Here is a 72089-nt window from a genome sequence, read left to right as displayed (position 1 = left end):
TTCATGTATGAAATTGATGGAATATTTTTTTCCTCACGCCCTTTGTACCAGAGTTAGGTCTGGTACTTCCATGGCTTCATCAATTTTAACATCCATTCCAAGGACCAGGTTTTTTATGGGTTCACTTCTTTTAATTATTTTTATTTTTTTTCTCTTCTCCCCTGCCTGCCTCTATCATGCCCCTTCCTCCCTGATCTATGAGATTGTTTCCACATTTTCTGTTACTACCAGGAGTGATCTTGCACTCCCTACTTCTCTTGTTTTCTGGATCCCTCCCTCTGGCTGCCCTCCTACTAGATTAGATCCTTCTGCTCCTACAACCCATGTCTAGTCCGCCTTCCATCCTATCTGCCTACTTCCTCTCCTATCCTCTACCTCTATCTTCTCTAGTCCCCTTCCCTTCTTTGACCTTCCCCCATTTTCCTTCCATGTTTCGGCCAAACCATCAGTGGTTTCTAAAATCCCCGCAATTTTGGCCTCTGTGACCAGATTTTGTTGCTGGCCCTTGATTCACCTGAGAGTGTGAGGGTTGTTTGTCTCCTGAGCCTGTGTCAAGTGAGGCTCTGTGTCATCTTACCCTAACCCTGCCCCCAGTATTTGGCTTAAGCTCCATTCCTCTTTACTTTTGAACCCACAACTAATCACAATATCTTGTAACCCTCCTAAGTAGAAATGGCTAAGAGGATGAGAGGAATTAAAACTTACTTGAAAATTTTTGTTTGCCACCACTCCATGCTTCGATAAGGATGACTTCATTTGCTACTAATGTTTCTCCTCTTGGCTTTCCAGAAAAGACAGACCTAGGCTTTCCTCTAGTAGTCCTAGGGTTTTACCCTGCTTCCAAATCTCCTTTGACCCTCCTTTCTTCCTCCCTAATCGCCCAGTTGGACGAATATACCTTTCGATGTTATGGTCTGTTGCCTCCACACCCCAGACTAACAGGATGTCACTAGGTTGTGGGTCCATATGAACTATATCATTTGGTTTGACCACTTTCTAGTTGTCTGCTCCTTCATAGCTGCTTAGTGGAAAAAATGCCCATCACAAAGCTGTCTGTGATTGCTTGCTATGGGTAGAAGGTAGCAGTGCAACTTACCCTCTAGTAGAATCCCATTTCACCACTTGAAGCCATTTTCTTAAGGTTCTCATGATAATAAAGCCTTCCCTGTCCCAATTTTTTTTTTCGTCTGTCAGCTTCCACTTGTCCCCTTTCGCGCTTCCATCTTGATGTCCTCGAATCTGCCACGACTAGCCGTCCACCTCCTGTACGAACCCCTGTCATGATCCCAACCCAGTGGCCTGTACCTACGATGGATCTTAGCCCCTATTATTGGTCGGTATCCATTACTCAAACCCTAGGAGCTCCCCCCAACAACCACGTCCATTACAATACTCCTAACCACTTAGAAAAAAGTATTGCCATGCATATTCAAAGAAATAATAAATAGAGAAATGCAAGGTAGACATGGCTATATTGGTGTGCCCTGATGGCCCTCCCATACATCATGTCTTTGATTATACATGTGTAGAATAAGGTTCTTTGATCTCTTGTTTAGAGTCATTTGAATATCTCTATCTCTTTACTTGTCTTGGATAATTTGTAGGTTCTACTTTCAAGATTTAAAGTTGGAACTGGAGTGAATGAGTGAAGAGAAAATAAGGCTTATGAACATCAAGTAAGTTTTCTTCTTGTATTTTGAATATCTCTAGGGAAAGATATTGTACTTTGTTTGGTTGTTTCTAGGTTAATCCACTGAACCTAGGGAGATTGATTCTGTTCACAGAAGGGATTTGTCCAAAAAACAATTGTAGATTTGATTTCACATGTTCTTGAATTTATAGTTGGATAGATTAGGATTTAGGTTTAGTCATGATTCTTTTGTTTTTACTTCCTTGCATTGTTTGCATAGGTTGTCTATACCTCAGTTTCATTTTTCCTTAGTTTTTCACCCTGCATTTACTTCATTCCATTCTACATTTCCCTTTCCATTTGAGTTTTGTTTTCGCACCTCTTTTACAAGTTTTTATTGACTAAAGAATATGTGTGAGGGTTGTTTCATTTGGCTTTGAAGTAATGTGGATTTTTTTTAAAGAGGACACTATGACCACTGACAACGATTGGCTAACTTTTGTTCTCCTTCCTTGTTTAGGCCTAAATATCTTAAGGGTCCATGATGCTTTGATGGAAAATATGACTCATTCTAAAATGGAAAGCCTTGTTAGATCTATGATGCTCGTGTCCATTATAATACCTTCGTCCCTTGAATCAAAATTTGTATTGATTGGTTTCTAATGTGTCAACTCATTTAAGTAGATAAGGGAAAGGAGAAAACTTTAGCAAGCAAACTAATTTCAAAGGTACATATAAGAGTCTTTGCAAAACAAGGAAAAACCTCTCTTGCTCATAGAATAAGCTGGGATGCCTCTTCCACCCATGGTGATATAAACACTAATAAAATGATAATGAGCATAAAGTAATAAAATATATATAGGGTGAAAGAAGACAAATGATTCCTGTGTAGAGAGGTGAAGAAAAAAACTTTGTCAGGGTACTAAATAGGCTTGTTGGCAACGAAGAAATGCTTATGATTCCTTGAAGTGACTCTGTTGGGGTATTGAACAAGCCTACTAGAAGCAGAGGAACACCAAGGATGACACTAAAAACTCTAAACATATTCAACTTGCAAATTTCCTTTTTTTTGCTAACTAGCGGAATCGGCAACGGCGGTGGTATCATACTCGCGTTACATGGGGTCGAATCCCACCGACTGCCACTATAACCTCTAGGAGGAACCGCCCAGCCTGCATGAATAGCCCTCAGGTAAGACGAGACTCAAACTCGTGACCTGCACAGTGGCACAGAAGACTTAACAGATCGTCCGCTGGCCACGAGACCAAACCTTTGCGCGCCCAACTTGCAAATTTACATACTCCTTCTCCCTAATTGAAACCATTGAAGTTTGAGTAAATTTATGAAAAGTGTTAAGTCGATAAGAGGAACAAAAGAGACTACATCTATAATTAGGCTAAGGAAACTAAAATGATCTATAGGATGAAATAATAATTCTCTAAAGCTATACTTTGTGCATAAAGATATACCTAAAAAAAGAAGTTGGGGTTCTTCCAGTGAATTGCCAAGTGTTGTAGTTGCTACAAAAACATCTAACATTTTTCCTATATCTAAATTTTGGAGCTGATTAATGTCATGTGAGTTTTTTGTTCTAAGTCATTGAGGTCATCCTTAGTCATACTTCACTAAGTGTTCAAGTGTTCTTCAATATATCTTGAGTGTCACAACTATATTATAACTCACTTCTTCTAAGAAATCCTAGCGTACTCCCTATTGACACTTAGTTCACACTCTTATAACACAAGAAAGTGCACCTATGGATAATAGACACAACATAATTCCCAAGGAAAATCATTGTGCATTTCCCGAAGGCAGTGAATACACACTTCTTATTGACAAGCAATGCACAATTCTTGTTTACAGTGAGAGAAAACTTCTTCATGTCAGTGTTGTTACACTTCTTAGTGGCAACCAAATCACTCTTGACTCCTAGTTTCCCACCATGCACTGAGCACAATCAGAAACCATAACCCTAATTAAATGTCTTCTATCCCTATATAAAGAGTCTAGCCCATAGCTCATTTCACACTTATCTTGATCTTTTGAGCTTTGCACACTTTTGGAGCACAAGGAGCATCACTCACTCTTGGTTGCAATGCACCATTTTCCGGGTGAGTTTCTCAACTATCGCTTTTGATTTTTCATGTAACACTTTTCTTGCTTTCACTCTTGTGTGTCACTTTCGCTTTCTTCCACATATATTATTAAGAACACCTTGACGCATCTTCTAGAGGTAGCTCTAGCAAACTCCCATGCATTAGTTGATTCTATCTATCACAAGAACATGCAAGGACACACTCCCATGTCATAGTGCACTTCCTAATTGTAGCTAGCACTTGTGTTGTAAATCTTGCATCCTAACTCTTGCATTTGGGGATAAGTGTCATTTTATTGTCATTTCAATGTATGCATGTTGGTTTTGGGTAATGTGCATTTATTTATCATAATAATGATTGTATGTGTGTGTGTGATCATGTTCAAGACCCATTTAAATGCTCTCTCTCTTGCGTCCTACTCATCTTACACTTAGTCAATTTTTGGTCTCTCTCTTATCTTCACATATTGCACAAGCCTTAATCATGCTTACCTTTGAGCTCAAGTTATGAGCACATTGTTCACTCTCAGGACCTAGAAATCCATGAGGGCTTCACTAGGGGAGAAATACCATACCCCGTCGGTTCATATTAGGGGATATATATTGAGGAAAAAATGACATAATATATTGGTGGATATATATGGGGTAAAGGGTTTTTATACTGGCATGTATAAAAAATGGAGTTCAAATTTAATGAAAAATATAAAGGGGTATAAAAAATGTTAATGAAATAATGAATACCTACAATATCTAGTGAAAGTAGGGGTATTTTAAATGGGGAAGGTGTATTGGGTTTGTATTGGTAGGGGGTTAAATAATGTTATTCTTAGAGATATTTTCCAATATGTGGCCAAATTAGGGGTATTGTATAGTATGCCACGAATGCACGTGATATGTCAGAGGTTCATTGACTGAAGCCCCCATGTAGAAATCACTCTCTTGAAGCCTACACCTATTCCTTGTGTCCACCTTTAGGACATATCCCTTCATTATGCATTGTGCATCTCTAGAGCACAGTGACCCAACTCCTTGCTGCTTACACTTGCCCTCTGCACAATGCCTTAATCAACCTTGCCTTCGTTGTGCTTTGTACACTCCCAGTGGACAGTAGGGTCATCCCTTGGACCTTGGAGTCGAAACTTGCATAATACTTAGAGTCACCTCCTTAATCATTATTGTTGGCTTGTGGGGGCCTGACCCAGGTTCAACATTAGTTAGCCAAACAAATCCCTACACTATTGGCCCTTTCAGCATCAACCCATGGAGCATGGACTGAAGTTTCACCCGAAGAAGTATGGGGGGATTCTAGAACCAAGTTTCCACACCATTGAGATGGATGTGATGTTGGTTTATTTCAGCTAGACCTGCCTTCATCCAGGTTGCTTAGCCCTCTGTTCCACCCTTCAGTACCTTCGTGAAAGGATACAATCAGATTTCATGCAGCCCTAACCTGGGGCTAATATACTTTCGCACTGCTAGGGCAGCAAACTGTGATATTTCCCAAGCCAGGCTAAGTGTCTTACTTATCTTATTAACAGATCTTAGTTAGTTTCGTGTAAAATGATGTTCTTACTTGCATTCACTTAAACAACACAATTACATATATTCACACATCATAAAAGCTTTATAAGTGAAATTCATACCCAACATAACAAGATGCATAAATAGGAAATAAAGACGTAGAATTTATAGCATACTTCTCTTTATTGATACTTTCGGACAATTACAAAATCAGCCCACCCTATGCACTCAGCTGCAGGGGTTTGCGCACTTATCTGCAGACTTCTAGGCCTCTGCACACTCAGCTACAGAGCCTCTACCTATGCTATGACCCAAAAATTAGACTTCTACTTCAGAGCTATCTCTCATACATGTTCGATCTTCATTTCTTGATTGATTTCTCTAACTACTTAGAGCTTAGCTCTATTTATACAATCCCATGGTCTGCGGACCATGGGTAGATCTTCTATAGCTGACATTACATTTCCAAAATAAGGGCGGACAACCCTATGACTCTTTAACATCTATGTGCTCCGTGACCACAAAATGCGGAGTCTTTACATTTGGATTACAAAATTGAACCAAAATATGGGCTTTTAGCCCCAAAACTACCCTTGGGGGATCTCGCACTCAACAGGCTCCCAACAAAAACATCGTGACTCACCCTTGAGTCACCCTGTAGGTGCAAAGATCTTAGCGTGAAGGCCTCCCAACTTTGTTTGGATCACCACAACTTTGACAACACACTGAGGAGTTGTTTGCTGGACTTCTTCCACTCGCTGCTCGGTGACTGCTGCTGAACTGCGGCCCTGAATATTTTGCTGAGCTTCCTGCAGTTGCACAAGCTTTCCGTCAATGGAGGCTATGATCACATAAGCCTTGTCTATCCATGGATGTAGGTGAGCTTTTAAGGTTGCTTCTTTATGCTGAGCGACATCTACCTGTGCCTTGAGCACCTTTGCCTTCCGCATCCGTGCGAGCCTCTGTGTAAGGGCAACCATCTGCACGGTCCCTTTGACCTCATCATATTTTTGCTGTAGCTCACATGCCTCTATCTCCAAGTGCTCTACATTCCGTTCCTCTTGCAGGGTGGTTAGGACCTCGAATGACTATTCAAAAAGCTGCATGTAGTCTGCCACTGCATTGTCAACCTCCACTATTGTGTTTTAATAGTGGTGGTATGTTGTTCCTTGACTTTTGGTGGAGTTGAACGCTGAGCCTTCAATTGCAATTCTGTGATCTGCAGGTTTAGCTCTAGCTAAATCTTTTCCATCTCAACTCGAGCGTCCCACACCCTTGTGGCTAACTTGCGAACGCGTGCCTCCACCGGTTCTTCTACCTGAATGTCCAACTCTGGGACCATTCGGTGGGCTTCCTCCACTACCTGCATTATTTTCTTGTTCTACTCCACTGCCTCGTTGCGCTACAAGCTCAACTGCTTGATGTTGATGCACTGCTCGCTCATCCCCTGTAGAGCGCGACTCTCTTGGGCCCTGAGTTATGCGGTGACTACATCCTGCAAGAGGTAGAGCATCTCCTGAGGGAGTGCAGCCATGTTCAATCCTACCCCTCTCAAACTGCTAACGTGGGCTTGTCAGACTCCTTCTCTATAGTAAGTGCCCCATCTGGTAGCACTATCACGTTGGTCACCCTTGTGTGCAACATCTCCGTAGTAGCTAAAGTGCCGATTGCGAGGCTAGTGGACACTGTGCTGGCCTGTGTAGTGTGAACCTTCAAGTCCTTTAGCTTTGTTCGGAGAGACCCCAATACCAACCGTTGTTGTTGTTCAAACTGTTAGAGGGCCTCCATAGTGACATCCCTCAATGTTTCTCCGATATCACACAAATGCCCCTTAGTGAGGGTGATTGGGTCAAAGGATGTTTTTGATTTCTTGGTTTTCTTTCGTGGCACTAGTTTCTCTCGCGATCATGAACGCTTGAGTTGGGTGGACATCGTCCGCAAGTCTTCACCACCTTGTTCTATCTCTATTTTGCCTTAGTCCCGGGCGAAGGTGACTTCTGTCCTTCATGCTCTTCTCCTCCTATTTTTTGCTATTCTACCAATTTCGTGGTGTCGTGCGCTGCCTGGGCCTTAGCCTATGCTTCCTCCTTTCTACGCTTCTCCTCTAGTTGCACCATTTAGAGCCTGCTGGAGTGCACCACTCCGGCAACCAAGACTCAAGGACTGCGAAAATTTCATCATCAAGTGCCAAGTATGGTAGGTTATGCCATGTCTTCGTAGGGTCCTTCCATGCCTTAATAAAGACATGGTGGAAATCCGCTTTGAACTTTGCAAAGCTCTGCAAACTGGCATATACTGTGGGTGATAATTGCGACTTGCAATTGATCCCCATCTAGATATTCATCTCCATCAAGAACCAAAAGATCTTGCTTTCTTTGATGCGCTACGTGTCCTTGGTCGCCCTGTCACACGGAAAGAGTCGTTAGTGCGGACACAACCGACCTCCCTAGAAGCATAAGACTTTCTAGTGACAAACAAGACAAATAAGAGAAATCCTTCCCTAAATATGCTTTTACAATATGAGAAATCAAGTGTTTAGATCCTACCTGTAATCCAACGCTGTTGTAGTAGTCCAGCTTCGTTGATCCGGATGAGCTCCTCCTTCCCTTTGAAACCTGCATTCACTAACAATCAAACGATTAAATAGCACCTGAATATCACATAAAATAAAACATATTTAACATATAGACCAAGGAGTATATGAAACAACTCATAAATAACAAATTGTTGAGAAGAATGGACTAATTTGTATTAAAAGGTAACAAAAGGAACCATTACAACCTGAGCCTTGGTGTTGTGCAAGCTCCTCCCAGGGTCCACAAGAGTTCTCCTTTACTCTGATCAGCTCACCCACCTCCCAATGGAAACAAGCAAAGATGGTAATCTCTCCTCACAAGCTTCTACAAGGAAGTCCTAATTCCAGCAGCATCTACCCTTAGGAATGTTCAGCTTTCAACCTCTTCCCCCTTTGGCCCAATGCCTGTATTTATAGTGCTCTAGAGGAAGTTATTTAGGTCCACCATCAATGGGATAAGCCCCTCTTTGGATGGGATAGCTCCCCTCTTGATGGGATAAGTTCCTCTTTGGTAGGGATACATGAACCATCTGGAGGCGCTTCATACACGTCAAACAAGCTTCTAGAAGACTCTAGAAATGACCACAAGTAACTTTTTTGGAGTGAAACTTGCGCCTTTTGACCTTTACAGGAGTACGCACCCATTGCTTTACATACAGAGCGTACAAGTACGCAGGTATTATGAACTTGGGTTGCGTACGCGCAGGTAAGGCTAAGAGAGATTGCGTACCAGAGATAATTGACTTTAAATGAATTTTCTCTCTTTCTTGGAGTTTGACATGAAGAGCAGAGGCATGAGACTTGCCAAGGAGGATAGTATGACAGTGGATGGAGCCATACTAACTGCAAATAGTCATGGTGACATTTTTTAGTGTAACAGATTGCCCCCTAAAGTGCGAAGCCTGTAGTAGATTAGGGTTTCATATGATCTAGGAAGGGTGAAGTACTTTATCATTTCAAGGAGTATCTTGCAGAGAGCCTGGTCAAAACCTGCAAATATTCAACACAAAATACATATAAAAGATGATATCATCGCTGAGGTAGGCATTCCCATACTCAGATTGAAAACTTTAACTAACAATCTAACTACTGCTCTGATACAAGAATGATTTAGCAGTACATCACAATCATAGACTTTTGTAGACACAGTATGGACGCAGCCATCTGTTTATGATAAGTGTACTATATAATGAATACAAAACTCCTCGCAGCCTGGATGGTGGAGACTAGATCCAGGGTCTTCATTTCTACTTCCCGAATTGGTACGATTCTATCCATGCGAATAAATGAGTTGATGTTGAGCATGGTAGAAACCACTTGATTACCGGTCAATGATGTAAATCATTAACAAGTGTGAGAGAGACCACCAGTGATGTCAATGGTTCTCAAAGTACCCAGTACAATCCATGAAATGTGAATGAATGAGTTGATGTCTAACACGTCACGGAACCCTTTAATCGAAAGTCAATGATGTAAACTGTCGTCAAAGGCGAGAAACCTGCCATTGATGCATGCAGACTTCAAGGTACTGACGATTTCTAAGTCATCTTTCTAGATAATGTGCTGATGTCGATAGAAAGCGACCCGTTGCAGGCAAGCCCACAACATGAAATCATTGTTCAAGTTGAAGAAATGTTGCTGTAAGGACTGACTCATGGATGGTCAAAATGGATGACAAGTATTTTGCGTATGAATGGTTTATTTGCAGAGACCTCTTGAACACATAACGACACGACAGATGGCTTGGTGACGATTGACCCAAAGTTTTGAAGACTTTCAAAGTGGTTTGATCAACTTTAAGGCAAAGGATTTCCCAACCCAGGTGAATGAAAAGTGTCATGTTCAAGAGCGGTGATAAGGTTCTTCTGTAACAAAGGATAACAAATAGGTTCATTCTTCTCTCTTTTCCCCCACCATTTCTGGTAAGTACCTCTTTATTTTTTACAAGCTTGAGGAGGATAACATATGCTTGATTATAAGCTCATCCTTCGGATGAGTCCAACTTAGTTTAGATTCGGACCCTAAGAAGGAGTGGTTCGTTCCTGTTTGTAATCGAACAGGTCATTTACTGTGAAATTTTAACGAGTCCAGTATAGGAGAAACTCGGCGTTTTTCAATTTTAGAGAGTCTGAAAAAACTAAAGAAAACTCCAAGGTGAACTTTTTCGTAAGTTTGTGTCTCCCAAGCCCGAAAAAGTATAAAATAATACCTGAGAGAACCGCTTGATCTTGCGACCAAGGAGTACCTTCATGATTAATGCCTTTGACCTGAAAAGTAAAAAGCGATCAGAGGCATGTCGTTTTATTTCCAGTATCGAATTTGAAACGACAAAAATCCGACAATCTTTTCGTGTTTTTACGGTCAGAAAAGGGCTGTAAGAGGACCGTCTTTTAATTCCATTTTAACGAGTGTAAAAGAAACGCTCGGCAATCTTTTCATGTTTTAGGAGTCAGAAAAGGGCTTAAAAGATGACTCTGATGTCTTGGTTCGTGAAAAATGATGATTTTACCCTAAAGTCCTTTTGTCCTGCACAAAAACAACACATTACTCATACCTGTTTAAGATGGGCAAAAAATACATTGAAAAATATCTTTTCATGGTAAAAAATAAACAAACTTAGCATTCATTCTTCCAAAAAACCTATAAAAAGATTTTTTACCATGTCATTTTTACCATTTTACTGTTGAGGTTGAGAAAAGGGCTTTTGACAAGAAACTTCCCGTGGAATTTGCGGAGAATCCGACCGTCAGAATTGAGCGCCGTCTCTTTCAGGTATTTCACAACATCCTCCTCTTCAATTTCATCCGTTTAGAATTTCATTTCAAGTTCTAGTTTGATTTTTTGGAGGGTTTGGGGTTTTAGAGTCCGCTTTTCGGGGGACGCAGGTGCCCCATGGGCGACCTGCGTACCCCGACATTTTCGTATATGGGAAAAAGGTCGGAGTACGCAGCCCACCTTCAGAACAACTGCGTCCCACCGCTCTGTTTTCTGAACGCGGGGTGCGTACTCCGCGTAAAGCGGATTTTCAAACCCCAAACACAAAAATCAACCATCAAATTTTTATTTTATGAATTCTAATCAATGTTTTTTGGTGTGTAGACTGCCCACCATGCTAGATTGGCGTGAAAGAGAACACAAAGATGTCGATTTGGCCGCAATAAGTCATCAACCTTCCATTGATGCTTTAAAGGCATGCAGTCTCTACAAGTACTGGGCTATACCTGGCATAAGTGCCCAGGTGCCATTCTTAGAGTGGCTGGTTGAAAGGTGGAACATTCAGGATCAATGTTTCTACATCGGAGAGCATCAGCTCGAGATAGAGCCCTTCGACATATACTTTCTCACTGGCTTGCCTAACAGGGGCGAGCAACTCTCTCTATTCGGGACTAGGCCGGGTGGCCAATCCCTTGCTAGTCTCCGGCTAGAGTGGTGCAACAATCAAAACCAGGAGAAGGGGATAGAAATCAAATACATATCCCGACCTGAACTTATGGTAATTGCCTTTACAGTTGCCAGACTTTGCGGTGCTGCCGCTTTGCACATAGCCACTGGTTCCCAAATGCGGATGGCTATAGATTGCTTCCGAGGCACCATTTTCAACTGGTGCGATGCTGTGTTGGCCAATATGAAGGGCCAACTAACCAAGGAAAAGAACGGACAACTGAAGACCTTTGGATATGGGCCTTTAGTTGTGAGCTTTGCCCTAGAGAGAGTTCCAATGCTGATCCCCCAGCATCTTACAGTTCCAGTTGGGCCTCCTCGGGAGACTAAGTTGACGAGATGGGTTGCGGTAATGGCCCGACATCCTGATGAGGGAGTAGCAGTTGTTCGATTTCCTGATGGTTTCTTTCACTGGCTGGAGAGCCAGGTCTTTGCGATTCAGGATTTTCCTTATGCCGGAATGGATTTTCGCAATGATCCGGACATGGTTCTTCCACAGGGAGAACAATGGGACGACAGAGGTACTTCATTTTTCACGAGCTTTTAAATTATCTATTTTTTTTGTTTTTTTTTTTATATATCGTCTCAAAAGTGACAGTGACAAATTTTCAAAATGCAGATGTAGGCCCACGGCGTCCGGCCAATCTCCGGGCTTTTGAGAGAAGAGTACCAGTTGCACCGGCACCAGCCCCATAGGATGCGGCCGCAGAGACCTTAGCCGAGCTGGAACAAGATCTAGAGCATCTGACGGCGGGTATACCAGAGACGACTATAGACGACATTCCTATCCGACTTCAGCGCTATGTGGTCGCAGTCCCGGGACCTTTTAGGAGGCTCCTGTGTAGGGTAGCACGGGCAGTGGTCTCGTATAGAGAGCACCACCAGTGATTGGTTAGTCACTTTTGTAGACACATGCGACATTTTTGGTTTTTTGTACTTATCATTTTTTCCGATCATAAGGTGTTTTTCAACCTATGATCGAAGACGATGTATATTTTTGACACACTCCTATCTATATATATCATTATTACCGGCTTATTTTGTTAAACATGTGTGATGAAATGTTTATAAATTTACATTTATGATTTGTTACAAATGTCTATTTAACATTCAAGACGCCATTGCATCTGCTAATGTATTTAAAGACCTTGGCATATGCTGATATTCAATGTAATCAAATTCACGTTCCAAGAGACGCACCCTCAAAAACAATCTTAATAACACCGGATTTCTAATGGCATAGACTCTATTAAGCTGTAATACAACGAGTTTAGAATCTAACCTCACTATCAAACTTCGAATCCCAAATGAAATAGATTCAGATAATAGTTCAATCACTGCACTGTATTCTGCAATGTTGTTTGTTGTTTGACCGAGGCTCACCCCATGCATAGAAACTAACTCGTCAGAGGGCGAATAGATAACCCAAGCTGCGGAAGAGATATTCCGTGTACTACGACAAGCACCATCAGCAAACCCAATGTACGTTTGGAGAGGCGTCGACATCTTCAGTATCAAGAGTAAAACCAAGATAAGCCAGAATAACGACGAAAAACACACTCTCTAAACTAAGCACACAGTCTAAACTAAAAACACAGTCTAAACTAATTATACATACCAGCTAGAAAGAAAAACTAACCTAACTAAAATCTCCATACCCATCATTTAAGCATAATACCTCTTTAGGTAAAGTCCATTTCTGGGTTTACCCAAAGAGTCCCCGTCAAAGTCTACCAGCTCATAGGCCCCTTTTGCTAGTTTGCGCTTGACAATGTAGGGCCCATGCCACATAGGAACGAATTTTCCAGCACCTAACTTATCATTAGCTTGATCATATAACAACACTAGGTCTCCTTCCGAAAAATTTCGAGGGGTCACATTCCGATCATACTGAACTTTCATTCGTTTCGCGTGAGTCTCGATTGCTAAAGCAGCTTGAAGTCGAGTCTCATCTAATTTAGCTAAGTATAACAGACGCTTCTCCTCTTCGGAAGTAGCTGGAAGTAATTCGATGGCCATTTGCAGTGACGGGATTTCGCATTCAATGGGCAGCACGGCTTCCAAACCATAAACTAGTTGGAAAGGAGTGAACCATGTTGATGTTTTCACTGAGGTTCGGTATGCCCAAAGCGCTGAAAATAACATGTTGTGCCAATTCGACCGATGAATACCAATGATCCATCGGATCATGATAACTAGAACTTTGTTGATGGACTCAACCAAACCGTTTGCTTGGGGATAATAAGGAGTAGAACTATCATGACGTAAACCAAGCTGGCTTGTAAGTTCTGTCATCATAATGTTTCGAAAATGGCGCCCATGGTCAGTGATTATCGCTTGTGGGACACCAAACCTAGCAATAATGTGATTGAATATGAAAATTGCTGCTGTAGGCATCGCCTCGGCCCACTTAGTAAAATAATCAACCGCAAGGATGATATACGCATGCCCCCCGGCCGAGTGAGTGTTACAAGTAATAAAGTCGATACCCCATTTGGCGAAAGGACCAGCGGCAATTATAGGGTGGAGAGGAGCAGGTGGCGCACGCATCTTACGATCAAACACTTGGCAGTTGTGGCATTTTCGGACCGCAATAATACAGTCTTTAAATAAGGACGGCCAAAAATAGCCAGCGCGCAATATCTTTTGGGCTGTGGCATACCCAGACATATGACTGCCACACGCTCCAGAGTGACAGTCATTCAAAACCCTTTCAGCTTCCTCATGAGTTAAGCAACGTCGAAAAATCAAGTCCGCCCCACGACGATAAAGAGTATCTCCAATGATTTTATATTGTTGGGACTGGAATCGAATTTTCCGACGCTCCGACTTTGAGATTTCGGGCCGAAAGGATTGGGTCTGGAGATAGACAATTATATCCCCATACCACGGATCTAAAGTGCTGATAAGAAACAAAGATTCATCCGCAATGGGCTCCTCTGCCACTGTTTCTGTGTCAGCACGCGGGAAATCACACATTAACTCGGCAAAAACTAAGGATTTCTTAGACTTGGACTTTTCGAACTCCAAATCGAACTCCTGCAGGATAACAATCCATTTGGAGTACTTGCCCCCTAGCAATTGTTTAGTCAGAATATAGATCATAGGGTTGCAATCCGAAATCACTGTAGTTTTACGGAGAAGAATGTAGTGACGAAATCGCTGGACAGCTTGAACGGCTGCCAGTGCCAACTTTTCCACATGCGAGTACTTTAGCTCGGTTGGATTCAACGTTCGACTGAGGTAATATATCACATGTTCCGTTCCAAATTCGTCTTCCTGAACTAAGACCATTCCAATGGTGGAGTGGGAGGCAGCGAGATACAAAAAGTAGTCCTGGTTGTAGTTGGGAGGATGCAGCAACGGTGCATGGGTCAACGCGTGCTTAAGTGCATCAAAAGATTTATGAGCTATCTCATCCCAAGAAAATTGAGCGTTTTGTTTCAACAACTGGGTGAAACCCTTTGTAACCTCGGCGTAGTTAGGAATGAATCGACGTAAAAAGTTTGCTTTCCCCTGCAAACTTTGGAGTTGGCGCAAACTCGAAGGAGGAGGCAATTTGATGATGGCTTCGACCTTCGAGGGATCGATGTGGATATCGGCTTTTGAAACGACAAATCCTAGCAATCGTCCCACTTCTATGTAGAAGACACATTTGTGTGGGTTCAACCGAATTCGATAATGCCGACACCTCATAAAAATAACGCGTAAGTGGACGAGGTGATCAGCTCGATGTAAAGAATGAGTAGGCAAATCATCGAGATACGGTTGCACAATGTGTTTGATGTCGTGAAACGCGTAAGACATTGCCCGTTGGAAAGTGGCTTCGGCATTCTTAAGTCCAGAAGGTAATTTGCAGTAAGAAAATGTCCCCCAGGGACAAATGAAAGCCGTTTTTGGTTGATCGGCAGGTAGAATATTGATTTGGTTGTAACCTGAAAAACCGTCCATAAAGGAAAATATTTCACTGCCGGCACAATCATCAATTATTTGATCGATATAGGGCGTGGGATAGTTGTCTTTTGGACAAGCACGATTTATATCCCTATAGTCGATACATATTCTTATTGTTCCTTGTTTCTTGTTAACCGGAACAATATTCGATACCCAATCCGTTAACGGGATCGGATAAATGAAACCTGCTTTCAACAGCTTCTTGACTTCTGCTTTAATCGCAGCCGCTTTCCTAGGGTGTATCTGACGCAGACGTTTCCGAACGGGTTTAGCATCCGGGTAGGTCTTGATTTCATGAACAATAATGGAGGGATCAATTCCTGGCATTTCCTCATAGGACCAGGCAAACACGTCGCAGAATTCTTGAAATAGGACCTTGTATGTTTGAATTTTGTTATCTGTACACGAGGCACCTATATGAATGTTTTCAATAACTCCAGTTTTAACTGAGATGTCAATGGCAATAGTTTGGGAAATGTTTCCCAAATTCAACTCTGAATCAGGATGTTTCATGGGATTCTGAGCGTCCTTGACATATTCAGCTGTAAAAATTGATGAAAAATCATTTTCAAAGTCATCACCCTCAGGTAAAAACGAAGATCTATGATGAAGATCTTCCCATGGTAGATCGTCTACACTTAGGATTTCGCGAAGTTGTTCGTCAGATGACACGACTTCAGGAAACGTTATCCGTTCTGAGGTTGATGCGAAAAGTGATTCCTCACAGACCACATTCATTTGGTCGATTTGGTTTGAACGCGAGTCGGTAAAAGACTGCACGGCTTCATAAGCAATTTCATATGGACTCAAAGGCATGGTATCACCGAATGAGTCTATTTCAGATTCAGATGGGACAATCCAAGGATCATCGTAAATAATAGTGTCTGAAGTAATCATATGAATGGATGCGAATGAAGGGTCTGCATTGATCGAAGGAAAAGGAAAAGTTCCCAGTAAACCGAAATCTTTAACTAATCCTACACCAACATCCTTGTAAGGGATAGTCGTTTTACCGACATGCTGGATACTCTCTGAAGAGGCTGGGTTGGATGAAAAGTAAGCCAGCTGGTCTATCGTTACGATCTTACCATTGTGTGGAAACTTTATAACTCTGAAGACCGATGACACGACCGCTGTCATAGCGTAAGACCAACTGCGACCCAAAAGAAGGTTGTAGTCTAGAGGGGCATCAACCACCTCCACATCCAGACTAACGGTTTTTCCTTCAACCCCTATAGGCAAATCCTGTAGAATGCCAAACGGTATTGACCCGTAACAGGTTGAGGATACTGAGATCCATAACCGGATTGAGGATAGGATTGATAACTGAAAGGCACAGTTCCCATACCTTGAACATATGACTGACCTTGAGGTGGTTGATAACCTTGACTCGAGTATTGACCTTGAGGTTGATAACCTTGGGGTAAATACTGATACTGGGGTTGACCTTGACCTTGAGGTTGATACCCTTGAGGTAAATATTGATACTGAGGTTGACCCTGGGGTACATATTGAGGCTGGGGTTGACCTTGAGGCATGTATTGTACTATGGGTACATACTGGCCTTGAGGTTGCCCCCCAGACACGATTTGCGTACCTTGAGGTTGCCCCCCAGGCGTTAACTGAGGCTGCCCCCCAGGCGGTAATTGGCCACCTTGAGGTTGAGAAACGGGAACTGAACCTGACATCATGTAAATGTCCCCTACACCCAACGGTTTATTACCATTGTTTCCAGCTAATAACCCATGATCAATGGGTTGAGGAGATGCCCCCGCAAAGGTACCAGAAAGTGACTGATACCCAGTGGGAACAGAAGGACCGCCGTGTAAGAAATATTCAGGAGATTGAGTGAACACGGATGACTGACCAGACATATTTACAGGAGTATAAATACCTCCAGGTGGAAAAGGAGTACGAGGTGGAGAAAAACCTACCCCCGAGTTGTCTAAATAATTGGTTAACGAAAGGTACCAAGTAGTACTTTTAGGAGGACTGTAAAAGATAGATTCACGCTCCCTTAGATCAATCGTAGGTTGATCTTCAAGGATAGATACGCCTAACTCTTCCTCTGGAGCAAGCTCTTCAATAGCTATCAAACCAGTAGGAAGATTTTCGGTGATGACTCTTTCTACCCTAGGTGAATCTGGTACACTAGAAGTTGGAGTAACAGGTTCAGATACTTCAGGTTCTTCGCCTATATCACTAGTAGATGAAAAACTACCAGCAAGCTCAGAAACTGCAACTGCTTCAGGATTATAACCTGTTTCTAGACTTTGGTAATCTTGATGGACTACCAACGAAGACTCTCCTTCTTCAGGTGAACCTACTCTACTGCCACTAGGAGGAGTTACAAGGACTTTCAAACCTTCGTAATGACTCGGGACGTCTTGAGGAGGTTCACCCCGAAGTCTACCGGATTTCCTCAACAATTCGGCCACAGAAACAACCTCGGGAGACTTGCCCCGAAGTCGATGGGACTGTCTCAGTAATTCCGCCACAGTTAAAAACTTTTAACTACTGCACACGCAAACAAAGTAAAATCTCAAAGCAAACCACCTAAAGTCTCTAAAGAACCAAACAAATTTGAATCACACGCCTAAAGAATCTAGGGCGTCAAACCAAGCACAAACAGTAGCCTTCCAGACCGAAAACGCTAGTTGGAGATGAAACCCAACATCGCCGGATTCAGTACAGAATTGGCGGGTGGAACAGTTACCCCGGCAACCTGCTTAATGAATAGACCGGCACAAGTTCCTCCACTTTAACCGTCTCGAGTGAAGTGAACCCCCTGGAAAATCCAAGTGAGTCTAGCCGACGTCTGCTCCAGGTACAGTGGGATCTTCCCTCCACCGTCACCTCGGTAGAATCCTAAAGATAATGGTCACTAAGGTTACCAACAGCAACAAATGCACCTGGGGGAACAGTCTACACTCCGACAGCATGCAAGGGCAGAGTATCAAGCTCAATCCCCTTGCCGGCTCCTTGACAATAATCCAAGGTTTACCGACAAGTGACCCCTGGCTCCTCGACAATGGTTAATCCGAGGTTTACCGTTTGTAATACGTGCGTGTCTGGCGTCGTTCCCAACGAGGGAGGATTGATCCCCTCACTGGTTCGGACATGAGCTCGTGCTTCTCCTTTAAGAGGAGCTTTCCCAGAGTACAAATAAACAATTGGATTTATTCTATCACAAGATAAGCTACTTGTTTGGTTTTGTTGTCTTGGAGAGTTAATTACTCTCCTACTCCAAGACACTAGCCTGATCTAAATTGGTGTTTCAGAGCCCTAGTAAATAAAAGTTACTAAGTTGATTTTACTTTAAGCGTTAATTTTATGGTTTTTCTTAAAGACAAAAGGTAGTGGAGATGAAACTGGTGGTGTGTAGACTCGACTCGCAACCACTACAAAGATGCACCTAAGATGATTTACACTACTTTTCTTTTTCAATGAATCTCCTAGCTAAGAGAGTTGGAAAATGCAAATTTTATAGAAAACAACTTTCTTGGCAAAGACAATCAAAGAAACAATCTCTTTATCTTTTCAAAACACACAACTCATGACCACTAATTACTTTACGAAATTTCCTTTTTCTCCTAAAAGACTACAAATGCTACCAAAGCAAACTTTTTTCCAAAAGAATTTTTGTGTTTTTTCTATATTAATAAAGCATGTAAAACTATTTTATCAAATCAAATTTAACAAATCTAATACAATCAAATCAAATTCACTCAAAAGCAAATTAAAAGGAAAATTACCTAAAAGCAAAAATAATGAGGACAAAAGCCTACAAGGATGATTCCCGGATGTTTTACTCAGTCAAAATGCAACTAAGGATCAGTTCATGCAGAATCATAAACTAACCAAAAAACAAAATCGAAATCTTTTTGTTCTTTTTTGTCAAGAATGAAATTCAAGGTTTTAACAAACAAACTTTTCGAGATTCGCAAAGAGAAGACACAAAGGTAGGTCTCTCACAAGGGTGACTTCTATGACAGGCCCGACTCCTAAGAGGACTGAACAAAACCAAGGAGATCCAAAGTTTGACAACCTCTAACGCCAAAGTCACTACAAGACCAGTTAAAAATCAAACCCTAAGGCAAAATCCCTATGAATTCCACCAAAACCCTCGACACTAACGGGACAAGTTCAGGTGAAGATCTCTGACAGTAAACTAATGGATCTGGGCAGTAAAAACAAATTAAAAACAAAATCTAAAGAGCAAAAAGAGGAAAAATGAAATTTTCTCAAATTTGACAGGGGTACACAGGTGATCTGTTGACACAGGCGCGGGTACGCCCTGTGCACAAAGACGCAGTGCGTACAAGTACGCACTGTGCCTAACTCAGAGACTGCGTACTGCTGGAAAAGCTAAGAAAAATAAAAATCTAATTTGACTCTAAGCTAACCCACCCAAATACACAGTTAGACAGCCAAAAATCAGAAAACAAGCGATTTTTCTCAGACCAAAATATCAAATCAAAAAGAACTCAAACACATTCATGGAGTCCCCAGTGGAGTCACCATTTTGTCACACGGAAAGAGTCATTAGTGCAGACACAACCGACCTCCCTAGAAGCCTAAGACTTTCTAGTGACAAACAAGACAAATAAGAGCAATCCTTCCCTAAATATGCTTTTACAACATGAGAAATCAAGTGTTTAGATCCTACCTGTAATCCAACGCTGTTGTAGTAGTCCAGCTTCGTTGATCCGGATGAGCTCCTCCTTCCCTTCGAAACCTGCATTCACTAACAATCAAACGATTAAATAGCACCTGAATATCACATAAAATAAAACATATTTAACATATAGACCAAGGAGTATATGAAACAACTCATAAATAACAAATTGTTGAGAAGAATGGACTAATTTGTATTAAAAGGTAACAAAAGGAACCATTACAACGTGAGCCTTGGTGTTGTGCAAGCTCCTCCCAGGGTCCACAAGAGTTCTCCTTTACTCTGATTAGCTCACCCACCTCCCAATGGAAACAAGCAAAGATGGTAATCTCTCCTCACAAGCTTCTACAAGGAAGTCCTAATTCCAGCAGCATCTACCCTTAGGAATGTTCAGCTTTCAACCTCTTCCCCCTTTGGCCCAATGCCTGTATTTATAGTGCTCTAGAGGAAGTTATTCAGGTCCACCATCAATGGGATAAGCCCCTCTTTGGATGGGATAGCTCCCCTCTTGATGGGATAAGTTCCTCTTTGGTAGGGATACATGAACCATCTGGAGGCGCTTCATACACGTCAAACAAGCTTCTAGAAGACTCTAGAAATGACCACAAGTAACTTTTTTGGAGTGAAACTTGCGCCTTTTGACCTTTACAGGAGTACGCACCCATTGCTTTACATACAGAGCGTAAAAGTACGCAGGTATTATGAACTTGGGTTGCGTACGCACAGGTAAGGCTAAGAGAGACTGCGTACCAGAGATAATTGACTTTAAATGACTTTTATCTCTTTCTTGGAGTTTGACATGAAGAGCAGAGGCATGAGACTTGCCAAGGAGGATAGTATGACAGTGGATGGAGCCATACTAACTGAAAATAGTCATGGTGACATTTTTTAGTGTAACACGCCCATAGTGAAGCGTACTTCACTGCCTCTGGAAGGTCTGGTGCAACTGAAGGGAATTGGCTATATTCGGGTAGCTCCCATGCCACCAGTATGATCTACAACAGGAGCCACACCTAGTGAAATGTTTTTCCCTACTCCCATGCCTCGTGACAGTTCACCAAGAACTTGTCACATAGATAGTTTTCCCAGTTGAACTGGACTCCTTCCGCGCATTGGGCCACTAGTGCAATCACAGGTGTGGGCACCTCATCCACGCGACACTTCCACATCACTTTCCTTGCTAGTATTTGTGTCGCTACCTTGACTGCAAGGTTGTTAATACTGGAGATGGCATATCCTCGCTTCTTCTTCTCCAACTTGAACTTTTTCTTCATTGCTTCCACAAGGGCCAACTCGCCACCTTTTCCTTCTGATATATTGGCTGGATCCTCCCCTGAGTAATGTAGCTGTGTGATTTGATGAATCAAATGGTCTGTGATGGGAATGGGTTCCTCCAGCCACAAACACCCATCATGCACCAAGCATAGCAGCTACCTGATGACAAAGACGGTCACTAGGGCACGGTGGCAATGTGGAACCTAGAGTAGGTTAAGCAACCTGGCTTTCTCTACACCCTTGAGCCATTTGCGCAACTCCAATTCAATCATTCCATCCATCGCGTCCATCCGTTGGCGCATTAGCTTCTTAGTCGCTAGATGCGGGAATATCTTGTGATCTGTGAGGTCCTAATCTTTGAATTTCAGTATAGGAACTCACCTTAAGTGTGGCCCCTCAAAAAAAATATCATCTGGGAGCAACGGGACTTGCAGGGAGCTCTTGTGTTCGTCTATGTCCTTCGACACCTTGGCTTTACCCTTGTGTGGAGGAACATATTCTAGTAACCGGGTAATAGGGTTTTCACCTTGGGTTTCAACTTCCATTTCCTCGTCCTCCTCATCCACCAAGATTTCTTTAGATTCCTCCTCGTTGGCCTCCAGAGTAATGGCCTTCCCCTTTTCCTATAAGGTGAGCTTGGTCCTCTGTGGGTTTCTTGGTGAGATGCACACCTGTATCATAGCATGCTTATCCTTCTTAGGTCTCAGTGTTCTCGGTGATTTAGGGGCCTCAACTATTACTCCGACACTCTCTAGGGCTTCGACTACCGCAATTTCCAGCGTGGCTTCCTCGGGTGTTGATATCATTCTAGTGAGGAGGTCCTGCGTCTCCTTCGGAAATGTTTCAAACACTGAACTTGCTCTCAAAGCCTCAAAATTCAGATGGTCCATACACAATTGGTAGCACAACAACTGAATTTTCAAAATGCCAAGTGTTTTTCGCTGGACAACTACTTGTAATTTATAGGGCCTTTTGAATTCAAATTCAACCGTTGCCCCCACATTTGGCCCATTAATGCTAGATTGGCAGCAGATTTCTAAGAATTTAGTCAATAAAGTTCGCTTTAAATTCCTGCTGCCTGCTCCATTTGGTCTAAAACCGACCATCAAATTGTGAATAGTTACTTTAACGGTCACTTTCCAGCAGACCTATGCGCTAGTGCAACTGTCTTCACACTGTCGCAGACCCTGTGACACTTCGCTGCTTCGCGCAGTCCTGAAATCGCCTAGCTATCCAACCTGGGCAGTGTAGTTTATAATACCACACCTCCTTTCAACTGTCTGGAGTGCTAATACTGTGATTCTGTCACCTAGTCATATGGCCAGGCCACTTGTGTATGGATTCAATCGACTTCCATTCACCTTTCCTGGGAATGGATCTCCATTCAGTTTAACCAACTAGACTACGCCACGATCGGTAATTTCCTTAATAACATAGGGACCCATCCAATGCATTCTGAATTTCCCTGGAAATTTATCAAACTTACTATCATACAACAACACCAAGTCATTAAACTTAAAGGTGTGCAGCTTAATATGTTAGTCATGCCACACTTTTTCTCGCTGCTTTTGGACCTGTTGATGAAATCCATCCAAAAATATCTCTTCCTCGAGCTCGTCCAACTGTGTGAGCCTCTCCAGGGCTCCGTGATCTGTCATACCCATGATCACTTCTATGCACAGACTAGGCACAATATACTCCATAGGCATCACCGCTTCAACCACGTATACCAACCTTAAGGGTGTATGTCCTATTAACTTCTTGCACGTCATCCGATAAGCCCATAACACTACAGGTATGCATAGGTCCCAATCACTTCGCTAAGAATTGCATACCTTGGTCAACATGTTTTCAAGCACTTTGTTGAATGCCTCCAATGTCCCATTAGCCTGTGGGTGATAAGGTGTGATCTTTTGGTGATACACCTGAAATTCTTCCGGCATCACACTAATTGTTTCATTTAGAAAGTGCATATCCCGATCACTCATCAAAATATTTGTACATCCAAATTGCGTTAGTACATTCTCAAATAGAAACTTTACGGCAGTCGCGTTCATGCAATCCTTCACCGACTACGCTTCTGCACAATGAGTCAAGTACTCCATCGCAGTGATAATGTACATCATGCCTATCTTTCCTTGAGGCTGAATGGGTCCTATAAAATCTATTGCCCGGTTTTCAAAGGGTTGCAATGTCATTTGTGGATTCAAAGGAATTTCATCCCTCCACGATGGCTTGCCTGTTCTTTGACATACATCACATGCCTTGCAATATGCTTTTGAATCCCGATGAAGGGTTGGCCACCACAACTCTGCACGTAGAATCTTCTACATAGTTTCTCTCCCTGCATAATGTCCTCCTGCTACGCCCCCATGAGTGTCTGCGAGGATGCTACTTCATTCTAACTCAGGTACATACCTTCGCAGTATTTCATCATTCCCCATTTTGTATAGATTCCTAGCAATGACAGAGAAGTCTACCACGTGCACCACTACTTCCTTCTTTTGCTGGACAGAGTATCCTTCTGGTGTAGTTCTCGTTTTTAGGAAGTGTATTATATCCTCAAAATGTCCATCCATAATGCGCACAACAAAAAGCTGCGCATCAGGTAATCCTTCCTCCAAACTAGTAGGTTCCTCCCCTATCTCAATGCGCGACAGATGGTGTGGTCTCGCGTTCAATCATCCAGGCTTCACAACAACTTCAAAATCATACTCTTGGAATAATAAGAGCCACCTACAAATTCGCCCCCCCAACACATGCTTATTGACCAGGTACTTTAGCGTAGAGTGGTCCATATACATCTTAAAGTGACCTCCTAGCAAGTAGTGTCGGTACTTCTGGACACCATGGCTAGCCCCTCGCATTCAATGGTAAAGTAGTTCTTCTCTGCTTTGGATAATCTGCAGCTTGCGAACGCGATAGGGTGGTCCAAGCCTTCTCCGCCGTCCTGTGTTAGTACTGCCCCTAGTGCTATACATGACGTGTTGACATGTACATGATACTCTTTCTTCCAATTCGGGAAGACTAGAATCGGTGCGGTAACCATCTTTTCTTTCAATATATCCAAGATTTTCTTACAGTCATCATTCCAACAGAATGTGACATCCTTCAACAATTTTTCCATTGGCACGATGATGTGGGCATATCCCTTGATAAACTTTCTGTAATATCCTATATGTCCCAGAGTAGCACACAGTTGTTTCACACTCCTTGGCACTTCCAAGTTCAAAATCACTGCGATCTTCGCGGGGTCTACCATCAGCCCTTGTTTGTAAACCACATGCCCCAATAGGTTCCCAAAAGGAATGCAAAACAAACACTTCTTGAGGTTGATCATGATCTAGTATCTTCGACACGTATCCAACATCAAGCACAAGCTCGCTACATGGTGCTTAACTAGTCCAAATACAGTCTAGTCAAAAAAATATACCTCCAGGAACTTATGAATAAATTCCTTGAATGTCGCAACAAGCACACGCGTAAAGATAGCAGGTGCATTATTCAACCTAAATGGCATTACATTATATTGAAAACAACTACACTTAGTCGCAAAGGTTTTCTTGCTCCTATCCTCTGGCACGATTTTGATTTGGTGGTACCCAGAGAACCCATCAGTGAAAGAGTATGCTTCTTGGCCACCTACATTGTCCAACACTTCATCCATGAATAGAGTTGGGAAAGGATCATGCACACAAGTGCCATTCAATTTTATGAGATCCATGCATATTCTTATCTCATCCTTCTGCTTCTTCTCTTGCACCACCATTGGGCTTACCTAATCGGATTCCTCCATAGGCTCAATGATGCCTGATGCTAACATTTTGTCTAGCTCTAAGCGAACCTTTTCCTTGTATTTTAGATTCAGGTGGTAAGGCCTTTTCTTAACTGGCTTCGCATCAAATTTTAATGTGATATTCATCACTCCTAGATCTCCAGTTATTCCTTTCAAATCTATAAACTTAGTAGGGAATAAGTCCTAATATTCATGGAGTAATTCAACGACCTTATCCACCATCGCGTTGTCCCAGTATGCTCCAATCTTCAGGAATTTGGGTTTTGCCCTGTACCAATGTGCACCTGTTTAGCTCTCACTGGCATGGTTATATCAGAGTTCTCAATATGTGGTCCTTGAACCTCGTGGTGGCCCTCTGTTTCTGAAATGTTAATCTTCTACGGATCGTCCTCCTCCTCTTTAGTTAGTTACATTATAACATTCCAGTGCACGACTCAGCTGAGTAGCCCATTCAGGCTACGTCAGGTCTAAAGGATCCTGTGGTATCTTAAATATGGCTGCTTTCATCTCTTGTAGTGCTTCATAAATACTGTCAAATCCGTCCTCAAAACTAAATGTCATCATGAATCCTTCATGCAGGATATCCCATTCACTTGTCCCATGGCGGAGCTCTGCTTCTATATACCAATTCATTTGGATAACATCTAGGATATGACAGAATAGGTGAACCCACTTAGGTTGTGGCTTTTCTCCATAAGCCCGCTTCCATTTGGATAGATGCGAGCATGGATCATTCTGTTCATCGTACTTGTCTATTAGTGGCATCTTAGGCTTCCCAAATCATGCTCTCATCATTCTCCTACATTCATGCCAATCATCAAAACTCCCCTGGTGCGTACCCCACCATCTTGCGGGCGTAGCGCGTAGTGCCCAATCCAAGGTCTGGAGGTGTTGCTTTTCAGGCACCTCCCCTTCAAATGCATCCAAAAAGGTATCTACCTCATTTATTCCATCATAAGTAGGCATATTTCTTTCCTCCAACAACACACAACGCAACGACCAGGTCATCATGTTGCAATTCGGCATAGTTACTTCATGTAACCGATTTTTCCTACGTTCTATTTCCTCATCAGAGTTCGAAATGTAGGAACTCTCACACTCACATGTAATCCGCCCATCTATGATGGGATTCACCCAGTCTTGGTGTTATGTTGTTATCTTATAGATGTAGTCCATATCATCATCACTCTCATAATCACAAACCGGTTTCATATAACGTGATCCTTCAATAGGATCCAGGGGTATTATTACGCGTAGTGACTTCTTCTCAAAGATCATATTTCACTTCTTCGGATCGATTACCCCATTCATATCAGTAGCCCAGTCAATTCCTAGGAATGTAGGGTAGAGATTGTTGTCATCAACAATCTCTATTACTTCAAAATCTCCCAGCGTGCTCGCTCCCTCAATATACATGGTCACTCCCCGAAGTAGCCCATGGGTAATGATGTTATGCTGTTTTGCCATCCTCAGGTGAATTAGGGACCATTGCAGTGCAGGTCTCCCCATTTGTTCCCATGTCTATTTCGGTAGAATATTCGCATCTAGTTGAAAATCTAAAATGACGTTATCCATTTCATATTCTTCGATCTGTGCGGTGAGTTTCATTTCACGCCCCGTCCTTGTCTTATGCTTTTCGATCTTGTGGACTATGCGTGATTCACCTAGCGCAGTCCCAAAACATCTATTGATGAATTCTTGTAACCCTTTCATAGCTTTACTATCACGCAATAACTTCATACAGGTTTCTAGGAAAGTTGTGAGCATAGAGGGGTCCATCTCTGACTCTGGTTTATCCTTGCTTCCTAAAGTGGAGGCCTCAACAAAGCTCTTCTTAGATTCCATGAATGCTTCACGAGCACGCTCCAAATCAAACTCAGCCTCTTTTGTTGGGGCTTTGCGAACCCATGTACTATCTTCCGGTTGTTTCCCCTTGTCATCTCTTGTCACGATTCCACTTCGGAGCACTATATTTACATTTGGATCTTCCTCGCGCGACTCAAACCTCATCATCTACAGGTTCTGAGTTGGGGGAGGTGGTAGCGCTCCTTTGTCCTGTATCCTAGTTATCAACATAGGACAATCTTCTGTTTCATGACCAAACAACGTGCAATCATTGGAATAGTGCCTTGGCCCTTCGCAATTGTAGAAAATCAACTGTCCTCGACCCCTACCAGGTCCTCCTCTGCCTTGGCCTTGTCCGCGCCCTTGAAGTCTTGTCCATGCAATCCCTGCATTCTGGTCAAGGGGGCATGTTTCAGCCTGGACCCTGTAGGCAGGATTTCTAGCCATCATCAATTCATAGCTCCCGCAAATAAACTCATCATGTCCTACCGACCTACAAAAGTTGTAGAACAATTGTTGCAGTGTTTGCACATACTTCTAAAGCAAGTGACAGTTATCTGTGGCATGTTTTCCGGCTACCTAACAGATAGCGCACCATAAAGAAGGTGCTGCGCTAGGTCCTGCTTGAGTTTCCAGCCTTAAAGGCAATGGTCCTCCTCCTGCAAGGTAATTTTTAAATGCCAAGTAGTGGTCTTTGTCATGAACCTAACTCTTGCATTTCAAACACCATACCTCTTCGCGTACCTCTGGTTGAATTGTCCTATCTTGCTTCAAGCTTTGCATCTCAAGGCACAGATTATTCAGCTGCACGTGGATATGCTAAACTCATAGATTAGGATCTTGCATTAGTCTCATGTAGTCTCATGGAAATATCCAGGGTCTCTGCCTGAGTTGTTATCTTTTGTTGCGACAATGAACTCGTTAAGTGTGGTAGTAGCGAAGCCACAAACCACTCACGATGTTGTCCATCTGTCAAATTCATGTTGGCTTCACGGTTCATACATTTCATCCTCTGATCTAGTTCCCAAGGTGTCTCGCATAGTAGCATCACAATCTCTTTGAATCCCACAATTGACTGCGCTTCAGGTTTAGGCCTGCTAAATTCCCTATTTAGTGCTGCTTGGATGTCCGCTACTCTAGCATTCAGGTTATCACTGGAGTACTTAATATATCAGGTTAGTGTGCGATCCTACAGAGCACTAACCAGTGTCACTTTCTTTATATGGTCATCTGTAACATGTTGAGCTTCCCATACAACCCTCACAATGAACCAGAATTGGTCTGGGTCCTCATTTCCCAAGCCTTTGAACAAAGGAAACATCACTGTGTTTTCCATACTAAATCGCGGTGGAGGTGGAGGTGTTACAAGTGAAGTTGTAGGTGATGGTGGTGAAGTCGGTGGTGGTGTGGGTGGAGGTGGTATTCGTGGGAATCCTTGTTTTATCAACTGAATAGAAATTCACGAAGAGACCTTCATGATCCCTTCTTTGTCCCCTCGTGGAGCTGAAATCAAGGGGCTATGCTCTGGACCCTTATTTCCTTCGTTTCTATTAAATCTTCCACTTTGTGTAGTCCCGAACATCAAGGTAGCTGCATAACCCATTTTTCGCAAAACAACATCTTATTCCAAGTATTCAAATATTTTACGTACTTACCTCGCGGTCCTTTGAAAAAGTGTCACTCTGTCTTGTTATAGCTAACTGAGGTGTCAACAGTGAATTCAGTCACAAATCCTCCTATGATGCAATCGAGCCAACGATCGACAGCACGGGCAACCTTATTCTCTAATGCTTCCAACCTTCGCACTGGCTTTGGTGTCCACACAATAGGACTGTCAAGTTTCCACCTTCCTTGGCTATCTGCTAGCTTTGCAATCCACTCATATAGCTCAGTAGGAAAGGAGGCGAAAAAGATTTCGTGGATCTCCGTATACAGGTATCAGTCCAACCACTGTTCTTTTGACAGTCATAGGTTTTTGTTTTCTTATGCCGTGAACTCGTGAATCCTTTTGTCCAACCAGCCTTCGATTTCTTTCTTAGTTGGATTCCAGTGATATGACATCACACATCTCTTATGCAAATTCTGGTCTCAACAACAGAACCATTTGTTGGCTTGTGGGGGCCTGAACCAAGTTCAGCATTAGTTAGCCAAACAAATCCCTACACTACTGGCCCTTTTGACATCAGCCCACGGAGTGCGAACTAAAGTAACCCGAAGTAGTATGGGGGGATGGTGAAACCAATTTTCCGCACCCTTGAGATGGATGTGATGTCGGTTTATTTCAACTAGATCTGCCTTCGTGCAAGTTGCTTAGCCCTCTGTTCCAACCTTCAGGACCTTCGTGAAAGGATTCAATCGACTTTCGCGTAGCCCTAACTTAGGGGTGATATACTTTCGCGCTGCTAGGGCATCGAACTGTGATATTTCCCAAGTCAGGCTAAGTGTCTTACTTATCTTATTAACAGATCTTACTTGCGTTCACTTAACCAACACAATTACATATATTCGCACATCATAAAAGCATTATAAGTGAGTTTCATACCCAACATAACAATATGCATAAACATGAAAAAAAGATGCAGAATTTGTAGAATACTTCTCTTTATTGATACTTTCAGACAATTACAAACTCAACACGCACTACGCACTCAGTTTCAGGGGTCCGCGCACTCAGCTGTAGACTTCTAGGCCTCTGTGCACTCAGCTGCAGAGCCTCTACTTACGCTACGACCCAAAACATAGACTTCTACTTCATAGCTATCTCTCATACATGTTTGATCTTCATTGCTTGATTGATTTATCTAACTACTTAGAGCTTAGCTCTATTTATACAATCCCATGGTCTGTGAACCATTGGTAGATCTTCTATAGCTGATATTACATTTCCAAAATAAGGGCGGACAACCCTATGACTCTTTAACATCTACGCACTCTGCGACCACAAAATGTGGAGTCTTTACATTTTGATTACAAAATTGGACCAAAATATGGGCTTTTAGCCCCAAAATTACCCTTAGGGGATCTTGTGCCCAACAATTGTGCACTACACATTCATAGTGACCAAGTCTATCACCCTTTTCTCTTGGAATTTCTCTATGTTCATGTTGATGCCTCGAAAATCGCTACATCAACATCAGGGAAAACTACCCGGTCCGGACCTCAAAGCAACTCCTTTTTCATTTGGTGTGGTGGCTCCGACTAGATATAATGGGACCAGTTTCCCAATGATATATAAGTGGGATGGATAAGTGATCGATTTATAGTATCTAATGGAAATGATAAATGATTTATTCTAAAATGCATCAATATAAAAGTAATTGGTTCAAAGGTGCAGGCATTGTGACTGCACCAGGATTGTTCCATGGGTTCTGTGCCATTGTTGAGCTACTAATGGATGATAGTGCAGATGAAGTTCCAAGGGGTTGAGAAGGAGAGGATATTGAAGTTCCAGGTGGTTGAGAAGCAGATGTTGAAGTTCCAGTACCCTGTTGAATGACAATCTGGAGTGGGGGAGTGGATGGTTGACTTTGCAATGGAGAAGATGAAATGGATGATGATGATGAGAGAGTTTCACTATCAAAACCTTCAATTGTCTTCCTTTCTCTTTTTCTTTTAGGCAAAGGGAATTCAGTAGGTTCAATACCAAGATTTTCACTCTGAAGTCTGGTAAGGGGATGAGAAGGAATGAATTGCGAAGTCACACTGCCTTGGGATAACTCAGATTTCTGTGGTGATATTGAGAATCCTTGAAGTTTATGAATTAGAGACTATACTTTAGGAGATTCTAGAGTTGATTTATCTGAGATGTTTTGGGGTTCAACAGTGGTTGTTGTTTTCTCAACTTCTCGCTTAGAAACTGGAGATTTAGCATGTGAGGGAGAAGTCAGAGGTGAGGTGGAGGGAGATTTACTCTCAGAATGGATTATAGATTTGGATTTTCTCGCCATTCACAGTTCAGGCCCTCCTTCTAGTGCCAAAAATGTTGATGCCTCGAAAATCGCTGCATCAACATCGGGGAAAACCACCCGGTCTGGACCTTAAAGCAGCTCCTTTTCCGTTTGGTGTGGTGGCTCTGACTGGATATAATGGGACCAGTTTCCCAATGATATATAAGTGGGATGGATAAGTGATCGATTTATAGTATCTAATGGAAATGATAAATGATCTATTCTAAAATGCAACAATATAAAAGTAACTAATCTATCCCAGGAAGTCTTTCTCCTAGTGCAATTTTTTATGGTTCTTATTGACAAGTAAACATATAGATGACTTACTCATAAATAAAAATATTCATTCATATGATAATTACTTTGTTCAAGTAGTTGAACAAAGTAATAATTAAAACGTTATCACACTAATCGTTATATATTACTGACACACATATATATGAAAGATAACAACTCTTAAACATTCAATAGTGATAAGTCAAAGAATTGCTGTAAGAACATATACATATATCAATAATAGCAAAAATAAATAAATGTTGATTCACATAAAAGCATGAAGAAAAACACAGATAGTAGTACTGTATGCATTTGAGTCTCCTACTATATGAATTGCTTTCAAATCCTACTTTTTAACTTGGGAATACTTTCACAAGAAGCAATAGTGCATATCACATAAAATCATTCTTTACCAAAACTCAAAATTCAGGTCTAGTTTTTATAGAAATAAATATATCGGAAGCACAGTAGTGCAACCTCCGATTCAAGTCTTAATACAAAAATTTGAGGACCCTTTCTAAAAACATGAAAGGGTCTATAAATACTACTTAAAATAACAAACTATGAAAGAAATATGCTATGCGTTGGTATAACCAAATCACAAAAATGTGAAAATCATCTTGAAATAGGCATGCTGTGGTCGGTCAAAAATGGTTCACTGTATTGGCTGATCATTTTGTGATTGGAGCTGACAAATGGCGAGCATTGGCTGAAGTTCTGGTGGATGACTCATGCGTGAGTGTAACTGAGCGGTGTATGTGGCATCATTAAGTTTGGGAATCATGTGGCCAATTGCATTGGTGAGGCATTTCATTGCTGTCCGCTGACTATATGGTTTGACAAGGAAAAAACAAAAGGTTTCCCATGTTAAACTTTGAATACCTATGATCAATTTTTCCCTCTGCTCCGGCTCCTGTTTCCACATCTGTGCTAATGCTTTTACTGGTGGAAGTTTTCCTGGAGAACAGTCTGTTATTAGATTTGATAAATAAAGACTGTTATTAATTAAGTCAACTAGGTTTCTTGTTACCGATCTGCATCTTGATGTTTCTCTTTCAGCCTTCATTAGCTAAGATTGCCATTCAGTAAATATAATTTCTTTATGCGATTCCTAGATTTGTGGTAGATTAGTAGCTTTTCCCTCTTTAGATTCTTGCCAAGAGAAAAAATTTGTTAATCTTTCATCTGCTTTTTCCAATTCCAGTCTCACATCTACTAATTTGTCAACCATGGATGATGAAATTTCACATAGAGGAAGAATCAATGAGATATTATGACATAGTAGGCTCAATTGCCTAGACAATTCTCTGGTAATTTGTAGAGCCTCAGATCTAAATTCTCCCACTTGGGGATATTCTTTGAATCGTTCTATTTGAACTGCCAGTTGAGTGATTTGTTCTTTCTTCGATTTACTCAACTGTTCATTTAATAACTGCAACTTACTCAATGCTTGGGATAACTCCTGTTGCTTATGAATTGCTTGCTCATCGATCCTTTGCTTTTCTTTGATCAATTGCTCATTCAACTGGTCATTTCGCTGCTTCTGAAATGCTAATTGTTGTTCCAGCTATTCTATATTTTTTTGTTTCTCCTGTGCTTGTGCTTCTAGCAAATTGATTGCTTGGTCTTTTTCTTTTAGTAAATTACTGACCTCGATGCTTTATCCATTGTGGCTGTTGTGTATGCTCCAGCACACTGAGAAAGTTTGGTGAGATCTTCAGAAAGATTAACTTCCTCTCTCCATACCACATTCATCATCTCCATTTGTGAAGTCAACTTCCTTTGTCTTTTGATTACAGCCCTATGCTTAAGGCTGTAGAAGACATCTAATGGTGGTATCTCTTCTATGTTTAAAATAATCTCATCGGAGGGATTTTCAGGGATTATTTCTAAGTCCTTATGGATCATGGGTGGGCCGCTTGTTCCTTCAATCGGAACTGTGTTGATTACTGATTTATGAGTAGTGGTCACCTCAGGTGTGCTAAATCCTTGAATGCTCTCAGTATTACTAATGATGGAATCAAATTGTTGCCATTCCTTGATTAGTTTAGGATCAACATAAATGTTTGAATCAAGGGGTTCGCTACTTGTTTCTTGTCTCTGCTCCTGCTCTGGCAACTTTTCCTTTTCGGGAACCTTCTCCACTACAGGAGTATTATCGACAACTTTCTATTTACTTTGACTCTGTGGCTGAACTGTTGGGGTTGTAGCTAATAAATCCAAAGGCAGAGTTTGCAATCTCTGGGCTCTAAGCCTATTGAATTTTTCTAGTCCCTCTTCTCCATATTTGGTACTAGCCAATCCTTTAACCTGATAAAATAGTTTAGCTGAAGAAAACAAATCATCAAAGTCATCTTCTTCATGATCAAATATGGTAAGTTTAGCTTGAGAAGTAACATTATAGGCAACCTTCCTTTGGTCATATTTCCTATTTGGGATGGTTGCAAGATTTAGCATTTGAATCTTCTCTGCCTCTTTCTCTACATGCTTATAATCATGTAAGGTAAAAACGCTACACCGAAGGGGGAATGCAAGCCACATATGTTTCTTGGAATCCCTCCGGGTTTTTGACGTTCCTTCAACTGTTACCTCATATGCTAACTCTCGGGCTAACAGTTTATCAGGAACATATAGAGGAAGAACATGAGGTTTGGTAAGACTACCAAAAAACTTACATAAGTGAATTTCTCCTCTCTGAACCAGCTACCCACTGTTGTTAGGTCAATTGCTGCTTCCTGAGATATCGGGGGGCAGGCTTATTGAAGATAGAATAGTATACAGGTAGGACAAAACCATTGCAAATTTTGTACAAGTGATTCTTATAGTGGGCCTTCCACAACTGTTTGTGATAGATATGAATAGGATTAGGATCTTGGGAAGTCCACTTCCATCTGAGTACAGGGTATTCAGAATTAAAACAAATGATGTCAAGAATATATGCATTGTAGTAAAAAGGAGGAATGGTCTAGGAAGTTGCATACGTTTTCCTTCTGAATTCTAGTATCTCAGTGGCTATTCTATCAGATAGAATATTTTCCCAATCCATAACATAACCCTGAATTGCAGCTTCCATTAACGGGACCATATCTATAGTAAATTTTGCAGAATCATGTTGTCCCCATAGTCTACACATCATAGTGCCAACATAGCAATAAGGAGAGGCTAATGAGTCAACATAATACTTACCCGATGACTCGTGCTTATGTTTATTCGGGAAATGCCTCCAGTGTCTGATCGGGTCTGATTCCAAGTCATTTTCTTTTGCAAATGCTTCTAGAAATGCCTTGTTATAGCGCTTCTCGGGTGGAGGTAGATGGTACATTTGCCTGAGATCTTCAGGTTTAAATGACCCGAATATTCTTCCATCAACCGTGGAAAATGTTCGCCACATTAGTGTATGGCAAAATTTTGGCCCACGCTGCGATCCTGTGAAGGTATGAATAGGCTAGTTATTTGAGAGTTCCTTATGATTTGCTGGTGGAATCGGCTATGGCTTCCTCTTCCAGTTCTTCGGGCTCTTCTACTTCTATCAAATTGTAGATACTTTCCCAGCTCACATTTCCCAGATTGAGGCATGTTGTATCTTATATTAGTCCCTTCTTGCTCAACTCTGGTTCTTTAACTATAGGAGGTGCCTTGGCCTTCTTAGATTTCTTTCCATCTTTTCTGGATTCATGAGTTCAAAGAAACTCTGCACAAACAATTACAAACCGTAACATAGGGATATTGTTGCTGAAATCCAATACAAAAATGAACGGAATTAAGGAAATTGACATATGATAAGTTGGATGCAATTAAGAACCACCATGAGTGAAATCCTTGAAGGATTCACTCTTAACTATGAAATTAATAACCGTTCAAGCCGCCAATCGTAATGAATAAATACCATAAATATCCATCACATCGATCATATATTGAATGATTATCTCAAGCGTGTCTTTGGATTTCCCCGATTGGCGATCAGCGATAAATCACAAATCGCAATCGAGAGTTTCAAAAGGGTAAGGCTTCATCACTTGAGACAAATATCTCCGATTGCGATAAAGTGAAACTATAATAAGGCGGGGTATGTTTTCATTAAATTGGTTTGATTCATTAATTTTAAAAGACTTATGCATGCAAACCATTTTTGCGAATGATTTATTCTTGAGATGTGTGCCTTATTTATTAATCGCAATCAGGGGTTCGGCTTGTGCTTTAGTTCTTTGTCATATGATACCTCCGATTGCCGATTGCGATTACCTTTATCAGATCAAAGGATTTGATGAGGACCTTTTTATGTGTATCCCTTTGTCATTGTGATACGCGATCTCTGATCGCTTTATCGCAATGTAGAATTATTTATGATGTTTTTCAAAGGAACACTTTATACTTTATTCAAAAGGCTTTACAGAATGAATCAATTACATTGGGCCTTTTGATAAAGGTTTTTTCTTATAATGAGGTCAATACCAGGCTTATTTATCAAATCACAAATCTCACTAAGTTTATTTAAAAAGGGACCCATTTCTTATTAAAAATTTTGTGTAAAAGTTTTTAGAAATGGGGGGTTGTTGTATAGCACAACAGTTCCCAAGACTTGCCTCTCTCTCTTTCCATTGCGCATTGTACACTTCCAGTGACTAGACCTTCACTCATTTCCCCTTAAATCTATGCTCTGCACTGAAGAAGGCCTCTCTCCTAGTCCTTACGTACTATCAAACAACAATCAACATCTTACATGTGTAGATAAAGTAGAATAGGTGATTTTGGGACTAATATTGTCTTATCATGAGTGAGATGCATTTGCAAGTGCTATCATCCTAACATGGAAAGATGATGTTCAAGGAGGTCATCAAGGAAAGGGTTTCAAGAAGACACTTGTGGAGATGAGACAAAAATATGTTATCATGCAGGAGTCAAGAAATTTTGGACTATGACAAATGGATGGTGACTCACGAAGACTTAGAAGGCTCTACCAATACATCCATACCCTTTGGAAGGTGAAGTTGAAGTGCATTCCATATATATCATGAAGTGTTGAAGACATAGAAACAAATAAATAACTTGACATTTACACAATAAAATGAAGTCTCATGTCACAGTCGCCATATTGTAGCTTCTCAAAGTGTGAACACAAGAGTCTTATTTTTTATATGTATTTTGCCACATTATTGGTGCAATGTAATTATGTAGTTTCAAAAATTAGGAAATATAAAATGTTTTGAAGCCCAAGGGTAACACATGGAATGTGAAGAGGAATTAGGAAGTTCAAGTGTCATGTAGGAGATCAAAAGTCATATGGAATCTCAAGAGTCATATGGAATATCAAGAGTCACATGGTGGTGAAAGATCACCTCATTTGTTATAAATAAACCCTCATAACTCAAGCAATAGACTTTTCACCTTGGCTTCTAAAGCTTAGCATAAGAGAGAAGATCATTCCTTTGAGGAACAAGTGGTGGCTTAATGTTAAACTATTGGGGCTAGTGACACATCATTGTAATTATGTGTCTTGGAACTTTCACTTATTATCTTGAAGCTCTCAGAGTTGATGCACTTTCATGCATGTATCGTTGATGTTGTAAGACTATTCTTTTAATGTTTACGATAAATATTTGTTTTCATATGTAATTCAAAAATGAACTATTTAATTGGATTTGGTACACATCTTGTTGAATTTGTGTCCTTACTTGCTTTCATTATCGATGTTACTTTGTGAACTATTTCACAGGTTAATTAATGATTCTTTCTATGTATGTGCATGTGTTTTTATTAGGATAGTACTATTAATTTTCTTCTAAAGACTCACTCTTTATTTCCCCGTCCATGAAAGTACATTATATATAGTTCAGTTGTATGCTTCACATGGCTAACCTACTTGCTTATATTAAAGTATAAGTGTGCTCTCTTATGTGTTAATTTTAGGCAAGACAAATATCTAACTATAAGTGACAGAAGGGCCTTAATTCCTGGAAGGGGTTCCTATCCCAAATGGTATGAGGTATAATTGGGAATTCATACTAGGGAGACACCCTACTATTGGTGGAATCTAGCACCATCAACAAAACCATACTCCCCATCCCTTGTTGCTTGTTTTTATCAAATTGTTTGATTTCCCTATACATTGTCACTATTCTTATGGTTTATAGATCCATTCAAAATGTAGATATGTGGAATTGTAAGAAGAATTGAGGGCCTATGTGTTATTTTAGAATGGGTGCTCAATTTCTTTTCTTGAATAATAGTGAACTATTACATATAGCTAAAAGAGGTATATGGACAAGGTATGTTGCAATGTTGTATATAATCCAAAAAGCAATAAAGAGAGTTGCATTATTTAATATGGTCAAATTGATGTAAAGGTTGGATGAGTTGGAGAATAAGGAAAGGTAAGTAAGAGTAGATATTTTAGTGATTAGAAAGGTTGAATACATCAAAGATATTATCAAAGAAGCCTACAAATATAGAAGCAAATAAGACTAGCACTTGCTATTGTTAAAGTGCCTTCAAATATTGAGAACAAAAAGTAGAAATAAGCATGGAAACTAATGAGGAATTAGGATATATGGTAGACAATGGACATATTATAATGATAGAGGAATATTTAAAACTAACTTGGTTATGTTGAAGAGAGATTGGACAAAGTGTATATGCATATTGAAGATGGTGCAACTATGTCTAGGAGATGATGGTTGAGGCAAGTTATTCACTTAAAAAGGACATCATGAAAATTTTAACGTCTAAATTTCATGCATGACTTAATTTTCTATGATTTTTCCTAGAAAAATATTCATTATGAAATTACCAAATCAAGTGGCTCTTCACATTTGAATAAATCTACCTCGCATTGGGAATTGGACCTAACTCATGCTACTTATACAAAATGGACTATAGATTACAAGAATCATGCTAGATCAAGGGACATCCAAAGCTCCCCTACCAATATCACCAAAAGGGGCTGATCATTATAATGTTCATCTTAAAAATATCCTCCTCGGATATGAGCATAATATTCTCCATAAAGGTAAGCAGGTCTATAAAATACATTTCAAACACCTTGGAATACCAGTTCTCCCAATAACGAGAATTGCCATAGAAATGATATCACATAAACTTTGTTAAGTATCAATTTTATTTACAGTGAACCATGTCATGAATTTTTTTGTGGTTCTGTCCTTCAAAGGTCACTAAAGATGTGCATTGATTTTTCACCTTTCTTGAGAAGAAATTTTGTAATTAGAAATATTTTGACATTTTGTCTAACACTCTTATTGCATCCTGCAGAAACTTGATTTTCCTATGTTGTATCACACATGTTGTAATAAAGAGGATCAAATGCATGCATTCAAGAAGAGACCTGCATTTCAACAAGAACATCAAGGACACACACGATACTTAAGAAGTATTTGTGGAAAGGTTAACCAACCGAGTTCATATTCCTTCTTCATGAGTATTTGTACATTGGAGAGATGGTTGAAACAATTGCGCCCACTCAAACGACTCATTTTTTATGTTATGTTTATACATTTATCATACATTACATATATATTTATACATTTATCATGACATAATGAGTGTTGCATTCAAAATGACTTTCCTTTTGTGACATAGTGTGTGTTGCAACTCCTAATAATCACAATTCATGGTTGTAAACTTTCATTCGCCGAAATAAAGGGAAACTTCCAAGTGAAATATTTTTTTCTTTGCAACACAATGTGTATCACACATCAACCTTTATTAATTATGACACATCACATGGTTGTAAACTTTCATTCATCACAATAAATGTAAACTTGCAAGTGAACTCTTTTATTATTCTATCAAGGAAAACTTTCCATGTTCTTGAAGGATACATGTTGTCTCATAATTAAGGAAAGTTTGTGAAATTGTGAGATGTCAAACGTAAAGAAATTTCAATACAATCCAATATGTTGCAATAAAGGAAAGTTTGCAGTGATACTATATTTCACAAGGAAAGATATAGAAACTATGTTATGTCACACATAAACAAATGTCTGTATGATGAAACATGTTGTGACAAAATAAATTATGGGGCGATGTGATTTCATGACCAAAGGTGTTTTAGGTGTGATATGCACTATTTCAAGATGATAATAATTTTGTTGTGATGTGTCTAATGGAAAGAAACTTTGATGTTATAGGATATTTCACTAGAAATGAAACTTTGGAGTGATAGAAAATGACACCATCGAAGAAAGTTTACATTTGATTTCGTGCAAGCAACCATTTTTTTGGAGTATATAAAAAATAAAGTTTTGAATTCAGGAAATCCAACCCAAATGAAAATACAATATATAATTTGGTTTGAAATGAAGTGTTTTATCACATGAGAGAGTTTTGTAAGGATTTGTAATATCACAAAAAAGAAGAAGGGGTGTTATATATAGCAATGCGACTTAGATATTTTTAGTGTGATACATTGCTTCATAAAATAACATCTCTTTCGTGCAAAAGATCACCCTTCAACACAATTTTTTTGCCTTCAATATTCTCCATGCAATGTATCACAAGAAAATGAAAATCATTGTGATACACAAAAGCAAAAAGTATATCACAAAAAAATTAAAATCATTATGATACACACAAAAGGAAATAATTTTAGATCTATCATGTACCGACAAAACATCTATTTCTTGTGATACATTGCATCACCGTAAAATCTATTCTTCTAAAACAAATAATGTGGCACCAAAAATTTTCTTCATCAACTATTGGTCACATCCACATCATAAGAGGTATGATACACATTGAATGAAATATTTCCTTAGTTTTGATACACATTCAAAACTAATATACATGAAACTGCATAACCCTTTTGTTAACTTACTTTTTATACCTTCAAAAACAATTACTAATTTAAATTTTATAAATAATTTTGTAACATTTCAACCCTCACATGTGTCATCATTTTATGGAAACACAAAAAATTACATATATCATTTGATTTGAAGTACATTTAAATATCGATATATACAATACTCATGAAACTGTGTAATTACATTTAAATTTCTTATATATCTCAAATGAATATGTTGTTGGGTGGTCAACTTGTAACATGTATATCAGTTTTTAAAGTAAAAAGCGAGTCTGAATTACATAAAGTTCCATGTGATTTAGAACCTTGCTCTTAGTATTTATGATTTACTTCAAATCTATAAGAATATTCAAAAAACAAAAAATTCCAAAATGAGTAAAAACCAAATGGAGAAACCACACCGTCAAAAAATATCTAACACAATTCATTATTAAGAGTATATATGTGGAGTAGAAACTACACCATCAATAAATATTCTGTTGGATTGATGATCTGAATTGGAGAATATTAGTAATGATGTGCTAATTCCCCATTCAGAAATAAACCCAAGATGCTTATCATTTTCTTTTTCAAGTGCTTAAGGATTCAAATTTTTTTCATAATTAATAGATTTCGATGAGAGTTTTTAATGTAAATGTTATAAACAGTTTAATATAAAAAAACATATGCTGAACAATAGCAATATAACAACAAAGAACATCAATATACAACACACAACAAGAACATGATAAAGGAGTTCACCCCTTCTTGGCTATGTCTCCTTGGTCCAACTTCTAATGACTTGGGCCTCTCTATTATGCTCAAATTACATCAAAAGTCTGTTTTCAATGCTCAGATGCCTCTGAAACCTATCAGAATCAGTTGAGAATACCAAAAAACTACTAGATTTGACTATTTTTGCATCAAATTTGGATAAGAACTGAAGGAGTTATGACTTCTCCCAGTTCTCCCACTATTCGTTCCACAAAATGCTCCAAAACCGATAGAAAGCTACAAATTAGCCCCAAAATCTGCTAACCAGGCAATAATTTTGCTGCATCGCGGGCTATATCATGTCGGCCTTATCATAGATTGCAATCGACGGGTTTTGGCGGGCGGAATTTCTTGTTTACCCAAAAAAATGTTGCGATTGCGATATCCTGGACCCGCCGGAGTTTTAAATCGTGACATACAATGTTATCATGTTTGGGGTCTATCGCATTCAGAACTCAACCACGCTAGGGCCAATTCCTGTTGTCGCTTGTTTCCTGTGATTGCAGAATGCGATCTCATCGCATCACAACCCTGAACCTGTAGGGGGCCGATTTATAACTCTGAAACACTTACCACTTTGATATGCGATTTGTGAGGGCAAATGGTGGGCTGTCACTTGGCACCTCCTTATTCACTGAAGACTTGCCACATCATCTTAATCCTGCCATGCAGGCAAGTCAAACATGAAATTTGACTTGCTCTAAATTTTGCATACGAACTTGGTTTTGAGTTCCGTTCACACCGTTGGATTCAAAATGACAAACTCTTCAATCTGAAGCTGAGTTTGACAAGATTCTAACACTTCGTTTTTTGAGTATAAGTATGAGCACCTGATCACTCCTACCCGTTGGAAGCCTTTTAGACCCCAAAACAATCACTTTCAGTTATTGAATAGATGAGGGTACTATTCCATCACCTTCCCCACTTCAATCCATTTGGCATTTGATGGATGTGTACTTTTGAGACCCACCCAAAGATAATCAGTATTTCCTCTTTTAGTTGTCCTTGTCCTTCTATTAAGTATAGTGTCTTGTTGAATCATATCAAGGTATTTTGGAGAAAAATCTTCAATATATGGAATTTGAACATTCTCTCCTTGATCTTCAATCAAAGGAGGTTCATACAAACTTAAATTTTCAACATTAACAACAAAATATATTTTCATATACGAAGGAAAATCAAGCATGAAAGCATTATTACCAATCTTTTCCAGAATTTTAAATGGACCATAATGAATTGGTTTCAGCTTTTTTCCTTAACCTTGAAGCCTTTCCTTGCTAATGTATAGCCAAAATTCATCACCTACTTGAAACTGGTGATCCACACGATGCTTATCATGCCTTTCCTTATACTTGCCTTGACTCTTTTCTAGTTGTTCTTGAACTGTTTGGTGAATCAACTAAATTTTTTCAATGAATTTATTTGCCCTATCTATGTCATTATGTCCATCTATAGCTACATATTTCTCAAAGATGAAATACAAAGGTGTTTTAGGTGAATAACCAAGACATGCCTCAAACGGTAAAGTTAGAGTAGAAGAGTGTTTTACTCTGTTGTAAGTATGTTGAACATAATGCAACTATTCACCCCACAACTTAGGATGTTTGTTGCAATATCCTCTTAGCAAATGAATGATCGTCTTATTAACCACTTTAGTTTGACCATCTTTCTGCAAATGAAAGGCTATACTTTTCTTCAATTTGGAGTCCATCAAGTTCCATAAACTTGACCAAAAATTCCCAACAAATTGAGAATCACGATCACTTACAATAAAAGTAGGAAATCCAAAATGAACCCATACATTTTGAAAGAAAAGTTGAGCTATTTGTTCAGCTGTAATTTTCTTTTTACAAGGCATTAATATGCACATCTTGCTAAACCTATACACAACTACATACAAATAATCATGACCTTTCCTTGACAAAGGAAGACCTCCTACAAAATCCATAGAAACAGTTTCCGATGGTCTTGAAGGCACTGGAAGTGGTGTGTACAATCCTAGTTTCCTATTACTAGGCTTACTAACCGCACACAATGAACAACCTCTTATAAAACGTGACACACTTTCAAGCATACGAGGCCAATAAAAATACCTTAGAAGGTTTGCCACTATTTTACTTACACTGAAATGTCTAACAATAAGAGAAGTGTGCGCTTCCATTGTGACATTTACTCTCTCTCCTTGTGGAATGCAAAGTTTTCCCAAATGATACAACGAGTTATCATGTACATGGTAGTCTAATTCCTCAACTTGGTGGCCTTGACTCAAGTTTAAATATACCTATTGAAATTCAACATTCTATGCGTATTGTTCAACATAAATTTCAGGCAAAACAAAATTATTTTGAGTAAAATGGCTACATTTACGATCGGTCTAGAAAGCATATCAACAACCCTTTTATATATACCTTTCTTGTACCTAATCACCAAGTGGAATTACTGTAAAAATCCCATCAAATGAAAGTGACTTGAATGCTGCACTTTGGTTTGAGATTGTTGATATTGCAAAGGCTGATGATCGGTGTGAATAATGGTTTCTTTTCCCATCAAATAATGCTTCCATTTCTTCACACTTTGCACCAATGCATAAAGCTCTTTATCATACGTAGGATAATTAATAACAAGACCATTAAAATCTTAGAATGAAATGAAATGGGCTTACTATGATGTAAAAGAACTGCACCCATGGTGTAGTCACTTGCATCTGTTTGTATTTCAGGGGGTTGTTTCAAATCCGACAATGCCAAATCTGGGGCTGAACTAATCTTTTGTTTCAAAGCATCAAATGCTTTTTGTTGTTTGCCTCCCCACTGGAAGACAACCTTCACGCTGGTCAATGCATATAGTGTAGTTGTTGGGATAGGGTCCCCTAGGTCAGTTTTGGGGTTAAGATAACCAAAGTTTTGATACAGTTTTTGTAAATAATGTAAATTCTCCATGATTTGTGGATGTGGAATGCGTAGATGAATAGGAGTGAAAGGGGTTTAGCCCCTTGTTTTATGTAAAGTATGAGTCAGTTTTGAGATCCACCCATGGTCCATGGACCATGGAATTGTATGAGAAAGGCTATAAATAGGTGTGTCTTAGAGAGTCTAAGGCATAATAAGGATAAGAATGGATGATAATTGATGATAACGAAAGGAAGTGATAGCAAGGGAAAGTGGTGAAAAGAAGAAAGGCTCTATAGTTGAGCGCGCAGAGGCCTAGGTAGAGTTCACAACTGAGTGCGCGGACCCCTACAGTTGTGTCCGCAGGTTAGTTTTGAGTCTGTAACCTTGAATTGAAGATCAATAAAGATAGTTTCCAGAGAATTCTTACGCATTTAGGTTTATTTATGTTAATGCTATATGTGGTCAATAAATGATGTATTTTATGGAATATTGATTGAACATTGCATGATTCTCTTGAATAACTATTAATGATGTACGCAATGCATGTATAAGTAATTTTGCGAAGACTCTGATGAATTCTCTGATGTTTATGAATAACTTAAGAAAATCTACGCGAACCTAATTTAGGACTAATCTCAGATGCATGTAAGTAGACAAATTGACTGTTAAGGTTCCGCAAGGATGAATTAGAGACCTTTGTGTAGGTCTGAAGGCTTTTTAGTAGAGTTGTAACGATGATCCCTAAGAGGTTATCGATCTGTGCGAATGAAGATCTGAGGTGCTGAAAGAAATCACACTAGTCTCTTGATGCAGAAACTTGGTTCTTGCATCCCCCCATACCGCTTCGGGTGAGACTGTAGCCTACGATATGTGGGTTGTTTCCAAAAGGGCCAGTAGTGTAGGGTTTTGTTGGTTAGCACAACTAACTCTGAACTTGGGTCAGGACCCCCTAAGCCAACAAATGGTTCCGTAACTAGGACCAAGATCTTCTTGGAGGAGATGTGTGATGTCACATCATTGGAATCCGACGAAGAAAGAAATTGAAAAGTGGTTGGATTGAAAGATTCATGAATCTGCGGCGCAAGAAAACAGGAATCTGTGCTTGTCAAAGGAAGAGTGGTTGAACATTTATCTATATACAGAAATACACGAGATATTCTTCTGCACTTTTCCCATTGAACTGTATGAGTGTTTATCTAAATTAACAAACAGTCAAGGAAGGTGGAAGCTCGATAGTCCTATGGTGTGGACTCCAGAATTAGTGCGATGGCTAGACACTTTCCAAAACAAGATCGCACGGGTTGTTGATCATTGGATTGATCAGATTCTGGGAGGGTTTGTTACAAAATTTGCAGTTGATACCTCGGCCATCTATAACAAAGTAGAGCAATGATTTTTCAAAGGACCATGAGGTAAGTATTTAAGATCATTGAATACTTGGATTAAAATGTTGTTATGTGCAAAACAGTTGATCCTATTACCTTAATGTTCAAAGCTATGTGAAGTGGATGATTCTTTAGAAATCGTTAAGGATCAAGACTGGAGTATAGTCCATTGATTGGATCTCCTTTAAGTGACGACGAAGGGGCAGAATGAATCCCGCCGCGAAGTTCTATTCAGCTAATCACTCAAGGGGTTCCTCGAGTAAATCATTCATCCACTCCACCTCCACTCCCACCTCCACTGCATACACCTTCACCCACACCTCCACCTCCACCACCACCATTCAACATGGCGAACACAATGAAGTTGCTAATTTTCAAGGGCATAGGGAGTGAAGATACAGAGCATTTTTGGTTTGTTGTGAATGATGTATGGACAACGCAACAGATTACTGATGAGACTATAAAGAAGCAACAGTTGGTTACCACTTTCCAGGATTGCGCACTAACTTGGTGTATTAAGTATTGTTCTAATAATCCTCTTGCATCACTGACAGAGACTAGGGAAGCTTTAAACAAGGATTTTATTAAGCCTAAGTCTGACTCACAATCAATAATTGGATTCAAAGAAATCATGATGAGGGTTGATGAGATGCCTTGGGAATTAGATCAACATTTGAAGTGTCATATTCGAGAATCTAACATGCATCTCACCGATAGTCAACATCGCAAATGGTTTAAAGCTTCACTTTTTCCCCACCTGAGAATTGCTATGTCACAACAGAAGATAGGAACACAAGCATAAGCCTTGGAAATTGCGATGAGGTTGCATGCATCACCTATTCAGGATGCGACCTTGGGGGTACAACAAATCCACTCTTAGTTACAGAGCCTACACTTAGAACTGTAGAGTTTGAAGAAAGACAAGGAGACTAAAGTAGAAGTGTGCGTGGAAGTTTGGTGTTTGAAGTGCAAGGGCCAAGGGCACGATAAAGACCATTTTCTAGTGTAAGAGAATTATACTGCAGGAGAGGGGCCAATTCCGTTGAAACCAGAAGCCCTAACAGGTTCGAGCGTGGGGACTGCACTATGGTGTGCTATTTGTCAGGTTACTAGACAACATGTGACAGATAATTGTCACTTAATTCAAAAATTTGTCCAGACACCCCAACAACTATTCTATAACTTCTGCAAATCGGTGGGCCACGATGAGCGCCACTGTCGAAGCTATGAGATAATGGTGGAAAGAAAACCTACATATCAGATGCAAGAAAAAAATCAGCCTCCAAAGTAGGGCGATGAAGGTTATCATGGTCGAGGATGGGGCTAATGTTGGGCGTGGGATTCCCCAAGGGAAGTTTCGGGGTTTAAAGCCCATATTTTGGTCCAATTTTGTAATACAAATGTAAAGACTTCGCATTTTGTGGTCATGGAGTACGTAGATGTTAAATAGTCATAGGGTTGTCCACCCTTATTTTGATAATGTAATGTTGGTTGTAGAAGATCTACCCATGGTACGCGGACCATGGATTTTATAAATAGAGCGAAGCTCTAAGTAGTTAAAGGCAATTACAATGGAATCAATGAGCGATGATGTATGAGAGATAGCTTTGAAGTAGAAGTATAAGTCTTGGGTTGTAGCATAGGTAGAGGCTCTACAGCTAAGTGCGCATAGGCCTAGAAGTTTGCAACTGAGTGCACAGACCCCTGCAGCTAAGTGTGCAGGGCAAGCCGAGTCTGTAATTATATGGAATTATCAATAAAGAAGAGTACTCTATCATTTTTGCGTCTTTATTTCTTGTTTATGAATATGATATATTGGGTATGAATTTCACTTCTAATACTTATATGATGTGCGAATGTGTATAAATGTATTGGTTAAGTGAACGCAAGTAAGAACATCTATTTACGTGAAGCTAACTAAGATCTGTTAATAAGATAAGTAAGGTACTTAGCATAGTTGGTAAAATATCATGGTTCACTACCCTAGTAGCGTGAATTCATATCATCCCCAGGTTAGGGCTGCGTGAAAGTCGATTGTTCCCTTTTGCAAAGGTACAGAAGGGTGGAACAAAGGGCTAAGCAACTTGCACGAAGGTAGGTGTAGTTGGAATAAATCGATATCACAACCATCTCAAGGGTGCGGAAAATTGGTTCCAGCATCCTCCCATACTGCTTCGGGTGAGACTTTAGTCTACGCTCCACGAGCTGATGCCAAAAGGGCCAGTAGTGTAGGGATTTGTTTGGCTAACTAACGCTGAACCTGGGTTAGGCCCTCATAAGCCAACAAATGGTTCTGTTGCCAGGATCAAAATCTGCATGAGAGATGTGTGATGTTGTATCGCTGGATTCCAACTAAGAAAGAAATCGAAGGTGGGCTGGGTAGAAGAATTCACGAGTTCGCGACGCAGGAGAACAGGAACCCACGATTGTTAAAAGAATAATGGGTAGAAAACTACTTGTATACAGAGATCCACGAAATCTTTTTTGCCTCTTTCCCTACTGAGCTATATGAGTGGATCGCGAAGTTAGCAGATAGCCAAGGAAGGTGGAAACTTGACGGTCCTATTGTGTAGACTCCAGAGCTCGTGCAAAGGTCGGAAGCATCAGAGGATACGATCGTGTGCACCGTTGATCATTTGCTTGATTTCATTATAGGAGGATTTGTTATTGAGTTCGAGGTTGACACCTAAGTCATCTATAGCGAGGCAGAGCGACATTTTTCCAAAGGACCGCAATGTACACACGTAAAATATTTGAATACTTGGATTAAAATGTTGTTGTGCGAAAAGTGCGTTATGCAGTTACCTTGATGTTTGGGTCTATGTGAAGTGAAAGGATTTATAGAAATGAAGGAAATAAGGGTCTAGAGCATAGCCCCTTGATTTCACCTCCATGAGGGGACAAAGAAGGGATCACAAAGGTCTCTCCGCAAAGTGCTATTTAGTTGAGAAGACAAGGTGTTATAAACATTTTTGGGCACTACAACCCCAATCAAACATGTCCATAAACCAAGGGCTCCTAAATCCCTAAAAGTGTTGTTCCATCCCTAAAAGAACAAGGTTAGCTGATTACATCATCTCCCAGAAGTTCTCCATGAAAAATTACTTAGAACGGGTCAAAACTAGACCATCTCACCTGCTCCATGGTCAAAGTGCTATGCATCCCACCTAAATGCACATGGGAGGTGCGATGCATCCCACCTAAATACACATGGGAGGTGCGATGGGCGAGAGTGGACAAATGGCAGAGACAGTTTGCGAGGTGGATGATCATGGAATCTTCCAGAAACTTCTCCTGTGACACTTGCCTCTATGAATTCGCCCAGGGATGAGTAAGAGATCATCAATCTCCAAGTGGAATCAAGAACTATCAGAGAGAGGACACTAATCAGAATCCCAGAAGCTGACTCACCCCCCTGCAATCATCTATATATGGATCCCTCATCCCAGAGATCCAGAGGCTGGAATTTTGTATCTTGTAAGGAAGTGCTACTAGTTTCTTGGTGTAACATCATAGTGTTGGGTGATCTAAGCTTTTCATGAGGTGAAGAAGGGCTTTCTTGCTGAGAGGATGACGCTGGGTCAGAACAATTGGTTGTAATTCTCTTTGCTATTCTTGATATTAATAAAGCTATTCAAGTTTTCCTCCACATTCTTGTATGATTGATGATATATGCATTTGTGTGGTCAATATATATCTGGTCCTATATTATTTGTGATAGTAGATCTCTGTTCTTGGATAGTGTTACGCTGCTTTGATTCCAAAGGTGCTCTTTGAAGGTAGGTAGACGAGGAAGTGAGTGGCAAAGATCTATCAGAAGGGAGAGGAATCAAGCAAGGAACCAAGCACAAGACAGAGGTTGGTCTCCTTTGTTCCCCTCTTATCTACTTCTCATAAAGGAAAACGAAAGTAGTTTTAGTTTGTTTGTTTCTAAGATAGCTACCAGTCTTAGTGGGACTAGCAGCTCTATATTGACACTAGATTTCCCGATAACACAAGGATTTCCATAAATACCACCTCCACCCACACCACCACTAGCTTCACCTCCATCACCTCCAACTTCACCCATACCACCTCCACCACCACTGGGATTCAATATGGCAAACACAGTGAAGTTTCCTTTGTTCAAAGGCTTGGGAAATGAGGACCCGAACCAATTCTGGTTTGTTGTGAGGGCTGTATGGGAATCTCAAGATGTTACAGATGACCATATAAAGAAGGAAACACTGGTTAGTGCTCTGCAAGATCGCACGCTAACATGGTATATTAAGTACTCCAACGATAACCTGAATGCTAGAGTAGCGGACATCCAAGCAGCATTGAATAGGGAATTTAGCAGGCCTAAATCTGAAGTGCAGTCGATTGTTGGATTCAAAGAGATCACGATGCTACCAGGTGAGACGCCTTGGGAACTAGATCAGAGGATGAAATGTACGATCTGGAGCCAACATGAACCTGATAAATGGACACCATTGCGAGTGGTTTGTGGATTCGCTACTACCACATTTAAGGAGTGTGCTATCATAGCAGAAGATAACAACTCAGGCAGAGGCCTTGGAGATTGCCATGAGACTACATGAGACCCCAATGCAAGATCCTAATCTAGGAGTTTAGGAGATCCACACACAGCTAAAGAATCTATGCCTTGACATGCAAAGCTTGAATTAGGATAGGATAGTTCGGCCCAAGGTACGCGAAGAATTATGGTGCATGAAATGTAAGAGTCAGGGTCATGACAAAGATGACTTCCCAGTCTTTACAAATTACCTTGCACGAGGAAGACCGATGTATTTAAGGCCAAAAGCTCAAGAAGGACCTAGCGTGACGCCTGCTTTGTGGTGCGCTATCTGTCAAATAGCCGGAAAGCATGCTACGAATAATTTCCACTTGTTACAGAAGTATATGCAAACTCGGTAACAATTGCTCTTTAAATTTTGTAGGTCAGTGGGACATGATGAGCGTACTTGTAGGAGCTATAAATTGATGATGGATAGAACGCCTGCCTACAGAGTTCAGGCCGAAACACGGCCCCTTGACCAGAATGCAAGGATGGTGTGGATAGGATTTTAGGGGCGCGGAAGAGGCCAAGGTGGAGGAGGACTTGGTAGAGGTTGTAGACAGTTGATTTGCTAAAATTGCGGAGGGCTAGGACACTATGCCCACGATTGCATTAATCCGATGTGCCTGTCGTGCAAGTATTACACATTGTTTGATCATGAAACCGAAGATTTTCCTATGCTGATAGTCAAGATACATGAAAAAGGAGCATTACCACCTCCCCTGACTCAGAACCTGTAGATGATGAGGTCTGAGCCGCACGAGGAAGATTTGGACATAAATATAGTGATCCGAAGTGGAATCATGACGGGAGACAACAAGGAGAAACAACAAGAAGATAATACCTGGGTTCACAAAGCCCTAGTGAAGGAAGCTGAGTTTGATTTGGAGCACGCTCGGCAAACCTTCATGGAAGCTAAGAAGAGCTTTGCTAAGGCCTCCACTTCATAAAGAAAAGATAAGCCTGAGCTGGAGATGGACCCCTCTATGCTCACAACATTCCTGGAAACCTTTATGAAGTTACTGCACGATAGTAAGGCTATGAAAGGGTTACAGGAACTCATCAAAAGATGCTCTGGGACCACACCAGGAGAACTATGAATAATCTGAAAGATTGGAAAACATAAAACAAGGATGGGGCGTGAAATGAGACTTACCGCGCAGATCAAAGAATATGAAATGGATCAAGTCATTCTGGATTTGGGATTAGATGCGAATGTTCTACCGAAACAGACATGGGAGAAAATGGGGCAATCTGCATTGCAATGGTCCCCAATTCAGCCGAGGATGGAAAATCAGCAGAAAATCATACCCATGGGCCGATTGCAAGGAGTAACTGTGGATATTGAGGGAGTGAGTGCGCTGGCAGATTTTGAAGTAATAGAGATTGTTGACGATAACAATCCCTACCCTACGCTCCTGGGAATTGACTGGGCTACTGATATGAACAGGGTAATCAATTTGAAGAAGAGAAATATGATCTTTGAGAAGAAATGACTGCGCATAATAATACCCTTGGATCCTGCTGAAGGATCGTGTTATACGGAAACAATCTGCGACTATGAGAGTGATGATGATCTGGACTACATCTATAAGATAACAATGTGAAACCAAGACTAGGTGAATCCCACCGTGGATGGACGGATTACATGGGAGTGCAAGGTTTCCCGTACTTTGGATTCTGATGAAGAAGTAGAACGATGGAAGAATCAGTTGCATGAAGTAACTACGTTGAATTGCAATATGATGACCCGGTCATTACATTGTGTGTCATTGGAAGAGAGGAATCTGCCTACTTATGATGGTCTAAATGAGGTAGATACCTTCTTGGATGCATTTGAAAGGGAGGTGCCAGAAAAGAAACGCTTCCAGGCCTTGGATTGAGCACTGCACACTATGCCTGCAAGATGGTGGGGTACGCACAAGGGGAGTTTTGATGATTGGCACGTATGTAGGAGAATGATGTGAGCACAATTTGGGAAGCCTAAGATGCGACTGGCAGACAAGTACGATGGGTAGAGTGATTCACACACGCAGTTGGCCAAATCAGAGAAGAGCTATTCCACCACTTAGCACGAGGGGCTAGCTATGGTATATGCGCTACAGAAGTATTGACACTACTTGCTAGGAGGCCACTTTAAGATGTATACAGATCACTCCGTGCTAAAGTACCTGGTTAATAAGCCTATGTTGGGGGGGCACATCTACAGATGGATTTTATTATTCGAGGAATACAATTATGAAGTTGTTGTGAAGCCAAGACGATTGAACGTGGGACCAAATCACTTGTCACACATTGAGACAGGGGAGGAACCTACTAGTTTGGAGGAAGGATTACCTGATGCGCAACTCTTTGCTGTGTGCATTGCATATGGAAATTTTTAAGATATAATACACTTTCTAACAACTGGAACTATGCTGGAAGGATACTTTGTCTAGCAAAAGAAGGAATTAATGGTGTACGCGACAAACTTCCCTGTCATTGTTGGACATCTATACAAGATGGGGAATGATGAAGTACTGCGAAGGTATGTACCTGAGTTTGAACAAAGCAGAATTCTCACAGATGCTCACGGGGGCGCCGCAAGAGGACATTATGCAGGGAAAGCAACCACACAAAAGATTCTATGCACAGGGTTGTGGTGGCCAACCCTTCATCATGATTCAAAAGCATATTACAAGGTGTGTGACGTATGTCAAAGAACAAGTAGGCCATCGCAGAGGGATGAAATAACTTTGAATCCACAAATGACGTTGCAATGTTTCGAAAAGTGGGCAATATATTTTGTAGGACCCATTAAACCTCAAGGAAATACAGGTGCAAGGTATATTATCACTATGACGGAGTGCTTGAATCGTTGGCCAAAAGCGTAGCCAGTGAAGGATTGCATAGGCTCAACTGTCACAAAGTTTCTATTTGAACATGTACTGACGGGATTTGGCTGTCCAAAGATCTTGATGAGCGATCATGGTATGCACTTCTTGAAAGAGACGATCGGCACACTAACAGAGGAATTTCAGTTGTATCACCAGAAGAGCACACCTTATCACCCACAGGCTAATGGGATAGTGGAGGTGTTCAACAAAGTGCTTGAAAACACACTGACCAAGATATGAAATGCTCAACGAAGTGATTGGGACCTATGCATACCTACAGCTTTTTGGACTTATTGGACGACATGCAACAAGCTGCCGAGACAGACACCTTTTAGACTTGTCTATGGAGTAGAAGTTGTAATGCCTATGGAATACATCATGCCTAGTCTGTGCATAGCAGCGCTCACAGGTATGATAGATCACGGAGCCTTGGAGGAAAGGCTCACATAGTTGGATGAGATCGAAGAAGAATGATTTTTGGCTAGATTTCACCAGCAGGTCCAAAAGCAATGTGAAAAGGCATGGCATTACTGACACATCAGGCTGCACATTTTCAAGGTAAATGATCTGGTTTTTTTGTATGATAGTAAGTTTGATAAATTCCCTGGAAAGTTCAGGATGCAGTGGTTAGGGCCATATATTATTAAGGAAATTACCGACGGAGGCGTAGTACAATTGGTCAAGTTAAATGGAGAACCCTTCCCAAGAAAGGTGAATGGCAGTCGGTTGAATCCATACACCGGTGATCCGGCGACGTGACTATATAAAGTGGCACAATATTAGTGCTCTAGGCAGCTGAAAGGAGGCGTGGGACTATAAACTACACTACCCGGGAGCTACACGATATCAGGACTGCGCGAAGCAATGAAGTGTCACATGGTCCATGACAGTGCGAAGACAGCTACACTGGCGTGCAGGTCTGCCAGAAAGTGACCATTAAAGTCACTATTCATGATTTTATGGTTGGTTTCAGGCCAAATGGAGTGGGAAGAAAGTATTTAAGGTGATATTTATGGGCTATATTCTTGAAAATATGCAACCAATCTAGCATTAATGGGCCAAATATGGGGGGAACGGTCGAATTCAAATTCAAAAGGCCCTATAAATTACAAGTGGCTATCCAGCGAAAAACACTTGGCATTTTGAGAACTGAGTTGTTATGCTATCAAGTGTATATGGGCCTTTTGAACTTTGAGGCTTTGAGAGAAATTTCAGTGTTTGAAACATTTCCAAAGGAGATGCAAGAAATTCTAACTAGACTAATGTCGACACCCATAGAAGTCGCGTAGGAAATTGCGGAAGTAGAAGCCCCAGAGAGTGTCAGAGCGATAATTGAGGTTTCTAAATCACCTAGAACACCGCAACCTAACAAGGAAAAGCAGGCAATGATCCCGGTCGCATCTCACCACGAAACCCATAGAGGACTAAACTCACCTTGCAAGAAAATGAAAATGACATTAATCTGGAGGCCAAAGAGGAGAAAGAATTTGAAGAGATCCTGGTGGATGAGGAGGATGTAGAGATGGAAGTTGAAACCTAGGGTGCGAACCCTATTACCTGGTTACCTAAATATGTTCCTCCGCGCAAGGGTAAAGCTAAGGTGCTGAAGGATATAGATGAGAACAAGAGCTTTCTACAAACTCTGCTCCTCCTAGATGATATTATTTTTGAGGGACCGCACATGCGGCGGGTTCCTGTTTTGAAATTTGAAGATTGGGACCTCGTAGACCATGATAAGTTCCCGCATTTGGAAACTGAGAAGCTAACACACCAGAATATGGACACGATGGGTAGAATGATTAAATTGGAGCCACGAAAATGGCTCAGAGGTGTGGAGAAAGCTGGGTTGCTAAACTTGCTCTGGGTGTCGCATTACCATCATGCCCTAGTGACCATCTTCGTCATTAGGCAGCTGCTCTGCTTGGTGCATGATGGGTGCTTGTGGCTGGAGGAGCCCATCCCCATCACGGACCATTGGATTGACCAGATTACATAGCTACCTTAATCAGGAGAGGATCTAACAAACATTTCAAAGGGAAAAGTTGGCGAGTTGGCCCTCCCAAAAGCAATGAAGAAGAAGTTAAAGTTGGAGAAGAAGAAGCGAGGGTACACCATCTCCAGCACTAACAACCCTGCAGTCAAGGTCGTGACACAAATATTGGTAGGGAAAGTGATGTGGAAGTGTCGTGCGGACGAGGTGCCTGCGCCAGTGGTCGCACTAGTGGCCCAATGCATAAAAGGAGTTTAGTTCAACTAGGCAAACTATCTATGGGATGAGTTCCTTGCGAACTGTTGCGAGGCATAGGAGGAGGGAAAAACGTTTCATTACACATGGCTCCTGTTGTCGATAGTACTAGTGGCATGAGAGTTGCCCAAAGATAGCCAATTCCCTTTGGTCACGCCAGACATTCCAGAGGCAGGGAAGTACGCTTCGCTGTGGGCAACCAAGGATGCGTAGCGTATTAGAGAAAACAAGATATTTTGGGTGCTAATGGACATGAATATCCGAGTGGGGATCAATCGCAAGCTGTGGTTATCGCCCACAGTCTATGCTAGTTTACAGAGCTTTGCAGAGTTCAAAGAATAATTCCACCATGTCTTCATCAGGGCGTGGCAGGACCCTATGAAGACGTGGCATGATTTACCATACATGGAGACTGACGATGTGATATTCGCAGTCCTTAAGTCTTGGCCGCTGGAGTGGCACACTCCAGCTGGCTCCACAGCGGAAATGGACAAGTTTTCCACGTAGTGCAAGAAGGAAGAGACAAAGCTTCGAATGGCGTAGTTGGTGGAAAATCACAGAAAAGAGGAAGTAGCGGCTAAGGCCTAGGCAGCGCACAACGTTGTGAAGTTGGCAGAACAACAGAAAACAGGAGAAGAGCACGAAGGAGAGAAGTCACCTTTGCCCGAACCAGAGAAAGACACAAAACAAGGTGGTGTGAACCCACAAACAACATCCACCCAGCTCAAGAATTCACGGCCATGAGAGCAGATGGTGCCATAGAAGAAAGAAAAGGCATCAAAGACTTCTTTCGACCCAATCACCCTCACGGAGGGGGATTTGCATGATATCAGCAAAACGGTGAGGGATGTCATCGTGGAGGCCCTCCAACATTTTGAATAACATAAGCAACTAGTATTAGGGGCTCTTCAAACAGAGTTGCAGGATTTTCAGGTTCACACTCCATAGACTGGCACAGTGTCCACCAGCCTCGCAATTGAAACTTCGACTACCGAGGAGATGTTACGCACAAAGGTGACCAACATGATAGTGATACCAGATGGTGCACTTATTATAGAGAAGGAGGCCGACAGATCCATGGTGAGCAGTTTGAAAGTGGTATGGTTGAACATGGCTATGCTCCCTCATGAGACGCTCTACCTCTTACAGGATGGAGTCACCGCAGAACTTCGGGCAAGGGAGAGTCGCACTCTACAGGTAATGAGCGAGTAGTGCATCAACATTGAGCAGTTGGGCCTGTAATGCAACGAGGAAGTGGAGCATAACAAACAGATAATGTAGGTTGTGTAGGAAGCCTATCGAATGGTCCCAGAGTTGGACATTCAGGCAGAGGAACCGGTCGAGGTGTGTTTCTGTAAATTAGCTACAGGGGTGCACGACGCAAGAACAGAGATAGATAGGGTTCAACTAGAGTTGAACCTGCAGATCCAGAACTGTAGTTGAGGGCTTAGCCTTCAACTCCACCGAAGGTCAGAGAACAACGTACCACCACGGTCACAACAACAATGACTGCGGTTGACAGTGTAGTGGCAGACTGCATGTAGCTCTTCGAACAGTCATTTGAGGTCCTAACCACCCTGCAGGAGGACTCGAATATAGAGTGCCTAGAAACAGAGGCGCACGAGCTATAGCAAAGGTATGACAAGGTAAAAGGGACCAGGCAGATGGTTTCCCTTACAAAAATGCTTGCACGGATGCTGCAGGCAAAGGTGCTCAAGCAACAGATGGATGTCGCTCAGCACAAAGAAGTGGTCTTAAAAGTGTGCCTATTGCCATGGACCGATGAGGTTTATACAATTACAACCTCCATGGAAAGAAAGATCACACAAATGCAAGCAACTCAGTAGAGGATTCAGGGTAGCAGTTCAGCAGCAGCGGTCACCGAACAACGTGTGGAGGAAGTCCAGCAGGCGGCTGCTTAGTGCACTGCCGAAGTTGTAGCAATCCAAACAGAGCTGGGAGGTCTTCGTGCTAAGATCTCCACACCTGCAGAGTGACTCGAGGGCAAGTCGCGATGTTTTTGTTGGGGCCTATTGGGCACGGGATCCCCCAAGGACAGTTTTGGGGCTTAAAGATCATATTTTGGTCCAATTTTGTAATACAAATGTAAAGACTCCGCATTTTGTGGTCGCAGAGTGTGTAGATGTTAAGGAGTCATAGGGTTGTCTGCGCTTATTTTTATAATGTAATGTCGACTATAGAAGATCTACCCATGGTCCGCAAGCCATGGATTGTATAAATAGAGCGAAGCTCTAAGTAGTTAAAGGAAATTAGAATGGAATCAATGAGCAATGATGTATGAGAGATAGCTCTGAAGTAGAAGTCTAAGTCTTGGGTCATATCGTAGGTAGTGGCTCTGTAGCTAAGTGCACAGAGGCCTAGAAGTCCGTAGCTGAGTGCGTAGACCCCTGCAGATGAATGCGCAGGGCGAGTCGAGATTGTAATTATCTGGAATTATCAATAAAGAAGAGTATTCTATCATTTATGTGTCTTTATTTCCTGTTTATGCATCTAATATATTGGGTATGAATTTCACTTCTAATGCTTATATGATGCACGAATGTGTATAATTGTATTGGTTAAGTGAACGCAAGTAAGAAAATCTGTTTACACGAAGCTAACTAAGATCTGTTAATAAGATAAGTAAGGTACATAGTGTAGTTGGGAAAATATCATTGTTCGCTGCCCTAGTAGCGTGAAAGCATATCATCCCCAGGTTAGGGCTACGCGAAAGCTGATTGTTCCCTTTCGTGAAGGTACAGAATGATGGAACAGAGGGTTAAGCAACCTGTGCGAAGGCAGGTATAGTTGGAATAAACTGACATCACAACCATCTCAAGGGTGCAGAAACTTGGTTCCAACATCCCCCCATACTGCTTTGGGTGAGACTTCAGTCCACGCTCCACGGGCTGATGCGAAAAGGGCCATTAGTGTAGGGATTTGTTTGGATAACTAACAATAAACCTGGGTCAGGCCCTCACAAGACAACAACTAAGGAGGAGGAGGACCTAGTAGAGGTCGCGGTTAGATTATTTACTACAACTATGGACAGTTAGTATTAGACATGCCCGTCATGTCAATACTGCATCCAGTCTGCCCATACTATAGAATAATGCTTGATGTTTATAGCTAAAATACAAGAGAGGAAAGTGCAGCCTCAACAACCTATGCGGAACTTACATATGATGAGAGCTAAGCTTCGCGAGGAGGATCAAAGCTTGAATATAGTGCTGAGAAGTGGAGTAACGATTGGCGATGATAAAGGTAAACAATCTGAAGAGGATGGATGGGTCAGTAAGACCCCTGAAAAGGAAGTTGGCTTTGATCTAAAATGTGCTAAGGAAACATTTATGGAATCCAAGAAGACCTTCATTGAGGCGACCACCTCAGGAAGCCAGGACAAGGTGTAAGGAACCAACGCACTTGTAGAGGTTGATCCCTCTATACTCACTACGTTTTTGGAGACCTGCATAAAACTGTGGCGTGATAGGAAAGCTGTGGAAGGCTTGCAGGAATTAATAAACAAATGCACTAGAAAAGAGAAGGTCCCTAATGGACACTGGGTGGTCAGAAAAATTGGCAAACATAAAGCACAAACAGGGTACGAGATGAGGCTCACCGCGTAGATAGGTGACTATGAGATGGACTAGGTCATATTGGATCTGGGGTCCAATGCGAATGTATTACGAAAACAAACATGGGAAAGAATGGGGAGACCTACACTACAGTGGTCTTCGATTCAGCTCATAATGGAAAACCAATAGAAAATCATCCCCATGGGACAATTATATGGAGTAACAGTTGATATAAAAGGTGTGAGCGCGATGGCTGACTTTGAAGTTATAGAAATTGTTAATGACGGTAATCCATATGTCGTGCATCTGGGAATTGACTGGGCCATTTATATGAATGGGATCATCAATTTGAAGAAGAGGACAATGTCGTTTGAAAAAAATATCACTTCGGGTTGTAGTACCGTTGGACCTTGCAGAAGGGGCACGATATACTGAACCAATCCATGATTATGAGGAAAGTGATGATGAATTGGATCAAATCTACAAAATAATAGTACGAGATCAGAACTAGATCAATCTGACGACAAATGGATGGATTGCATGGGGCCGGGAGAGTTCCTACACCTCTGATTCAGACGAAGAGTTGGAGCACTAGCAGAATCGCTTGCATGAGGTATCTACACTACGATGGAATATGATGATGAAGTCACTATGTTGTGTTTCATCAGAGGTAAGGAAAATACCCTATTATGATGGTTTAACTAATATAGATCTATTTTTGGATGAAATTGAGCATGAAGTCCTTGAGGATCACTGCTTCCAAGCTTTAGAACTGGCATTGCACACTACGCCTACATGATGGTGGGGTACACATAAGGATAGTTTTGATGGATGGTGAGATTACAGAAGAATGATGAGGTTATGGTTTGGGTGTCCTAACACTAGATTGATTGAGAAATATAATGGAAGGGATGATCCACATGATCACCTAGCGAAATGGACTAAGGCATGGGGAATAGAGCCTCATCTAGAGTGGGTACACATATTTTGCCATACTTTGGACACAATTCCCATGAACTGGTATCTAGAAATGAAGCTCCACCATGGCACCACGGAGTTGGATATATTGAGGGAAGGGTTCTTATTGACCTTTAGCTTTGAAGATCACTTTGCTAGCATCGATGAAGCGCTACAAGAGATTAAGGCGGTTATCTTCATAATGCCATAAGAACCTATGGAATGGACCCAACTAGATTGGAGCAGCCAACTACTCCATGCACTGTAATGCTATAATGTGACCGCTAAAGAATAAGATGAAGATCCGAGAAAAATTAATATCCCAGAAATAGAAGGGCATTGCGAAGTTGAAGGCCCACAAATAGACAACCCAGAAATCACTGCACCATTGAAGACAAAGCAAGTAAACATTGGCATTGAAGCAGAACCAAAGTTCGCAAAATTTGAGATTGTTAGAGCAATGCCACCATGGATAATGATGTTGAGTTACTTCACGAATATTAGGATCTCTTCCCCACTAAGTTTTCGGATTTGAAGGGCATAGTTGGTGATTTGGGCATTATGAAGATCACTTTGAAGCCAGACGCGAATCCTATTAAACATAGGTTGTATCACCTTAATCCTAAATACAAGGAAAAGGTATGCCAAGAGCTGGATAAGATGCTGGAGACAGGCATCATAGAACTAGTCGAAGAATCTTATTGGGTGAACCCTATGGTGGTTCAGGGGAAGATACAGAAGGGTGAAATAAGTATTTTTGTAGATCTGCGGAAGCTTAATGATGCATGTGTTCACGACCCATTTCAAACACCATTTACCGATGAAGTATTAGACAATGTTGGAGGACAGGAGGCCTACTCGTTTACTAATGGATTTTCTGGGTATCATTAGATTAATATCGCACTTGAGTATAGGAGCAAAACGAACTTCGCAACGGAATGGGGTTGTTTTCAATATACCATGATGCCATTTGGACTCAAGAATGTGCTTGCGATATTTTCCCGCGTATTTATAGTAGCATTCAAGAAGTTCATTCATAAGTTCTTAGAAGTATGCTTTGATGACTAGAGGGTGTTTGGATTAGTAAAGCACCATGTAGCAAGCCTGCGCCTGAGGTTGGATACATGTCACCGATACCAAATCTCACTGAATTTGAAGAAATGCATATTCTATGTTTCCTTTGGGATCTTGTTGGGTCATGTGGTGTACAAACAATGATTGATGGTGGACCCTAAAAATATTGCAGTAATTATGAATTTGGAGGCCCTGAGGAACATTAAGTAGCTATGCGTGACGTTGGTAAATATGGGATATTATAGAAAATTTATCAAAGCCTATGCTCAAATTACTGAACACATGGAGAAATTGCTAAAGAAGGACACAACATTCTGTTCGGACAAAGAATGCCAGCATAACTTAGATGTGTTGAAAGAAAAAATGTTCACTGCGCTGATTTTGGTGTTCCCTTACTGGAAAAAGGAGTTTCATGTACATGTGGATGCCTCTTGAATTGCGTTGTGTGCAATGCTAACATAGACCGGTGAAGGAGAAATGGACCATCCTATAGCCTTCACAAGTAGGAAGTTATCAAAAGGCAAGAAGAATTATTCAATGACTGAGCATGAAGGATTGGCCATGGTGTATGCGTTGCAAAAATTTAGGCATTATCTATTAGGAGGGCATTTCAAGAGGTACACAAATCATTTTTCCTTGAAATATCTGGTCAACAAGCCTGTGTTTGGGGGGAATATTTGAATATGGTTGTTATTATTCCAGGAGTATGAATTTGAAGTCATTGTGAAACCAGGAAGGTTAAATGTGGGACTTGACCATCTGTCATGGATCGAAATAGGAGAGGAGCATAATAATCTGGAGGAAGGGTTGCCAGACGCATAGCTCTTTGCAGTGTGCATAGCGGATGATCATTTTGTAGACACTATTCACTTCTTGACTACAGGGATGACACCAGAAGGATATACAAGTCGGCAAAAGATGGAATTAGTAGTGCGCACAATAGATTTTCCAGTCATTGCGGGACATCGGTATAAGATGGGTGCAGATGAAATATTGCAAAGATATGTGCTAGATTTTGAGCAGGATAGCATTCTCGCTAAAGCTCATGGGGGAGTTACGGGAGGTCATTATGCAGGTAAGGCAACTACACAGAATATTTTGTGCGCAAGTTTATGGTGACCAACTTTGCACAACAATTTCGAGGCATATTGTAAGGCATGTGATGCATGTCAGAGAACTAGTAGACCATCACAAAGAGATGAGTTACCATTGCATCCTAAAGTATCATTGCAACCCTTTAAGAAATGGGTGATTGATTTTGTTGGGCCAATTTAGCCCCCATGAAAGAAAATAGGTGCGCGCTATATTATCAACGTGACGGAATATCTCACCAGATGGGTGGAAGCACAGTTGGTTAAGGATTGTACAGGGGCTACGATAGCAAAGTTTTTGTTTTAGTATGTCTTAACCAGATTTGGCTACTGGAAAGCGTTGATGAGTGACAAAGGTACACACTTTCTGAAAGAAATGATCAGCACGTTGACTAAAGAATTCCAGGTATACCACCAGAAGAGTACACCATATCACCCATAGGCCAATGGAACTATTGAATCCTTTAATAAGATTTTGGAGAACACGCTTACGAAGATCTGAAATGCACAACAGAATGACTGAGATGTGCACGTACTTGCTATACTATGGGCTTATAGGACTGTTGGCAAGAAGATGATAGGGAAAATGATGTTTAGATTGTTATATGGTGTCAAAGCTATAATGTTGATGGAGTATATTGTGCCTAGTTTGTGCATAGTAGCCCTGACGGATCATGAGGCTTTGGAGGGGTGCTCGCACAACTAATTGGGCTCGAAGAGGATCAATTTTTGGCAGGATTTCATCGACAAGTACAGAAGGAATGTGAAAAGGCGTGGCATGATTGCCATATCAAGCTTCACACTTTCAAGGTAAATTATCCTTTCCTTTTATATGATAGTAAATTCACTAAATTTCTTGGAAAATTCCAGATGCATTGGTTAGGGCCATATATTGTCAAAGAAATTACAGATGGAGGTGCAGTTCAGCTTGCGAAGCTGAATGAGGAACCCTTCCTGGGAAGAGTGAATGGGAGTAGGTTGAAATTGTATACAAGGGATCCTACAAAATGACTATATGACAACAGGATAGTCTTAGTGCTCTAGGAAGTTGCAAGGGAGTCCAGGACTATAAACTACACTGCCTAGTTTCGAGGACAACGTAACAAGCAGACTATGTGGAAAGTGACAAAAAGGCAACCTATGAAGTTGCGCCATGGAAGAAGGTGTCTCATAGCACAACAGGAAAGTGACCGTTGGAGTTACTATTCATGACTTGACAACTAGAAGATGGTTAAGTGGAGTGGGTTGGTGGCAATTAAGGCAAAAATCTTTGAAGATCTGCCACCAAAACAACATTTATTGTCGTGCCTGTCCAACATAGAACACTTTGCGCTCTCTGAATTGCTAGTGAATTTTGTTGTCTGTTGCCTATGAGCTGAGCATGTTGGGAGGATTTCATTGCAAGCCCCATGTTTGGTGAGTTTCCTGTGATAAACCAAAATTTTATTCTTGCCAAAATGTCTGCACCAAGTCTTGCTGAAACTGTGAGTACTGGCGATGTTGCCTCTGAAACAAATGCCCTAGAAGTTGTAAGTATGGAAGCTCTGACTACTATTCCTATGGCACCGAGGTCATATAGGCCAAAGCCTACCCCTACTAGAGAAAACCAACCAACCAAATCAAGGAAATCTGCGAAGGAAAAGTAGAAAAATCTAGTGTTGGTGCGCACATCTCCAAGAAAGCATACCGAAACACAAGAGAAGAAGAAAGATAATGAGTCGGAGAAGGGAGTGGACCTGGAGGTGGAAGAATCCTAGGGAAAAGAAGATATTGATGCTAAAGCAGTAGAACCTATAACAAGGTTTCTTGAATATATCCCTCTGCAGAAGGGAAAAGAAAAGGTCACGAAGGACCCAAACTATGAGAAGTTCACCATATCCACGCCCCTGCTACCTGAGCAGGTCCCTTTTGAAGGTTCATGGCTCTCAAGGGTTCCACAGTTGAAAATGGAGGATTGGAACCTCGCAAACCATCCTAAGTTTCCACACTTGGTGACAAAAAATTATATTTGGAGGGTATACTATGCAGAATCAAGTGTTACAACATTGGAAACAGAGGAATGGGTCTGCAGTGTCGAGCACTCATGATTTCTCAATTTACTATGGGTACCACATTATCACCGCACCCCAATCAATATGATATGTGTGCACCAGCTGCTCACATTAGTGCATGATAGTTGTTTATGGCTGGGAGGGCCTATCCCCATTACAGACATGCTCATTCACAGAATCACGCACCTACCTTACAAAGGCACGAACCCGACTAAGGATTTCGGTGGAAAGACTGGGGAAAAATACCTTACAGAAAGGATGAAGAGGGATTACAACCTCCTTAAGAAGTCATGGGGGCAGTCAATTATTTCTATAATAGACATAGCCGTTCAATTAGATGCCCAAGTTTAAGAAGGGAAGGTGATGAGAAAATTCCACGTGGACGAAGTTCTAGCGCTTGTAGTTTCCCTGGTTGCACAGTGTGCGAAAGGCGTATAGTTTAATTGGGAAAGATACCTTTGTCAAGAGTTCCTGGTGAACTACTACGAAGCCTAGGACGAGACCAAGCCGTTCCACTACGCCTAGTTATTTCTATCAATTGTCCTTGTTGCGTGGAAATTGCTGGAGGATAGCCCATTTCCTCCGCTTGAGGAAGGATTAGTAGAGGCAGCATAGTTTGGTTCCTTATGGTCTACAAAGGATGCCGCACGGATCATAGAAACAAAGATATTTTGGGTTCTTGTGGAAATGGATCTCTGCATGGCCATTGATCAATGTCCAAAGTTACCCCCAACCCTATTCATGCAGCTGTCAGCCTGTGTTGCATTCAAGGCTAACTTCCATAGAGTATACATCCAAGCACAGAAGGATCCAGAGTAGAAATGGCACGACTTGCCCTATTTGGTGACAGAAATGAATGTGTAGGAGGTTGTAGCGAAATGGTCAGCAGAGTGGCACGCCCCGTCAGACTTAGATGCTAGACCAAGCACGGGTGTGTGAAGTTTTTCTACATAGAAAATAAAGGAGGCAGCTACGCAAGATGCACGTACCCTAGTAGCACAAAAAAAGAAGGAAGCTGCAGAAAAGGCTTGTGTGGAGCAAGAATGCACTGCTAAGGAGTAGGTGGAACATGAGCAACACGAGTCACAAAAAGGTGACAAGTCACCTTCACCAGAGACAGAGGAAGAAGAACTTTCAGGACAAGGCGACGAAGGCAATGAGGGGCAAAGCACCCCATTTATTTTGAAATGACCTGGCTAGGAGCAACAAGGTGGAATGCTGAAAAATCAAACATCAGATAAATCACAAGTTGATCCCATGGTGTTAACAGAAGGCGATTTTAATGAGATCAATGATAAAATCAGGAACACAACAATCGAAGTGTTGCAACAGTTTGAGTAGCACTATATGAAGAAACAGGGGAGCATCCAAAAGGATCTACACAAGCTACAGATCTAAGTAAGCAAGATACAGGTGGGCGTTGGACAAGTGAGTGTGGAGCAAGCAAGCCTGGAAACCAGGACAAACCAAGCAGCAGAGCTAGTAAGGACCCTAGACCTTAGAACTGTACCATTACCAGACGGGTCCATTCGCGCAGAGTCTACTGAAGATCACATTATCTTGAGTACAATCAAGAACATTGGGCTAAATATAGCGGCACTCTCCAATGAGACCCTTTGTGCACTACATGCAGGGGTGGCAGATGAATTGAGAACTAGGGAACAATGCGCCTTCAACCTCATCAACGAATAAAAAGTCAACAATGAGCAAAGGTTCGCTGAAAAGATGCAGGATTTGAAGGAAAAGGAGGCACTTCAGATGCATAGTTCAAGTCTAGAGTCAGCAGCAGTAGAAGCATGCAAGATAGTGCCTGAGATTCACATCCTAGAGGATGCACAACCAAAAGCCAAAATTAAAAAACTAGTTGCTGGTGTGCGTGAGGCTAAAGCAGAGGTTGGTCGAGTCATGTTTGAGATCAACATGAATATTACAGAGCTGCAATTACAGTTGTAGCCCATGACTCCGCCTGAGGTCCGAGAGCAACGTGAAGCCATGATAAACGAAGGCATGGCTACCTTGGAGGCCACAGTCATTGACTGTGTGACATTGTTTGAGCAGGATATGGAGCTCATGACCAATTTGCAGGAGGATCCAAACTTGCAGACACTGAATACAAAGGTATGGGAGCTATAGCAGCAATATGATGAAGTTCGGGAAATTGCATGCTCCTTAGCACCCAGTGCAATGCCTTGCCAAATTACAGGAGGGAAAGCAGCTCCTAGCACAGGTAGAGGAAGTGCATAAGAAGGAGGCCTTGCTAAAGGCCATGTTGCAGCCTTGGTTGGAGGAGGCTTATCAAGTCACAACTACCATTCAAGATAAGCTTAAATGGTTGCAGCAGAAGCACCACATGATGAGGCTAGCTATAGAAGGACCAACCATAGAAAAAATGGTTGAGGACATCAAGCAGGAAACAATGTATAGCACTGCTGAAGTTGTAGTGATCCAGTTGGAGTTGGGGGATCTTTGCAGTAAGATCATAGTGCCAGTAGAGTGACTCGAGGGTGAGTCATGATCTTTATGTTTGGGGACCATTGGGATAGGGTCCCCTAGGTTAGTTTTGGGGTTAAGATAACCCAAATTTTGATACATTTTTTGTAAATAATGTAAATTCTCCGCGATTTGTGGATATAAAGCACGTAGATGAATAGGAATCAAAGCGGTTTAGCCCCTTGTTTTATGTAAAGTTTGAGTTGGTTTTGAGATCCACTCATGGTCTATGGACCATGGCATTGTATGAAAAAGGTTATAAATAGGTGTGTCTTAGGGAGTCTAAGGCATAATAAGGATAAGAATGGATGGTAATTGATGATAAGGAAGGGAAGTGATAGCGAGGGAAAGTGGTGAAAAGAAGAAAGGCTCTGTAGCTGAGTGTGTAGAGGCCTAGGTAGAGTCAGCAACTGAGTGTGTGGATCCCTGCTGTTGTGTGCGCAGGGTAGTTTTGAGTCTATAAGCTTGAATTGAAGATCAATAAAGACAGTTTCCAGAGAATTCTTGCGCATTTCTGTTTTTTTTAATGCTATATGCTATCAATAAATGATGCATATTATGGAATATTGATTGAATGTTGCACGATTCAATCAAAGGGTTAGCAGCTGAGTGCACAGACCCCTGCAGCTGTGTGCATAGGGTAGTTTTGAGTCCATAGCCTTGAATTGAAGATCAATAAAGGCAATTTCCAGAGAATTCTTCCGCATTTCTATTTATTTCTATTAATGCTATATGCTGTCAATAAATGATGCGTTTTATGGAATATTGATTGAATGTTGCATGATTCCCTTGAATAACTCTTAATGGTGTACACAATGCATGTTTAAGTATTTTCATGAAGACTTTGATGAATTATCTGATGTTTTTGAATAACTTAAGTAAATCTACACGAACCCTAATTTAGGACTACTCTCTGATGCGCATAGGGAGACAAATTTCCTGTTAAGGGTATGTAAGGACGAATCGTAGACCTTCATGGAGGTCTGAAGATTTTTTAGTAGAGTTGTAGTGACGAGGCCTAAGAGGTTATCGATCTATACGAAGGTAGATCGTAGGCATTGAAAGACATCACACTAGTATTTGGATGTAGAAACATGGTTCTTGCATCCCCCCATACTGCTTCGGATGAGATTGCAGTTTGTGCTACGCGGGTTGTTGCCGAAAGGGATAGTAGTGTAGGGTTTTGTTGGTTTGTGCAACGAACTCTAAACCTGGGTTAGGATCCCCTAAGCCAATAGGAGCTGTTATGGAAGAGAAATTGGAAATGAACTTCCTCCAATACTACACTGCTCCTAGAAAACTCCTTACTTCTGTAAATGAGTTGGGTATTGGCCAATTCAAAATGACTAAAACTTTAGAGGGATTAATCGTTAGCTCACCTCCTCCAACTATGTGGCCCAAATTGTTACAGGGAAAAGTGTCTACACAGAACTGCTTATCCCACTAAGGTGTGATAGCTACCTTAGAAACAAACAAAGTAAAGCTACTTTTGTTTTTCCTTTATGAAATATAGATGAGAGAAGAAAAAAGAAGACCAACCTCTGTCTTGTGCTAATCTCCTAGTTCGATTCCTCTCTCTCTTGATAGTCTTTCGCTACTTGTTCCCTTGCACGCCCAGCTTCACAGGGTACCTGTAAGATCACAGTAGCATAGCACTATACAAGAACATGGATCTATAATCATAAACAATCTAGGATCAGATGTAAATTGACCATACAAATACAGAAAAACATAAATGACACAAGAGTATGGAGGAAAACTTGAATAGCTTTTATTGATAAACAAGAAAGATCCAAGGGAGTTACAACCAGTTGTTCTGACCCAGCATCATCCTCTTAGCAACGAAGCCCCTCTTCACCTCATAAAAAGCTTAGATCACCCAACAATCTGATGTTGTCTCAAGAAACCAATAGCAATTCCTTACAATATGCAAAATTCCAGCCTCTGGATCTCTGGGATGATGGATCCATATATAGATATCTGTAAGGGAGATGAGTCCGCTTGTGATTTGATAAGTGTCTTCCCTCTGATAGTTCTTGCTTCCATTTGGAGATTGATGATCTCTTACTCATCCTTGGTCAAATTCAGAGAGGCAAGTGTCACAAGAGATGCCTCTCCACCTCGCGGAATGACACTGCCATTTGTCACTTCTCGCCCATTGCACCCCATAGAAGGACTTTTTGAAAACGAACCCACACAGTGTATTTAGGTGAGATGCAATGCACTTTGCCTGTGGAGCAGTTGAAATGATCCTATTTTGACCAGTTCTGAGCAGTTTTTCATGGAGAACTTCTGGGAGAAGCTGTAATCAGTTGACCTTGTTCCTTTAGGGGTTAGAACAACACTTTTAGGGACTTAGGAGCCCTTGGTTTATGGACATTTCATGCTTGGGGTTGTAGTGCCCAAAAATGTCTATAACAGTTGCCCCCTAAAGCATGAGGTTGTTAATCTTTTGATGTCGGGTGAAATGCTTTATTATGAGGATACGAAGTTATTTCAAGCTGGGAGGAGACCTGTAATAAGATACAATACAATACATTATCTTCATAATATTTTCATGATCTAGCTGAGGCGGGCATTCCCATGCTCAGCTTTATAAATTCATTTTCATGTACATAGGACAGACAATCGTCTGAGTGTAGACTGATGATTCTGGTAGAGTCATCATCCCTTTGATTGGATGATTATCTGTGCAGCAATGATGTACATTTGATGTCTTTATTTCCCTGAATATATATCGCAGCCCGGATGGATGAAACTAGATCCAGGGTCTTCAATCTCGTTCGATCTTCACTCGAAGTACAAATCTATCCATGTGAGAGATGTTCTGGAGTCAAACATGGAAAGACATCGCCTGATTACCAACTAATGATGTGAGCTGTTAACAGGCGCGAGAAGAATCACCGATAATGATAATAACCCTCAAGGTACTGCAGTACAATTCACGTGGTGTGAATAAAGGACTTGGCGTCAAACACCACGCAAAATCTTTCGGTCGACGGCCATTGATGTAAACTTGTCATTGGAAGTGAGAAACTTGCCATTGAGGCATGCAAGCTTCAAAGTACTGAACGGGGTGTTCCTAGATCGACTTCTTGGATAATGAGCTGATGTCGACAAGAAGTGATCCATCACAGGAGGACCTTAATGAATCCCACATCAATGACACGAAACGAAGCAAATGATTTTAATGGAGGTGAAAACAATCTAATGACATAAGGTTCAGGGTGGCGGTCATGAAAGAATGGAGTGTAAATGTATTGTAGCGGGTGAGACACAAGTGAATTCTCTGAATGACTTCTCTTGAACATATCGGCGACACTGACGTGATGGACTGGTAGCATTAACCCCAAATGTGGATGGTGTGATGGGACCATGGTGATGTGATCAGTGAATGAAACAACCCAACCCGACTTGGATGCGGAGTGAAAGTGTCATGTTCAAGAGCGACTCACTACCAACAAAGTTTCTTCAAGTTTTCTTCCCAATTTTTCCCCAGTCATTGCTAACCAATACCTCTTTACTTTTGTCAAGCTTGAGGAGGATAACATATTCTTGTTCTATAATTTTCCCTTCAGGCAAACCCATCGCTATGTTTTAACGAGCCTAGCGATAGTGAAACCCGTTCTTGTTTGCTATGGACAAGTTTGTCGCTATTAAGTTTTAACGAGTTTAATGACAAAGATAACTCAGTCCTTTTCAATTTTAGAGAGTCTGAAAAGGAACGTAAAGGAAACTCCAAAATTCCTTTTTCATCATCTAATCCCTTAAGTCTGAAAAAGTATAAAACAATATAGAAGGGATGAATTTTCGATACTTTTAACGAGCCGAACAAAACAAGCGCTCGATATTTTTGTGTAATAATCCCTCAGGTCCAAAAAGATTAAAATTTAGAGGAGGGATAGCACTTCTGGTCCCTTTAACGAGCTGGAGAGGCCAATGGCTCGGCAATCTTTTCATATTTTACGAGTCAGTTGAAAAGAGCTTAAAGGAGACTCGTCTTTTGAGGAACGAAATTGGGTAGCAGATGATTCCAGGTAAGGTTTGGAATTTTCCAATCACGACAGTGTTACAAGGATGGCTAGTGAGATCACTCTTCGCAGCTGTTCCTCAAAAGGGGTAAACAACCAAATGGAGGTGAATGATCGGCCAATATAGAGTGGAGGTGATGATGAGAACACGACCAAGGCTTTTAAAGGCTGAAGTACTACATTCATGATGGTTATTTACCGGGAAATAGTTCATTTTTTAATGAGCTTAAACGTGGGGGGAAACATTTTCTCATGGCTTATGTTTATTTTTTAACAAGCTTGAACTATGCGCTAAAATTGCTCGATGCAACGGTCATTTCTTGACTTTACCATAAATAGCTTTGTTCTTTCAAAGATTGTACTGCATTTTCAATTGCTTCATCAAACTAGTTAGAAATGAACAATACATGTTTGAAAAATGAGTTAGAACAATAATATTTTACTCGAATTACGTAAAACGTAATGTAAAAGTGCTTTTACCTCTCATTTTACCATTTCATTTGAACTTTGGTTTGTTGGAGCTTTGGAGGTGCTTTCCCCTTCATTAGCTGATTTCAGGAGATTTTGTGGATGATTCTCGGCGCCGTCTGGACCAGGTAGGAGCTAAACTTGAGCTCTTTCATTTCATGCTTTCCATTTTGCATTCTGAGCTTCATTCCTGGTTTTTCTGAGCCTCTGGGGTTTGAAAAACTCGCCCTGGCTTCAGCGCACCCTTTGTGTATCGAAAGGTGCATTGGATGTTGGCATGTCTACTGGCCATCTGACATGCAATGCACCCAGAGCACTACTGTAGGTGCGATGGGCGCAAGGAAGGAATTTTATGCACAGTTTTTGATGGAAACTTTGCTTGTTTCTTACCAAAATCGGGATCTAACTCTTCTCTTGTTTGTTTTTTAGATTTTTTTGGAGCAAGATGACTATTACATGGTGAGAACGTGAGCATGAAGAAGAGGATATGCTTGCTTTACATGATTCGGTTACAGTAAACGCACTGCGGAACTGTGGCTTGCTGAAGTTTTTCCGCATTTCTAGCATGAGACAACAAATCAACTTGCTACAGTATTTTCTCGATGCTTGGGATCCTACCAACCAAGTGTTCCAGATTAGGGGCAAATCCATCCCCTTGATTGTAGTGGACATCTATTTCTTGACTGGCTTGTCGAGGCGGGGTGCTCCCATCTCTTTATCAGGTTCGGCCCGAGGAGGTGAATCTGTGAGAGATTATGTTCGCCGGTATTGCAGAGAGGGATCTCAGCCAAGTAAGGACGGCAAGATAATCATCCGTGATGTCACTGACAGGTCTCTCAGGACTATTCTATTTACTTTTGGTAGGATGGCTGGTGGTGCGGCTCTTCATGTAGCCAACCGATCTTATATGCAGTATGCCTTGGAATGTCTCCAACCGAAGGTGTTCAACTGGTGCAACGCAGTACTTCTTGTGATGAAAGAACAGTTGACCAAGGTGAAGAGTGGGAGGTTGAAGAACTTTGGTTATGGTTCTATCTTGATCACCTTTGCCTTGGAAAAGATACCACTGATGTAGCCGCAGTATATTGCACTTGATTTACCTTTACCGATTGAACCACGTATGTAGAGATGGGTCGACCATATGTCTAGGCATGCTGGTCAGTCTCATATTTCCTTTTCTGATACCTTCTTCGGGTGGTTTGATCGTCAAGAGATGGTTTATTCTGAGTATCCATATGCCGGTATGGACTTCCGGGGTGATCCAGATTTAGTACTGCCGGCTGGCAAACAGTGGGGCGCGATTGGTAAATTCTTTGACCATATTCATGTTTATCGTTTTTCTTTTATAATGTCCTTGTGCTTTATTCTGTCAAGACTTAATCAGACTCGTGTTCATGCAGATGTTGGTCCCGTTCGGCCAGTAGTACGCCTGAGAGTGCCAGCTGCCGCCCCAATAGGAGAGGCTGTTGGAAGGGCTATCCTTCGCGACCTCGATGTGGCCGAGACTCTCACAACATTACAGGAACAGGTTGAGGGCCTCACTCTTGGTATTCCAGATGTGAGGACTAATGAGCTGCCCTTGAGGTTGCAGCAGCATACTACTGGTGTGCCAAGATGATGGACTCGGCTCTTACGCATGATCGCACAGGCTGTGACTTGCTATCACGAGCATCATTAGACTAGGGTGCCCCCTAGCGTTTTGAGTTTTTGGTCATTTGACCAATTTTGTCTTGGTTACAGAACATTATGTGTAAACCATAAACAGTTATATATATATTTTTGATTTTCGAAGC

The sequence above is a fragment of the Pinus tabuliformis genome, chromosome 9 (genome assembly GCF_031772625.1).
Source record: "Pinus tabuliformis cultivar Carrire ecotype Pingquan chromosome 9, CPIR1, whole genome shotgun sequence".
NCBI lineage: Eukaryota > Viridiplantae > Streptophyta > Pinopsida > Pinales > Pinaceae > Pinus > Pinus tabuliformis.
The sequence above is the reverse complement of the archived record's forward strand: the minus strand, read 5'-3'. Positions refer to the sequence as shown.